The 72,089-nt window shown below is 42.2% G+C and overlaps 6 protein-coding genes across 6 annotated transcripts; 5 read left to right on the top strand and 1 right to left on the bottom strand.

Annotated features, from left to right (window-relative positions):
• Nucleotides 1-43,589: 43,589 nt before the first annotated feature.
• Nucleotides 43,590-43,984, top strand: tmsb2 (thymosin beta 2; the record flags this gene model as incomplete). Its single annotated transcript, XM_084549585.1, has 2 exons — nt 43,590-43,689; nt 43,947-43,984. The coding sequence occupies 2 exons, from the start codon at nt 43,590-43,592 to the stop codon at nt 43,982-43,984; spliced, it is 138 nt and encodes a 45-aa protein (XP_084405711.1).
• Nucleotides 43,985-49,451: 5,467 nt separating this feature from the next.
• On the top strand, nt 49,452-53,597 carry LOC311491841 (protein Wnt-8a-like; the record flags this gene model as incomplete). Its single annotated transcript, XM_084549880.1, has 7 exons — nt 49,452-49,467; nt 51,722-51,741; nt 51,829-51,885; nt 52,021-52,159; nt 52,337-52,462; nt 52,570-52,712; nt 52,900-53,597. The coding sequence occupies 7 exons, from the start codon at nt 49,452-49,454 to the stop codon at nt 53,464-53,466; spliced, it is 1,068 nt and encodes a 355-aa protein (XP_084406006.1). The 3' UTR covers nt 53,467-53,597.
• A 191-nt stretch (nt 53,598-53,788) lies between these two features.
• LOC311492229 (protein Wnt-8a-like) lies at nt 53,789-55,829 on the top strand (the record flags this gene model as incomplete). The annotated part of the gene is made up of 6 exons (XM_084550449.1): nt 53,789-54,049; nt 54,137-54,170; nt 54,292-54,421; nt 54,759-54,884; nt 55,050-55,192; nt 55,272-55,829. Exons 1-6 carry the CDS (start codon nt 53,982-53,984, stop codon nt 55,827-55,829), a joined length of 1,059 nt encoding a protein of 352 aa, XP_084406575.1. The 5' UTR covers nt 53,789-53,981.
• A 2,925-nt stretch (nt 55,830-58,754) lies between these two features.
• lcp2b (lymphocyte cytosolic protein 2b) lies at nt 58,755-62,657 on the top strand (the record flags this gene model as incomplete). Its single annotated transcript, XM_084549879.1, has 12 exons — nt 58,755-58,826; nt 59,033-59,095; nt 59,192-59,238; nt 60,255-60,317; nt 60,404-60,432; nt 60,509-60,549; nt 60,687-60,928; nt 61,349-61,433; nt 61,722-61,790; nt 61,948-62,022; nt 62,177-62,326; nt 62,508-62,657. 12 exons carry the CDS (start codon nt 58,755-58,757, stop codon nt 62,637-62,639), a joined length of 1,068 nt encoding a protein of 355 aa, XP_084406005.1. The 3' UTR covers nt 62,640-62,657.
• A 2,040-nt stretch (nt 62,658-64,697) lies between these two features.
• On the bottom strand, nt 64,698-65,657 carry syce3 (synaptonemal complex central element protein 3). Its single transcript, XM_084549660.1, has 3 exons — nt 65,621-65,657; nt 65,211-65,313; nt 64,698-65,108 (listed from the first exon to the last, which is right to left on the bottom strand). Exons 2-3 carry the CDS (start codon nt 65,311-65,313, stop codon nt 64,939-64,941), a joined length of 273 nt encoding a protein of 90 aa, XP_084405786.1. The 5' UTR covers nt 65,621-65,657; the 3' UTR covers nt 64,698-64,938.
• Nucleotides 65,658-66,651: 994 nt separating this feature from the next.
• Nucleotides 66,652-68,845, top strand: foxi3b (forkhead box I3b). Its single transcript, XM_084549584.1, has 2 exons — nt 66,652-67,642; nt 67,775-68,845. Exons 1-2 carry the CDS (start codon nt 67,042-67,044, stop codon nt 68,338-68,340), a joined length of 1,167 nt encoding a protein of 388 aa, XP_084405710.1. The 5' UTR covers nt 66,652-67,041; the 3' UTR covers nt 68,341-68,845.
• The last annotated feature ends 3,244 nt before the right edge of the window (nt 68,846-72,089 follow it).

The raw sequence follows: 72,089 nt of genomic DNA, 5'->3' as shown, positions 1-72,089 counted from the left end.
CTTTCCTCTCCCCAAATATCAATCACTGGAATGAGATTGTCCCATTAAAAGAGCTTTAATAGGCCTAATCAGTGAGGCGGGGAGATGAATAGCGAATCAATTAAGCAGATTTGTGTAAGAAGAGACACTGATGAGACTTTGCATTTCACAGGTGAAGATTTTTTTAAAGATGATTGACAGGCTTTTGTTTATCGTCATGGTGTGCAGTTAACATAACTATGTGCATTCAAATTTTACATTAAAATTGTTCAAATCATCAGCGGATTTTCGGAGGAAGTCTTGAAAGTAGACAAAGAGAACCCAACAGAACAAATAAAAGAAACCAAATCAAAATGGATCAGATTGTAGACGACTGTTACCCTCCACAGAATTGGTCGACCAACAAAAGCAAGACACTTTTGCAAACAATAGTCTGAGAGATCCTAAGCAACTAAAGGCCTCTCAGACATTGGCTAATGTTAATGTTCCTGATGTTGTTATGTTCATGAATTATGTTCATAATGTTCTCCATCAGGAGAACAGTGAACCACCATGTGCATGGCAGAGTGGCATGGACAAAGCCACGTCTTTCCAAAAAGAACATTTCTGCCCGTCTTCAGTCTGCTAAACGTCTTGTGGACACGCCAGAAGTCTATTGGGACAATGGTTTGTGGACAGATGAGACCAAACTTCACATCAGGACCTCCTCCAGTCCGTGAAACATGGGGGTGGTAATGTCCTTGTTTGGGCCTGTTTTGCCGCATCTGGGCCAGGACAGCTTGTCTTCATGGATGGACCAGTGACTTCTGAAATACCAGCGAATTCTAAAAGAAAATGTCAGAAATCTGTCCATGAGCTGAATCTGAAGAGAAACTGGGCTATGCTACAAGACAACAAGCCCAACCACACAAGAACGGCTCAAGAAGAACAAAATCAATGTTTAGGAATGGCCAAGTCAAAACCCTGGCCTTAATCCAATAGAAATGCGGTGGAAGGTCCTGAAGCAAACAGTTCATGTGAAGATACTCACGACCATCACAGAACTGAAGCAGTTCTGTCCCGAAGTATGGGCCAAAATCCCCTCAACCGCTGTAGACGACTGATCAGACGTTATCTGAGACATTTAGTTGCTGTTATTGCTGCACAAGGTGATCATTTGTATGAATAAACCAACACAAAAGCATAATATTTCTGTTTCAGTTGTTTAATTGGGTTCTATTTATCCACTGTCAAGACTTGTATGAAAATCTGCACATACTCACTGAAAGCGTTTCAAGCTGCCTGAAAGGGTCCTTTTACAAAGCAAACTCTTACCGAGTTCACACTATTATACAGTTTCTTACGGTCGGAAACCAAGCAATGAACCACTGTGGACCAGGTCTGCAGCAAATCTTATTGTAGGCCCACTGATAAAATAAGTTTAACTTTACGTTGTATTTGTAATATCACCTCTTTACCTCACTGTCAAACAGCCTTTACTGACGAGGAACTCTAGCAGCTCTATTGATCTGTGCTGTCTTCACAGCTATCACACTCCACTGATAATTTGTACCTTGCGGAACATGAGGGCTGCTGGTTGTGTGACTTTGGTGTTTTAACTTGTTAATATGGATCCAAGCTGACGTGTTGACTCACCAAAGTCTCGCATCTTCTGTGAGGTGAAATTATCAGTGGAGCCTGGGGTCTTTGATAAGAGCAATACAACGGCTTCAGTTTAAAATCAGTGTCAAATAACTAAATCGAAATGTATCCAAAAAATTGACACTCGAACATGCATCAGCGTATTACCTACCGAAAATGACAGAAACCATCCTTGAAAAAAAAAAAAATTTGATGTGTAATTTAGTGTTTTAGTTTGGCCCAAGTCCCATCCACTAACATGGAGGAGGTGGAGCTTATGACCTATACTGCAGCCAGACACCAGGGGGAGCTCTACTTGCTCTGGCTTCATTTTTGAGGCGCAGTTCAGCCCTCCATCTTTATACAGTCTATGGTGCTTACTGTTTGCATCAAGCTCACAGCTTGCGGCAACACGGCATGCGCGGAGTTTTTTTCATATAATTTTAACAAAACAATTCCAACTTTATGTCCATTAACTCCATTTTCAGCCTTTTCTGGGTTTTCCAACTGCGTCACGAGGTCTTCATTAGTGGATAGAGGCCACAAAGTTGTCATGGAGATGGATGTGTTGACATGTGAGCTCCATCGTTAACATTTTCAGGCCCTCTCCTCCGCGCTTGATTAAACATTACTCATCGAAGTTAATTCTCGACCCTGGAAATAGTAGTCGGTATTTTTTCTGGAGGTTTGAACCTTATTATGCAGCCGTTCGGCGGCTTAATTTATCACTCAGATGCATTTGGACTCTCTTGTCATTCAAGCTGATGTCCTTTAGATGTTAATGACTCAAGTGCTCTTATGCCGACGCAAAGATACAATAATCTAACTGTACAATGTCATTCATGTCATTGTGTTTTGGTGGTTTTCCAGATGTTTAAGTGATATTTAATGACTGATGTACGTAATTGCAGATTGCAAATATGCATTTATGATCCGTCACTCTTATTATCCATAAAATAGAATAATATATTCATACCTCATAAAAATTAGAAGATAAAGGATTAAAAAGGTGACAGTATATCACGTGTCAGAATTATAATGCTTTTTTCAGTTAAACGGAATGTCAGGTTTATAGGTCACATACGATTTTTTTATCTTTATCCACCTCTGCTTCCAGCCCCAGCCCTTACTTGCAACAATGAATAATTATTTGGCAAAGGCACACATCAGTGAGGTCACAGATCCCAGACGCAGAGCGCGCGACTGTCTGTCTCGACTGACAACTTCCCCTGCATGGCTTTGGTCTAGTTTTCCGCTCAGCCACGAGTGGAAGAGGGAGGACAGAGGAACAGGGCGAGGGGAGACGACTGATGCATATTTCATGAAGGCATTGCGGACACTGCAAGTAGCCTGGCGAGAAAGGGGGTTGGGGGAGAGGTGGACGGTACAGCAGCCTTATATTAGCGCTACTCTTCGAAACCAGTGAGCGACGTTGCACATTTTATAAATATCAGTCGAATTGTCGTCTTCAGTTCCGGCACGCGTTCGCTACGGATACAGCTCTCGGCGTTAGCCCTGTTGCCAGATGATACAGTAGTTTATATCAAACACACCACCACGACCACGCTCCACATGCTGGTAGGGAGACTGGGAGTAAATGTCAAAGCCTCACACGGCATTATGAATTATACAGCAGTCATCCAGACAACAGAGGAGGGTAGTGAAAGGTATATGTAGTGCTGTCGGGGGTCCATGTGTAATTCCTGGATCTAGGCTTATTAGTGTCTAATATGCGCTCCTAAAAACATGCAAGCAAAAATTGCAATTCTTACTGTTGACACAGCTGGGCCGTTCTTTCCACTTCACCACACAGTCAAAATTGATATGAAGTCTTCATTATACTGCGAATTTCACTGCTTAATTAAAAAAGCAACCATGTTTTGCAACGCATTACTGCCCGGTGGTGAGTGTAATATGAATTTGTCTCTTTCAAATTTGGTTTGCAAGTGCAAATATGAAAGCAAAGTAACGGACATACTGTCTGACCATGTGGCAATGCAGGGGGATGCACTGATAGCAGAAGTGGGCGTGCGTACCAAGTTGTCTTTTTTGAAAACATGTTGCATACCCTTGCAGTACAAATGTTGGAAAGGAGGTTTCAAATATTGTCTTACTTACCTCTACAGTCCACTGAGCGCTTTCTTTATAGCATATGAGGTCTTCAGAGGCGTGCTCGCTTGACAGCCCAGTCACAGTCATACTCACTGATGGCGTCAAGCGCTAAAATGCAGGCCCACACTTCGAAACTCCTTACTGCAGCCATCAGGAAGGCACCTGATCCTACATGCGGGCTTTCCACAGTCTACGGCCTGCGGTAACGATATGATTTTATTTACCGCTTAAGTGCCCTTTGTATTTGCCGGCTGAAGCACTCTTCCGTGAGCGAACCTTTGGCATTTCTCCGCAGAGTATAAGGGGGCCTACATGTCAGCGCCTCGGCAGAGAGCTTCTGTTCCGGTTCACATGCCCCGTCCTCTGCTCCTCTACGGGATTATGATCGCTTTGTGAGATGTCAACAGGAGTTAATGAATATCCCCTTTCACAAAGCCTGGGTAATCCTGCCAACAAAATGCCCCCCCTCATTGATAAGATCTGCCATAATACCAGGAGGGAGACCACTGGCATCCAGCTCTCAACCACAGGGGGATTTTTCACGCTTTGATGCCTAAGCCTGCATTTCTTTATTTCTTTATTTTGCAACACTCTGATGAAATTGGGTGCAGTTATTATTGGGGGATTTGTTGCCGGCGGTGGCAATGAAACAGTCTACCTCCTGCTTAATCTACCCTTCAGTGTAGTAGCACCGTTTCTGTCTCATTTTATCAGCGCTCCTTTCTTCCGCGTTTGCTCACGCTCCCTCTCCCTACATCTCTCTTTTTTCCCCATTTGTCTCTCTCTTCCTCTCAGGTCCTCATCTCCTCCGAGGCTTGAACCAGTAATTGGCTGATACCCTTTGTATAATCCTTTGTGGTGGCAAAATGCATTTTTCAGTGTTTTCATAATGCATCATCTGAATTTGCATTTTAAAACACTGCACTCATTTCACCCAGATTTTTGGAGAAGAACTTTATATTCCCACACTTGGGTAATTCTGAACTTGGCTAAAGCTCCCTTTCAGTATTCTTCTAGTTGAATCAGACGGGCTACTGCACACAAGAGAAACTAGGTCCACCTGTTCACTAATTACAGGTGTTCAAACACATACACCCCCAGAATGTCAAAAGAATTACCAAGTGAGGAATAAAATGATAATAATCATACACTATAAAGGGCTGTTTTCTTATGATATGTAATGAAAGCATGTAATTGGGCGCATTATGTGACAAGTGATTGTCTATTACAGTCAGCAGCTGCAGGCATACTGCACAAAACCTGCTGTAAATACAAATGCGGTGACTTCTTACGAGACATGAATGAAGACCTAAATTGGAAGTCATAGACTGAACAAACATTTAGCCACTGGCCCAACATTTAAAGTGTGGCTTTAATAGGTGTGTGGGGAGAGCTGCGTCCAGTAAATGTCAGCAAAATAGGCAGAGGAGGATATTCACATCAGCCGGGTTTACATTTGAATGTGACCTGTGTGTAAAACGTTTAAATTACGTTTTATCTGTCTGGTTGACAGCTCAACGATGCATGTTTTCCAACAATGTACCCCAGTGTTGTTGATGAATATTCTGTCACAATACAATTAACCACTACATGATTAACTGCTAGTGCATGTATTTCAACTAGTTTTGTTGCAAAAACAGTATCTTGTGATTGATGGCTGATAAAGTTTGTCTTTTTACAGTATAGTCGGTAACGTTATTAGACTTCTCACTGTTCACCAACAGCATCCTCCCTCCATTCACAAAAAGCTGATATCGCTTCTTCTGTAAACTGTGAAATATCTCAGTTCCTGAGCTTTCCATATGTGGCTTTTGGTCAATCATGTACAGAATAGAAAATGTGGATGGTGGAACTGGAAATTGTCACAGATAGAGTAGATAAGTTCAACAGTCCTTGCAGCTAAAGTTGATGCACTCAAACAAATGATAATTTTCATAATTTAAAAGAAAAAAAGGAAAAAAGAAAAAAAAGATCAGTCATATGGAAAAGTGTACACCTACTTTATTACACCCACGTAATTAGAATCTGAGGCTCCAGTTTAGAACCTCTTTAGGGAGTTGCAGGTGTGACTTATGTGTCTTATGTAAGCCTTCAACATCTAGGCTCTGCTGTTCTCTTTGCTGCTGAAGAACACCGATCAGCCACAACATTAAAACCACTAACGGGAGAAGTAAATAACATTGACCGTCTTGTGACAATGCAATGTTCTGCTGGGAAACTTTTGGACCTGGAGTTCGTGTGGAAGTTACTTAGATGCAGATGTACCTAGACCAGACCAGGCACCCCCATCTCATAGCAATGACACTCCTTGATGGCAGCAGCCATCCCCAGCACGATGCGCACACACAAAGACAGAAACAACTTAAAAAAAAAAAAAAACATGAAAAACAGCACAAGGTGTTGACCTGGCCTCCAAATTCACTAGATCCCAAACTGACCAAGTATCTGTGGGATGCACTGGAACAAGCCTGAGCCACAGAGACCCCTCCCCTCAACCCATAGGACCTGTTGCAGACACCACAGGACACCCTCAGAAGGCCCATGTCCATTCTCTGATGAGTCACAACTGTTTTGGAGGCACAAGGGAGACCTACACAATATTAGGAAGGTGGTCGTAATGTTATGAATGAGTGGTGACATAATTTATAGATCTTAGTTACACATCTTTTCATAAAAAAAACAATGTTCCTCATGTGTTTTAAAAAACAGTCAGTTGGCCCAGGACCAGTGTGATGCAAAAGGAAGTCTCCAAGGACAACACAATTTTGTCACAGACTTTTGCAGCTGCTCTTGTCAAAAAGCGTGCATCTACAATCCAAAGGAGATTCCACAAATTTGAACTGCATGGAAGTTGTGCCAGAAAAAGGCCTTTGCTCTCCAAAAAGAGCATTAGAGCAAGGCCTTTTGGAAGAAGGTTCTCTAGGCAGACAAATATTGTGTCGTTTGGCAGTGAGTGAGAGTAGACATGTTTGGCTCAGACAAAACTCATCTTTTCAGGAGAAGAACCACGTATCAGCTTGGCGGTGGCAACGCTACGGTTCGGGGTTACTTCACTCCCGCAGAAACTGGGAAGCTGTCAGTCACTAATTTATCTATGACATCTGCATCATATTAAAGAGCACTTGAAGATAATGTGCCTGAAAGTTGAAGTTGAACCTTAAGTGGATCCTTTAGGAGGATAATAGTCTTGCATACTAGCAAATCCTCCAAGGAATGACTCAAAGAAATTACTCAAAAAGAAGAAATTGAGGGGTGTGGAATGGGCAAGTCAAGGCCAACCAACTATTTCCTACCGTGCAAGAATTTATTTCTTCTAAAGGGGACAATACTTTTTTGCAGAGTTGAATTGTGTTTTGTTCATAGCACATTTATTTGTAGGCACAATCTAAAAGGGTATTTGTCCACATACTGTATGTCAAAAAAGCCAGCCATTTCTTGAGATGGACTTTTTTTTTTTTTCATGCCAGACAGTACACCCGGGTCACTGCAAACACACGCATTAGCTGCACTTTGTAGAATGAACATGTCAAGCCAGGATGTTGAACAAATCTTAAGCCCATCCTGTCAAGCTCAGCGTGCGTTCTAATAGGTCATTAAGCCTCAGCCCCCTTTCACTTCACTTCATCACATGGACATGAACTGCTTAACGTAAGCAGCAGCAAAGCACTTCTCTGAGATATTGATCTCAGGTCAGCCTTCTGTCCTTTGAGTGTAGCAGTCTAAGCAGACACTAATGTCCATGATACTAACTCAGTTGTAGTCATTGACATTCTGTACTGAGAGTCCATAGGTCATTAAATGATAAATTTAGGCACCTTTTAGACTGTCCTGATGAGTGCTGTGTGTCATTGGAGACAAACTGGGGGAAACACATGACTTCAGCCACCGTCATAAAATGCCACGTAGGCAGCAGCGTGCGTGGCATCAACCACGTTTTAGATTTAATTACAACCAAGGTAAGATTACAAAGTGACTAAGAGAAAGGTGTTTTGTTTTTCAGATTAGTTGCACATCTTTGGAATTAATTGCATGTCTAATTTGCATAATGTCTAATTTGATAACGTCTCTGAATTTGAGGACGTGCTTTACGGCACATCATTTCAATTCCATTGTTTTGACTAAGAGAGATGCATGGCCATTCACAGATTTTAGCACATAATCAGTAATGTGTAATTAGCGTAATCAATATTAGTGAAATAAATCCTCCCCGTGCGGCGCCTGTGGGCTCCCTGAGAAATAACAAGGTTAGGAAAAACAACATAACAATTAACCATTTCCACGCTGAGAGGCATGCAAAATAACTCTGATGCAGTTGAAAAGATTCCTCTTTATTTGCCATCAAATCCGCTGTCTGTTTCCTAATCACTTGTGCAACATTTACACTCCGCTTTCCCGCGTGCTTTCATCTCATCATAAATAGGACAAAAGCTTGTTATATTTAAAAGCGGTCGTCTATGCTTCCTGTCATCGCCGAAGCCACGGTGGGAGTGATCTGACTTGAGCATTGTCTGATCTGGCGTAGGCTGGTTTCCATCTGTCAGTAACTGCCAGTGATCAGAGAGGAATTTCAAGTCTCTTCCTCGCCTCTTGCATCCAGTGCTAATTCATTGCCAATTTGATTCCAAACATCTCAGCATAAATTGTTTGCTCCGCTCGTGGTTTTACCCTCTGCGTTCTGGCTTTTAAGATGCCGCGGGAATTTGCCTGGCATTAAAGAAGATGCTTCCACTCTGCTCGTTTTACTTGTCTTGTTAACCTTGTTTGCTTCGAATGCTGCAGTTCAAGGGTACTTAGAGGAAAATGCATTGGAGTGGAGTGCTGGTGTGCTACGGAGAACAAAAACCTGCAGGATATGACTTTTGACAAACATTAGCGGTCTCATGTTATTCCTCACTGTATTTAACCTTAAAGGTTTCTGAAAGACAATGACAAATACCTTGAACCCAAAATGAAAAGAAACTGCAGATTGCATGCAAAAGACATAAGACGGCTCAACCAAATCCCATGGCTTTGTGGGCTTTACCCAGAGTGGAATGTGCTTACCTTAAATCAGTCATACTTGTACTGTGTTCCCTGACTGACAACTGCAGATGTAGGCTAACTCCCCCTCTCTCTGTCTGTCGTGTCCCTTATGTAACAAGAAGGGCTACCTTCCTTGGAGCCCTGCCAGCTAAGAGCTGTTAAGGCAATCTGAGCAAAGACATGTTATATCCTTATCTGACAGCATGGGCCAGAGACAGGTGACACCATCCTAACACAAAAAAAACAACTGATTGCAACAACTCTTTATCTTTCACAGCCCCGCAGTTACACCGATCCAGACAGCAGACCCGGCCCCCCCTCTGGGCAGAAACCAAATCCCAAACCTGACAACAAACGTTCACAGAGTTAGATTTTGAGACATCTGGTCCTCAGCCTCGGGAGAAGGTGAGAGTAATTCCTCCAAGTATTAATTTAAGATACGGAGATTGGTGTAAGATTAAATGGAATACGGTGGGTGAAGATAGGCGCACACATGCACCATGGAGACCTTCGGCACGAGAAGCACTTAATAATACCTTATAGCTCTATAAAATGTCTTTGGATGTTGAGAAATCATGTGGTTTATATTCCTTTCAAAGGGGGAAGATGGAAAGCAAAGAAAAAGAATTGACTTCCAGCGGATGTTATTTTTCATTATTATTCCAACACCGGCTCAACAGTCACTGCATTGCATTATAGACAGTAGGAAGTGTTAGGCTGTATTCGCTCTCCTTATTGGCCCAATTGTGAAGATATTTAAGGTCCTGTATGTGAATATAGCGGCAAGGAAACCAACTGAACGCCCCTTGCCTCACCAGGCAAGGCACCTCCATAATTTTATGTTTCATTCCTGATAATAGATCGCCGTAAATCTGGGCTTTTACATGACCAGACTGACAAAACACGCATAAAAAGGCAGTCCTATACAGTGACCAAGGATTAACCTAACCACTCATGACAATAGCTGGTTGTCTATATGACCATTGAGCCTAATAGGTGACTTTGTGGCCTCTGTGTCAAATTGACGGTTGTGATTGGTCCGCTTGGTATTTTCAGCTTTAGCATTTTCGGCTGCGTCTCCATCTCCGCAATTTTCGTATTGATTGTTTTGGATACATACGTGAGGAGGTTGGGAGATACAAACATTTGTATGACTCGTCTTCGGCGAAATTACGGAGAAAGTTTCAGTCACCATTGTTGAAAGCGAAGCAGGAAGTAGAAACAAAAATTAACCCGACTGGCAAAAAAGACACAGTGCCGACTAGCGTTTTCACACAGGTATAAATGGCTCGCACCAGCGTTGGCTACGTGCGTAGGTTACAATGAGCCTTAACTACTGCAGTTCCCAACCACATATAACGTGCCCTCAAATTCTGCCTAACCACTAGTCTACAGCTTCCTCTGAGGCAGACAAGGTCGAGAAGCAGATTTGGGACTGTATTGTCCCTGGTTTGAATATCCACAGCTGAAGTGCCCTTGAGGAAGGCGCCCAACCAAATCGCTCCCCTTGCCGCCACACACATACCTGCCCTCTGCTCTAAATGTGCTCACCACTCTTTGTGTGTATAATAATGGATGAGTTAAATGGGGAGAACTAATTCCTTTGTGTTTGCCAAATAAAGCTCTAAGCAGCGTATTAAAAAAAAATGGACATCTTTACCATGTAGTCGGGTGGTAAATAAATTATAGGATAATAAATTAGGAATATAACTTCACATCCCGAGCGTATGGAATATTCCCAAGTAGTTTGAGGTGATGGTCAACAACCGTGTATTTTTTTTAAATTCAATTTTTATTTTTCCCTTTTCGACAGACTTTCCACGCTTTGCCAAGAAACACAGATCACGCCGTAGCAGGACATGGCTAGCTTCTAGTCGGCATATTTTAAAATATATTAAATGCTGCGAGAAACCCGAGTAATTGCGTCCCGTGTGAAAACTCATCACCTGGGCTACGGTAGGTTCACGGGAATGGCAAGCATTTTGCGTACAGCATTTTCCACATTGTGTTCATGAGCTTGCGAATTCCATTTGAAGTCAGCAATATCGTACCAATGAAATTAAAATTACTGGTAAAAAAATCATGGCCCCAAAAGAAAAAAATAGTTGGTCCACAGGCTTTGCTATCACCGCAGACACAGAAATGCAATTTTCATGTGTTGTGTTTGGGTTGCATTAAAGCTGGATATTATTTCTGTGGGGGGAAAGCGAATACTGATTTCGGCTCAGCTGTAACTGATCCCGAATAAATGTGACAGTCGAAGACAGATATTATTTGAAAGAATCTGTAATACAACAACTCTCAAGCTAAAACTGATGAGAGAAGCAGATGAAATGAATCCCACCTCACACAACCACACATGCTCTAGTCGAGTGATTTAATTAATTTCCACCCACGTGCATTTTGGATAAGGCTCCTCACACCTTGTTGATGAAGTTTACACTTGTCTTGGATGTAACCGCGCGGAGAAGGAGGCGTTTCTGATACATGCACAGGTACAAGCATCTCGCACAAGCACAAAAATGGACTGTGTACACTCGCACGTCACAAGATACATCTTAATCACAGGGGAAGCGCTGGGACTGAGCAAAAACCGAGCACACACATTAATCCTGTGTGTGCTCTCCTCAAGTGGATGTGTTGACATGAGGTGTTTTCTTAGCCGAACGCGACAGGCATGCAGAGACGTGCGGACCAAAAGCTATGTCACCTATCAGCATATTTCATTAGTAGACGGCTATATTTGTGTAACCCCCCAGCTAAATGCAAGCGCAAGACTCAGCAGTGAAAACATACCTCGCCCAGATGGACGAGAATGAAGGAATAAAAAAAATAAATATCTGTTAGGATGTTGCTGACAGAGCAGACATGAGTCATTAATACAAACAGTATCCTCACTCCTCTCTCATCTTCCCCGTGTGTGTTACAATGACCACTGTGCAGCAACAGAAATCATTTTTCTTTGAACCCCATGGTCAATTAATTCAAACAATGCAACTTTCATTACAAAAAAGAAAGAAGCCAAACAGCTTTATTTGGGGCTCTTTCTGTCTAATAGCTAAAAATGCTTTTAGGCTTGGTTTGTTTTTTTTTGTTCAATGGAAAATGAAGTTCCAAAAGCCCTTTGTTCAGTCTGGTTTCATGACGAAGGCCACTGTATGGCTGACATTTGGCGCAGTCCTTCTTATGTTCTTTAGCCTTTTGTTGCCATTAAATACATAAATAATTTCACTCATACAAAAGATTGTTTTGCACGAAGTGTGCCAAAGACCAGTGAATGAGCAAAAAGGAATTTAAACTTCTTCTAATCAGGCCGTAACTATCCTTTCGGCAGTATTTCCACAAGGAGGTACGTGGAAAGACCCAAGAGTAGCCCATCTGATATAAAAATATAAAGAAATAAATTATGATGTGATAAAATATTGTCACACAAAATGCACAAAAAAGAGAAAATATATATATTCACTGCACACTTGCGCGCAGTGTTCTCTTGTTCCTCCACTATCTAAAGTTAGTTCTTGATCAGACCGATCAGATGCCTCCCTGATTATACTGTGTGAATCCAAACATTCAGAGTTCCTCAGACTTTTTGAGGCAGTACTGAGGCAGCTGTAACACCTGCAGCTGGGATGGTGTGAAGGTGTTTGCGAGCAAGCAAGCAGAGATAAATGGTTGAGACAGTTGTCTGAAAGAAAGGCTACAGTTAAATGAAAAACTGTTTAAACAGTTAAATCAGTGTGATGTGAAAGTTGTTAGATATTGGAAAAATAAATGAAACAGTAAGAAGGTATATGATACATACACCTAGTAACGCGTGCTGGTTACTGAAATAGATTGTCACAGAGTATCCAGCCACTCTTATAGGCGGTGTAGGCTTCTGCATCAATTTATAACCGTACCTACAGCGACAGCCCAGACCATATGCAGACCCTAATGCCGTAGCCTCACATGGAACTCTCCAGCTATGATTGGTCCGCTTGGTAGTAGCGTAACTCCACTTTACTATTTCCGGCTGCATCTCCATGTCTGCAATTTTCCAAATTGGTTGTTTTGGATCAATAAAGATGGAACACATCGAAGAAAGGTTAACTGAGGAGGTTCGGCAAAAGTTTTAGTCGCCATTGTCGAAAGTGAAGCAGGAAGTAGAAACAAAAATGAACCCGACTGGCAAAAAAGACAGCGACAGCCGACTAGCGTTTGGGTGGCATTCTTACAGAGCGAGCGCACAAGTATAAACGGCTCCAGCCGGTGTAGGCTACATGTGTAGGTCCCGGCGTCTAGGCCCCGCAGAGTTATAAACTCTGCTTTAGTGGTCAACGGATGAATGACAATAGTTCAACTGTATGGAGAAAAGTGCTGTTTGACTTTTTACTGTGTAACCAACAGTGTTTATCTGGGATAAAATAATTTCAAATGAACATGTTTAATACAGGATGCATAGCATTAGTGAGAATGTAATCAAGTTCATCTCACAACGCTGCATTAGACAATAAAAACTGAGTATCCCTGTTGAGTTCTTTTGTAAGCAGCCAGAAAAGCTCACTGTCACAATCAGCTGTCAGTTTAATTTTCCAATTCTGATCTCTGCATTTAACCTTTACATACCTCAGCCATGGACATAGTGGGTTTGAGTAGTCAAACCAGTGACCTTGTGGTCCCAAAGCTGCTTCTCTACACACTATAGTCAGTCGTCCCAATAACAGAGAAGGTTCTGCATTGACAAATTTGACACATTTTATTTATTTTTTTTAAAAAGATGGTTTGATTTTTTTAATTTTTTTTTTGTCAGTGAGATTTGCATAGTGCCTATCGCAGCATATTACTTTTAGATTGATATGCCACTCAGAGAGTTTGACTGACACGAAACACGGAAGTGACATGGAAGCATTACTTCAGTGTCCATGATGGATACAGAACTGCTGCATAACTGACCAAATATCGATCTAACCAAAGTGCTGTGGTTATTATTATTTATTTTGTGTGTTAAGGCCTGTGTCCATCACATGAAAAAAAAAAAAAAAAGTGTCAAGAATACAGCACTCTCAGTTTCCAGTTTACATGTCTAGTCATACACCCTCCGCTACTTTACATTCTCCATTCATTCATTTAAGATTCACAAAACTCCGAGCTTTTATTAGCCGCAGAAGCTCGCGCTTGCACTTTTCCCGCTCGCTCGCTCGCTCCATCGGCTCCGCCATCAAAACCCTCCGTCTGTTCCACCTCTGCTCTCTAGCTCTTTCCCATCACTCCATCTCGCTCCCCACTTCCCCTCCCTCATTCTGTATGAAGCTGTTCCAGTGTGTGATCAAAGCACAGTGCGCTGGAGTTCTTTCCTCCCTCTGTCAGAAGCAAAGAGACAAGGGAAACAAAGGCCCCACAGTAGTCTGCCACAAATAACCTCTTCACGGTGCAACGACTGGCTCTCACGCACACGCCGACACGTACGTAGCGACTCAGCCCGTGGCAGTGGTAAGAAAAGTGAGCATGGCAGATCTGTTTGACGGAGCCGAGTGTATCCTGCCACTTGTTGGGTCTGTATAGTGATCACCGGCATAAAAGGATGCAGCTTCTAATTATCACCAAACTGGCACGACACATAGAGAATGACTTGGCTGGTAGGGGAGTCGACTGCCTGGTTTGTGGTGCAGGATGGTGCAGAACGAGAATTTAAAATGTGTTGCCGCCTAAACATCGGCACGAGCTGCCGAGAGCACAGATATGAGGCTACATTGAAAAGCATGAAGCCAGAGGTGGGAACGCGATTATCATCGTCCTTGTGGTTTTACATTAGGGTTATTTGATATCTATGTTTTCAGGTGGCCATTCAGGAGCACTGTGAGTGATATTCTAATTTCCCCTAGAGACAGTTCTCATAGAACCTGTGAATCTGAAGCGGCTGCACTGCGCATCAACCGTGGAGTTAATGCAAACATTTTAAGGAATTTCTTCAGCACATCTTGTTGTTCTAAACCCATTTTCTCTCCGTCTACCTGTGCACTCACATCCATCTGCAGCCCGCTCGCCCTCCACAAAACTCTCCTTCACGCTTCATGCTGCCAATATCCTGCATTATGCAATGTTTTTCAGACTTCCAGATCGGGTGCCTTGATCCAAATGAAACCCGCAGGCCCAAAAGCCGGCGAGTGAAGTTAGATCTTAACAGAGAATAGGTGAGGAGGCATTCGGTATTACTTGTTCCAATTTGGCCTCCAGCAGCAATGGAGCTTGATGAGATTTGTGCGGATGTCTGTCGCTGTAGCGGCCCGTAATGAGGGTCTGTCTACTTCTGCTGCAGTTGTTAAGAGCGTTGCAGGCACTCAACTAGAGTGTCAAACTACAATTTAGAAACAAAAACATGAGGCACGCAAGTCAAACATTAGCAAGCTCCTAATGATGAAACACAATTCAGATCGCCAAAACATTTTTTTTTTTTCTTTGTTGTTAACCCTGTCACTGGTTTGTTAGAGATTGCGGCACGGCAAATCCGTCGTTAACCGGTACCTGCTCCACGTCTGGTAGGCACCGGGGAAATTGTGTGTGTGGCTTGTTATCCTCCATTAGGGTTTTTGGCGGAGTCAGTGTGGAGGCAGCTCTGGGCCGCATAATGAGCGCGGCTGAAATCACAGCTAACAGCCTCGCGGAGCAGGTGCTCCCCGAACACAAACCACACTATTCTCTGCCTCTCCGCCAGGACCGCAGCCTAGAGTGCCACAGACGCACGGATACCCGCGCCCACTCGCGCACCTCTCCGCACATGCACACGGCAAAAGAAAACGCAGCGCCGTGCCCATACATGAATCGATATCGTCATTTGAGAAAGCCGAGAAAAAAAAAAAGAACTCCGTCTAACAGTAATGAACAAAGCCAGACTCAGCGCTGTAATGAAGCTGATGCTACCTGACATATTTTCTGAGGACTGTCTCCTTGCGCTTCTTTCTTTTCCTCAAGTAATACACTGGTGCCAGAGATATCTCACACGCCCTTACTAAACACTTGTGTCACATAATAAACTTATCACAAAGCTTTCTCTGCTACACAAAGAACACCAGATGATCTGTCTTCATTTTTGCCTCATGCTCTGTGTCTATGCTCGGCTGCACGGAGATTGTTCTTCGGGGGTACTCTGGTGCAGCCATGCTAATTAGGTGATACTGATGCGCCTTTCATGCCTCCAGTTTATTTCTGCTAAGCTCAGAAAAAGAACGTTAAAGCACTTTTGTCTTTGTCCCTTTTGTTCGGTTTATCTCCCTCTACTGACATCAACAGATGGCCCTTTGTCTTGGCTCCAAATATGTATTTTGCCAGAATGACAGCAGCTAAGAGTTCTATCGCACATTATCACACCTTCAACATTGGAGATTTAGCTCCATTAACCCTCTCAGATTTCTAAATGTTATCAGTAAATTGTTTTCATGCTGTGGATTAGTCTCCTGCTTTGTGCGTAATTGGTGTCCTCTCGCCCATATCTGTTTGAACAGCTATTTGGACGCGGCTGCCGATATAGTTTGGACAGGGGTTGTTTATTTGGACGAAACACAGCAGTTACAGTGTTTGAACTATAAACATCAACGACTGGGAATCGTGGGATTGGCCGCAAGCTGGAATGATCCAATCACACTTTTGCAACCACACCTAGGGACGGCCAGTTTGTCAAGATTTGGACAGTAGTGTACATGAGCTTCAGTAATATGCTGTAAGGTATTTGGATGGTGGTTTATTTAGTTTTTTTTTTCCTTTGTAAAACCAAAAGTACAACAGTAAAGAATGGAGAGTGTTTTTATGTTGCCATCGTTTTGTTGTACTAAACCCATTTTCTGTCGGTCTAACTTTGCACTCACATCCATCTGCACTCCACTCACGTGCACAAAAGTTCTCCTTCATGCTTCAAACTGCATATATCCTACATTATGCAATGTTTTTCAGTCTTTCAAATCAGATGTCTTGATCCAAATGAAACATGCAGCCCCAAGAGCCCCTGAGTGAAGTTAGATCTTAACTGAGTAAAGGTGGGGAGGTATTTGATGTAACTTGTTCCAATTTGGCCTCCAGCAGCAATTTAGCTTCATGAGATCTGGGTGGATGTTTGTAGATGTTGTGACCTATCTTCTGTACTGTATATCTTCACAACATGCCAATATTAGCAGCTGTCCTGCTGTTTGGGGATGTTTACACATCAACCCCAGTCAAACTGATATCCCACATACTGTTGAGCTTGCCAAAAACAGCACGTTTCCAGCACTGGAGGCACCCAGAGCATTTCAGCTGAAGGCCTCAGTGTAAAAATCAAGCTCTGGGGGAAATTATTTTACTCTAAACAGTGCCTGCTTTGGGGTTAACTTTGTGTGTGTGGCTTGCAGCGCTTAACACATGTGAATGGTTGAGAACTGGTTATAAATGGTTATACACTGATCAGCCATAACATTAAAACCACTGACAGTAGAAGCAAATAACATTGACCATCTTGTGACAATACAATGTTCTGCTGGGAAATTTTTGGACCTGGTATTCACGTGGATGTTAACTGTACCACCCACCTAGACCAGACCATGCACCCCACCCCATAGCAATGATATAGCAGATATAGCACTGGTCATAATGTTATGCCTGATGGTCGTATGGCATTGTTGTTGCTGTACGATCTTCTGCATTACCTCCGCCTTTCAGACTGGAATAGAACAGATTGTTGTTTAATATGTGATGCTAAAATAATAATAAAAAAAAAAATATATGAAAAACTAAGAAACTAAAAGTAGTTAAACCAGTGTGGTCTTAAATTTGTCCACTTTATCTCTGAACCATTAGCACTAAGTGGCTCCATTTTGTAATGGGAACAATGCTATTTCTTTCTATGAATATTCAGTTCTCAAGGATTCCGACAACTTTGGCATCAGTCTTAGGGATTTATGTAGATTCGGGCAAAAACGTCCAAGAATATCAAGCCAAGTCAAGTCCAATCAGTTATCACTTTTAGCTTGCATGTAGTCCTAGACTGGAAAGCTTGACAGGTGCAAGAACATTAATTAAGGTGGAGGAGAGTTTGGCAAGCAGTCGGTTGTTCATTTTGTCTATCATAAAGCAAATGCACCGTTCCCATGATACACACAATATTTCATGACCCTCCACCCACTTGGAAACAGCAGCCACCCCGGCCTCACACAGCTTCGTCAGTGTGGCAGAAAACCGATCATCCACTGTGATACCTCCCCCTTTGTTGGCTATAGCTTTCCAAACTGAGGCAGAGACTGAGCCACTCTGTGGTGGGCTTAGGCGGAGATCTGTTCAGTAGCTCAGCCATCTAAGCGCTACAAATGACCCACAATATGCTAGAGTGCCCACAGGGGAAATAAAGCTTCCAGACATGAGACTCCATCACCACTGCGCTCAAGTGAGGGAAATGGAGGGGCAGAGAGCGTTTAACCATGCTTGCTTCACTGGCCTCCCGCGTCTTGTTAAAAGCCGATGGCCACTTATGACAGAGGGGATAGAAGAGATGATGAAATGTAATGGGCCAAGAGGAAAGGAGCTTGGTTGAAGAGGTCTGGGAAGTGAGAGGGAAGAAGATACGGGAGCAGATGGGAGATATGAATGGTCTTAATAAAAAGACGGGGTAAACTACGCTGTGCCTACGCGGAGCTTGTGTGTGGAAAAAGTGTTACCTGAAAGTCTTTGTTTTGAGGATAACAGCGGATACGCCGCTTGTTTTGATCACAACACTTACTTGACCTGTTGTAAACAATTTGTGCATCAGCAGCTTCTTCCCGTTTGTTGTTGTGGGAAACATATATTTAGCCTCGCTATGGAAGGCACCACTAACAGTATGACTAACGGTATGGAAGACAAGATATGAGAAGAAAAAGTGCCTGTGGCCAAATGTATGTACAAGATAACAACTTGTGTTTTATGTTGTAGATAAGAGATTGTTTGCCGGAAGAAAGGCCACGTTGTGTTAGAACTTGCCTTTTCCATGGTCCAAAACAACAAAATTACCATACGGCCCCTTTGTTGCATTACAAAGCCACTCTTGAACATCAGGTTAGCTGCAGGTGATTTTGTAGTATATTGAGAGATTGTGAGATTGCACATAAAAAAAAAGAACATTTTGGGAAATACCCGTTGATTCCTTTGCAGGAGTTGTGAAGGCCTTTGTGATTTCACCCATGGGAAAAGCGAGTTTGTGGACATTTGACTCCACCCAATTCCTGGCTAATTAAAAAATGATCAAAAAGGGGAGGGGCAGTGGTGCTGGGGCAGACGTGCGACAAGGGTACACAGCTAGCAACCAGTGGGGGCACCTGTCACTTATAGTGGCCACGGCCTAAATTATGCATGATTTTAAGCCTTGGTATAATTTAAACAGATGAGTTCAACCCTGTCCAGTTGTCATTAATAGGGATATTAGCCACTGAAACCAAAACCCTTTTTTTTGGACCAGGCTAAATACAGTACATATATGTTGTAAATTTGGGCATTTTAATGTGGGGTGTATTAGGACAGACTAATCTCAAGTTGATATTTGAGTAAGTACAGTTCTGTAAGTACAGTACAGAAGGGACAAATAGTGAGTTTGGCTCTGTCAGAATCCCCAAAATATCCTTTTCTGCACCTCTAACACCAGTTGACACCGTACACAAAAACTGAAATGACTATCAGATATCTTTTTGACATATTATCCATCCAACTAGTAGCAATTATTGTTGTGAGCAACCTCACCGTGACAAGACTCTAGAAGCTGTGCACATGGAGCCCATCTGTCTGCCCTACAGTTGCAGAATTGATATGATTTTCATTTTGTTTGGCTACGATGTTCTATCCCTCTTTCAGTTTCTGGTGATCTATAATGTTGTAAACACGTCACCTGCCAGACCCAGCTGTATGCTAAGCAAACATCACATGTGTAGCTCTCACTTCAGACGGAACTGGTTCCCATCGAGCTCCAGATGGGTTCCATGCAGCCAGATTGTCAGAATGCACATGTTGGCCGGGCCGTGTTTGTAGTCGCCCTGCTGTGAGAAGGTCAGCACCTCGCTGTTCCAGAGGGCTGTGCAACCTCCTCTGGAAGCGGTCCTGCACTTATCAACATGCTTGATAGCTACCACTTGTGACAGGATGATTTACCAATTGTGCCATGCTGACAAATTACATTCGAGCAGTGTATGTTGTAAGTTATTAGTTTTTTTTTTTATAATAAATTCTCTTGTATCATTCGGACTGAACATGAGTTTGTACTAATCTGCGTGAACAGAACTACAAAAGCCTGAGGAAATTATACATGATTTTTTAAGCAAGTATATGTAACCACAAACACGCTCCACCTTGTAATACGCTACCCCCGTGTCCTCACTCATCCTCCACTGTGACCACAGCTCTGACATGAACAGGAAAATTACATTTGTGAAATGGGAAATGTCTTCGAGGCAACCATCTTCCAGCCCGCCTCTGGCCTTAGCCAAGTTCGGCTCGCAGGAAGAAATGAGACCGACTTATCGCTGCATTTTTTTCACTGGAATGTTTGCAGCATATGTCCAGGATTAGGATGAGAAAAAAACGCAACTACCCTCCTCCCACGGGGACTGATTTTAAAGCAGAATTCCTGTAACTAAGATTAAACCCAAGACATCAGCGGTTTTAAGTTAATTCCGCTGTTTGCTTTGATGAGCTGTTCATTATTGGGAGTGTAAAAACAATCAGGCAGAAGATTTCTTTGTCTCAGTCAATTAACTCTTAAAGCCTGCTTCAAATCACCAAGGAAAATTTGAGCTCAGTTCCCTGAATGCAAAATAAATCAACATCAAAACACAGCGAACGGAACAACACTGTAAAATTGAACATTTGATGTTCATGTTTGAGTGTTGACATGTGAGGGAGTTGAGAATGCTACAATTAGTATTTGCTCGGTAAACTTGAAAGGGATGGGATGAAAAGGGAAGGAGAGAAGTGTGTGCTGTAATTTGGGAAATGCTGAAATCTGATTTCATTACGGGGCATGTTTCAACCGATACAGAGAAAAAATACCTCTAAAGAAAACTGGATAGTCCTATGACCAATCAGAGCCATTTTGTTGTAAACAAATTCAACTCCATGGCATTCAGACGATGTAGATGACTACGTCACTGTCACTCTTCGGTCCATCACCGAATGAAGCCCACCCAAATGATATGATTGGCCCGGTAGAGCATAATCAGTTCCCAACGGGGGTGACTCCAGGCCAGCTTTCCACCATTGAAAGGTTTAGGTGTAGGTACAGGCTGTGTCATGCATGGCAGTAATTAGGAGACTAGAAGTAGAGGTCGCAAACCAAAAATAAAACCTCAAAGAAGAAACTAAATCCATCACCTTGGCTGTAATGAGACAAAAAAAAAAAAAGGACTGAAGGCTACAGGTTTTCTCACTTGAGCAAGTTCTAATTATTCTTTCATGTCAGCCAGTATTGCCCATGTTTCATGCTGTCTAAAGACAAAGACAAAGAAATGCAATAATTCAACTGCACACAGCAAAGGTCCCACGACGAAGACGGGTGATTTACACTCGGGGGGGAAAACTCCTTCTCCAGAAGCTGACACACTTAATCAGTCACATGAGTTAAATGTTCTTTTTGGTCTCCCAAAAAAGATCCCAAAAGCATTTTTTTGAATTTTGACATTCCTTTTTCAGCAATTTTTGCCATACAAGCTATGTTTTGTATCTAATTTTGTATTATACGTAGCTGTATGGCATTGTAATATTCACACAGATGCAACTTGGATTCCACAGTGACACATCCACACAGTTGCTGAAGATGTTTTGAGGAGACACGTGGAGCAGTAAGAGGGGGTTCTGCATAAAGATCACAGAGTGCTTCTGACCACATTCTGAACATGTGTAATCTGAGGTATTAAAACAGAAAAGTACAGAGTGGGAATGACATCAGCCCAGACGAAAAGATCACCCTACTTCCCCAGTGTCATAGTGCCTCTTCTCCTTTACTAATGTAACGGATTCATCAATTGACTACTAATGGAGAACTAGTAGCAGTTACTCATACATGACTCAGGCTGGTGCTTCATTTAACACCTGATGTGTGCATGATTCAGGTATTGATCAACTTTATTTGTGCACTGCTGCTGTTTTATGGCATTTCCTGGTTCTGAGAGTGTGTGTTTGCTGGAGCCACTGTTCCTGGCTGCAGCGTGGCATCCCACTGTTAACGCTCACGACGATTCCTGCCATCTTTCTGTTTGAGGAGAGCGCTCAGGGACTCATAATCTGTGTTCAGCTGTCAAAATGATTTATCCAGCCAGCTGAAAGCATATGGGCTTGTGTGTGTGTGTGTGCGTGTGTCAAGTGTGTGTTCCATGTTCGGTCTTTCCATGCCGTGTGCTTATAGAGTGCATGTCGGCGCGATGGAGGAGGCTGGAGCTGCCGGTGCCGCTCATCCAAAATATTTTCACTTCGCATGAGAATGATTGTAATTTCAAGCCTCTCTGGGAGTAATCATGTGGTGCATTGACTGAGGGGAGATAACTGGCCGAGGCGAACATACACATCCCCGCTCTATTCTATCTTCCCTTACAGCCCACTGCTGCCATTTATGTGTGCGAGTTGTGTTTGCATGTTCGAGGAGAACAAAACACAGGGGAAGCATAAAAAAAAAAGAAGAGCTTATTGCTGCAAATGTTTTATGCGCTGCACATAATGACACGGTGTCATATCTCCTACCACCACCACCACCCCCAACACACACCAGTGGATACCTGCTGTCGCATCTTCAGCGAGTGTGCGCACAGATATCTGACGTCCCTACAGCAAAGCCAGCTAAGCCAGGTGCCCTTGCTCCCAAAGATAAACCCCTAAAGCTTGAATGACAGGATGAGCACTTTGAGGACCACACACACAAACACACTTTCTCTCACTCTTTTCACCTTTATTTTTTTCACTCGCGCGTTTTTATCTGCCATTACTCTCTTTCCCGTCTCACCCTCTCCCTCTCCCTCTCCGGGCTCAGCTTGGCCGCTTTTAATTCTTTTACTGCAACGTAAGCACAGATGTCATCCTGTCACATGCAAGCAGCCGCCACATTCATAACTAACAGCTGGTATTTTCTCCTCACATGTAAATTTGTCTAATAATCCGAAAACAACACATGAATCCCAATAGGAGCTTCCTCGAAACTCCTTTGCAGGACGCAGGGGGGCATAAAATTGTCCCTTGGTCCCTGTTGGCAAACGGAAATATGAGGAAACTGGGAAAACTCAGAGCGGGCCGACTGCTGTGAGAGATAGCTGAGTAATAGCAGAGGAGAGATAGCCACGTCCTGTATGTGTTATCATGGGAGAGTTTAAATTGGGTTAAAAGAAACCGAGCCTCTTGAAGAAAACACGCGGTTGTGTGTAGTTCAGCAATCGTGTTGATCATTATATGGGATTACATGCAGCTACCTTTCTTCGGTTTACGTGAGTGGGCTACAGAAAAGAGTTTCAAGAAAGGAGGCCATAGGCTGAATCCTGTTTGTATCCATGTTAATTTTGTTGGCAAAGTTTATCCATTCTGCTACCCAGTTGTGAATTTCGATCCTAGTCACGTTCGCATATGAAAGGTATACTACAGTTTCTTTGAAGTGGGATTGTGTGAGGTACTTATCCAGTGCATTAGATGCATTAAACTGTGATGCAGTGCCATTATTAAAGTGTATCCCTGAAAAGAACTCCATTTCCTCGCTCTCCTAATGTGTTATATTTTGCTGTGATACCCTTACAGGCCCTTACTGACATACCTCTATTATATACACTCATCAACCACAACAATAAAACCACCTGCCTAACATTCTCATTTTTGCCTCCCACAAAGTTCAGATGCATTGGGATATGGACACAGGCCTTCTGAAGGTGTCCGATCGTGTCTGGCACCAATACGTTGGTAAGGGAGTCTTTGGGACCTGTGGATTGACGGGATAGGCCTCTGTGGCTCAGGCTTGCTTTAGAGCATCCCACAGATACTCGATCAGTTTGAGGTATAGGGAGTTTGGAAGCCGAGTCAACAGCTTGCACTATTTTTTCATGTTTTTCGAGTTGTTCTCAAGCAGTTTTTTTGTGGTGTGGAAGGCTGCATTGTCCTGTTGAGGATGGCTGCTGCCATTAGGGAGTGTCGTTGCTATGGCGTGGGGGTGCCAGGTCAGGAACAAGGTTTAGGTGGTCTAAATAACATCTACATGAATACCAGGACCAGGTTTCTCAGCAGAACATTGCATTGCAACAAGGTAATTAATGTTATTCACTTCACCTGTCATTTGTTTTAATGTTGTGGCTGAACGGTGTAGTTTGCTTTCTTTGAGGTTTGGTTGTATGAGTTGCTTATTCATCAGCAGTGTATTACCTACAGTAGATGGTGGTCAGCATGCCTGACTCCATGAGAGGAGTACCGGCATGGAAGCCAAGCAATGAACTGCCAATAGAAAAACCTGTAGAAGCTGGCTACCTAAAAGAACCCCAACTAAAAAAGAAAATCAATATCAGTTTAAGTGTGCGCTATATTTAGAATATTATCACTGCTTTACCTTTCAGTCAGACAGCCCATTCTGATGCTGAAGCTGTTAAATCGATTTGTGCTCTTTTCAAAGATACCAGCCTCCAAACGGTGATTTTTCCTCATAAACACAGGATTTGATGGTCTATCACTGTGTGATTTTGGGAGATTTGTGATTTCAATTTAGATCTTAAATAACACGCCAAAGTCTCACAATAACACAAACAAACTAACCGATGAGTCAGCGGTAGACCAGGAACTCAACCAGCATTGGATTCTGTTCCTCCCTAGAAAAGGTTGTGACTGATAATTACGCATTTCATTTTTTAGGTGGCTGAAATATGTTGCTGACTCCATCCACATGGCTTCTGTACTCGTAGTCCTATTTGCTTCTCAGAACTGGAGATTGCATACCACCACCGATAAGTACCTCATGCAACTCCTAAGAATAAACTGAACTATCCTTTGAGTAAATCTGAAGAAGGGCTGCCAAAGTTAATGTGATAATGAGTTAACACCAATCATTTGTTGTGACTGTACTGCAACTGTACTTGTTGTGATGTGTTTGCTCGTGTTTTCAGAAATGAGGCAAGAAGAGAATGGTAAGTTAATATGAAGCAGTTATATAGAGGTTTATTTGTAATTTTACGATGCATATGCAAAGCTGCGATCTTCTCTTGACTTACACATACCTTCTGAATGCCAAGCGTTTTGTTTACAGGACTTCCTTTGTCGTAACTTTCCCATTATTTGGGAAATCATTAAGCGAGTAGCGCTGTGGAAGGCAACCATAAACGAAGCTCCTGGAGCAGGAATTAATAAAGAAAAGGGTTTTTGAATTAAAAAAAAGACCTGCCAGATGGCAGATGGCCAGATGTGAACATGAGTACCTCAAGTCTCAAATACCACTTGGTGGCCAAGCTCACAGCTGATACAGAGAGCCCTCCTCCTCCTCCTCCTCACCAAAAGTTGACCATGTTAGATAGTTAGCCACGAAGATGCCAGGACAGATCTACAAGTGACATGCTTTCAGCAGCGATGAGCTAAATGGGTTTGTAGTTCGATTAACACTGTGGAGGCTAATATGCATCGTATCCAAAGACTCCTAAGAGAAATAAATAATAACTAATTAAATAAATCAATCATATTTGTCCACTCCCATGTTGAAAACAGTAAAAAAAAAAAAAAAAAAAAAAAAAAAAGATTCATTTGCAATTAACCTTGAGTTAACTAATCATGGACAATCACGGCAATGATCTTGATTAAATATTTAAACAAATCCGTACCAATGTTTCCCTTTGAGCAAAATTTAATCCTCTTTAAATTACACCTAAGTCTTGTATGTTTCATTGCATATACAAGCAAGATAAAAATAATGCTGAACAATACCCATGTTTCAGCGAGGTGCGGTCAACAGCAAATGTTTATTTTAACTCCAATTTAGAACGAGGCAGAAAATAAACATTTGTCTCGCACATGCTGAAAGCAGAAGCAAACAGCAGTTGGTTGATGAGATCAGGGCAGAGCCCCGTAGGAGTCAAGCAAAACTCCAAAACAGGAACGACTCTTTCATCGCGCAGGAGCGACAAAACTACTCAACCCTCGCTCCACTTGATCTGCAAAGATCATCACTTAATCATGTTGTCTCCTGCCGTGATTAAGGGGACTCACAAATGAGCCTGGCACGCCATAAATAAAATGAGCATTATTGTAACAATTGGACGACAGAACAATGCTCCTCTGACATCCTTACCCTGGCGGTTTCACAACAATTCACACCTCCATTCATGTGAACCTGAGGGCTCAGCAGCTCCCACGTGACACCGAGGAGCAAATCACTCACACAGTTTGAATAATGAACCTTTACATGTCAGTAAAGTCGCTTATTATATCATTCCACATTACTTGAATCCTTTAGCAGTGCCCATCGTCACACCACTGTTGATTTTACAGTGAATTTGGACTGATAATATGTGTTGAGCTGATGGTGGGATGATATTACACTTTAAAATGTATATATTTTATATAAGCATATATCAGACGCTAAAATACAATAACAACTGATGTAAATCAAAGAGAGATCAGTGAATGAATGAATGAATGAATGAATGTGCCTGAGAGCAGATAGGAACACCTGTATACTGGTTTCCTGCTTTGCAAACTATCTTTTGAATGCATCAATATCATACGTGAAAAGAATGGCTCAATTCAATCAGGATCAAAAAATTACTCATCTCATGTCATTGACTACTTTCCAAAATCCGGTCCTATTGGTTGCCACCAACTAGAGACTTTTTTGTTTGTTTGTTTGTTTGTTTGTTTTTAGCATTTATCATATCGTGGACTTTTTTCGTGGGACATTTTGTCCGAATTAGCATATAAATTATTGAGTTAATACAATACAGCGCTCATGACAATACGTGCATGTATGTGCAACATGGACAACAGGAAAACATATAGACTGCGGTTCAAGCTGAACATTTGTACCAAATTTTAAGAAAATTCCCTCAAGGCATTCCTGAGATATTGCTTTTCATGACAATGGGACATGCAGCAGACAACCAGAAAACATAAGATACACAAATGACAGTTGACTACCAATATTTGAATCTCTTCATCATTGAGTCCAAGTGAATATTTGTGCCAAATATGAAGAAATGCTCCCAAGGTACTCATGAGATATTACATTTATATGATGGATGGTATGCACAGATAAAGAACTGGAAAACATATAGCAATGCAAAAGCTACGTCTGTTGTCAGCATTAAAAATTATGGCGTAGACAGTAAAATACTTAGGACCACTATTAACATGCCCATATTAGTTATCAGAAATATGTACTTTCATGCATTTCACTGTCCCTATGCTGTGAATTGTTGATGACTGCAATGGAGTAAAGGTTAAGCCACATGCAACTTATTTGCAGGACGACCCTGCGAATAAGTTGCACTGCAAACACCGTTATATTCTAAAAATGAATGCATAAGCTGCTTTTTGGTGCAGCGCTAGAGCGGTATATTGTCACATAAATCAGACTAAATTAAACTGTAAATGTCAGCTATTTCTTATACATCCATTCATAGCTTTTGGGATAATAACGGATATCTGACTGAAGGTGGAATTGTAATACTAGGGAAATTGAAATCTAATATCCTGTCATATTATTGTTCTGATACCCGAGATCCTCTGACCGAGCCAGTTTGGCGGGGGAGACAAAGTGATGTGGGAGACCTCGGGGGAAAGAGTCGTGACCCACGCTGCGGGTCAAACGTGGATCCACACACCGTGGCGTCGGCTTGAGAAAACACCACTAATCCGACCAGAGTAGGTCAGGTCAAATATATGCGAACACTCTGAGGCGCATTCGCAGGCGAGCACACACAAACACCCCCCCCTACACACACACACACACACACACACACATGGCTTACTCATGGCTTTGGCAAAGGTGTGCAGGCGGCTCACAGCATTGGCAAAATGACATATTCAACGGCGTGAAAGAGAGGGAGAGCTGGGGAGGGGGAGTTTATCAAAGGATCATTTGGAAACATCTGGGTCCACAATCAGTATCCCCCCTTCCTCTAATTAACTTCCCCCTACATCCTCATTTTTGCTCTCCATCCTGTCCTTTCAATCTCTTTCCAACAACAAATCTCTCCTCTGCTTTCCGTCTTGTCACCCTCCTCCTGCCCTCTCTCCTTCTTCTTCTTCTTCTCTTTCAGCGCGCCAAGGGGCCCATGATTCTCCTCTTCTTCTTGGCTCGGGATTGGAAGCGAAATGCAGGAGCACGCGCGCGCGCGCACGCACAAACACGAAGAACACGAACAGGAAGACACAAATATACACACGTAAGGTTGGATTTCTAATGCCATCGTCATGGTAACACTCCCTCGCTCCTTTGCTCGCACAAACGAACAGAGCGCATATCCCAGGAATCAGTGTGGATTCTTATGTAACCGCACAACCCCACGCACACATGCACACACACACACACACACACCCAGACAGACAGACAGACAGACAGACAGAAAGACAGACAGATAGATGGGAGTGCGTCAGTGCTAGACCACATAGTGAGAGCATCTGTCATCAACGTTATACCTTTCACTGTGACAAGAACAGTATGTACCGCTGTGTTACTTCAGCCTCATTATAAGACACACTCCAGCACACACACACGCGCCCATACACCCCCACACACACGCACACCAGAGGCTTCTTCAGTGCTTCACTACACAGCGAGAGGTGGAAATCGCTGTTCAACTAGTTGTGGCAACACCAGCGGCTCATGTATCGGCATACTAATTACTACTTTTCCTCCCTGAGGGTGCTGAACATATACGACGTTGGGGAGGTGAGGGGGCGGGGGGGGGAGAGGGATGGACAAGTGAGAATGGGGTTACTGCAGATATAATGAAGCGACTGGTAATTTATGGCAGAAGGGCAGCATCGAAGGAAAGCGCATAGGAAACAAAAGGGGAGCTAGATAGACATGTGGCCTATTTGTATGCAGCGTACGGGTTAAAGCGAGAAGGAGGGAGCAAAGTGCAAGTGTGAAAGAACATGACGGCATCCTGTATCCGACTGTTGTGGAGAAGGAGATGATGGAGCGTTCCAGGATGCCACTTGTTTACCTTAGTTGGCGAGCATTTGTGTTTTATCGGACCTCGGCGCTGCAGTGATACAGTTGCATGAGTGGCTGCGCGAAGCATTGTACTCAGTGGCAATTAATACACTAGATGACTGGTACATTATTTACAGGTACACCGATCAGCCACAATATTAAAACCACTGACAGGAGAAGTACATAACATCGACTATCTTTTGACAGTGCAATGTTCTGCTGGGAAACTTTTGGACCTCGGCTGTTACTTAGACATGTAGCACCCACCTAGACCAGACCATAGCAATGACACTCATCGATGGGAGCATCCATCCCTCAGCAGGGCGCAGCCTAACAGAAAAACGGTTTAGGAACAATTCAGAAAAACACGAAAAACAGCGCAAGGTGTTGACCTGGCCTCCAAATTCACTAGATCCCAAACTGATCAAGTATCTGTGGGATGCACTGGAACAAGTCTGATAAACAGAGGCCCCTCCCCTCAATCTATAGGACCCAAACTAAACAACATTCTGTTGCCAGACACCACAGGACGCCCTCAGAAGGCCATTCTCTGATTAGTGTTTTGGAGGCACAAGGGAGACCGACACAATAGCAGGAGGGTGGTCATAATGTTATGCCTGATCGGTGTAGATTTAAGAAAAAAAGAAAAAAAAAAACAAGGTTCCAAGTAGGTGATTAGGCTCAAAAAAGGTTTGAATTATGCTTCAGGTAGGCGCAGTAGACCTATTTCCATCAGCTTGATCCAACCTGTCATTTTCATTTACATTTATTTAGACACAATTACCGCACAATGACATCAAGTTAACTCACTGCGGAAGTAAGTAAACACCAAATAGAGCTGGTTTGTAACACCCTCACACTTTCACACCGAGCAGGCTGCAGATTTCACACACAAGGGGGAGCTGTCCAGCCGCTGTAAGACCGGTTCCACTCAAGTCAAACTCTGACACTTCCAGGACAAGAAAGCAACGGCACCAGCAGTTTGGACCTGCAAGCCGAAGGTGGACATACACTCACTTGCCAGTTCATTAGGTACACTAGTGTAAACAAATGCATTCTGTTTTAACAGTGTTCTTCATGAAGGTTATGGTATTCAGCATCTGTTTCATATAACGGACAGAGCTGTTGAATCAACTGTGCTTTCATCTGTGGTTTGTAGAAGTACTGAAATGTACTGTGTTGTACCGACACGTGTTTCTATCATTTTGACAACCCCATTTTAATAGTGAGCCAGGCAAAATGACAGCACCACAAAGTACATCCTCCAAAATGATCGTACAGTTCAATTACCACCTTTCTGACGCTGTTTCAACATAAACTGAACATTATCACAGTCATTTTAGGGATTCAGTGCAGGAATGTTTATATATATGTGTCTGTGTGTATGTATATATAATATTACAATGCACCTGTGTATAGTTCTGTAACAGGAGAAGTTTTCCTCCCCAACAATGCAACTACAAGTCAGGCCAACAGCTGCTAGTCTGATCCCACATAGGGAATGCAAAGACTGTGACTGGTCGTCACCTTTTGTTGACACCAGACGTTTGTCAGTGCGAATGCAATATGAAGCAAACCAAAAAAAGACGCAACTACGTTTACCCTAACCCGTTTCCACGGCAGCCAAAGATCCCATTTCCCTATTCCACTTGCATAAAAACAACATAAACTACAGTAAAAATGAAACGGGGAGGACCTTTCCCCTATTGCACTTACCATAAAGTGAGCGAAAGAATTTCATAGTACCCGTGGGGAATATAATCAAAGCACGAAGCGGCCTGATCATTGTGCATCCAGCTACTGTTGCCAGTAGTGCTATTGTGGTGGGGGAAATCTAATGTTGAACGATAAATCAAAGCCTACAGCACTGCTTCTGTTTCATTTTGCCCATATGGCACCTCATAAATATATGTTTGTGGCTGTGAGATACAAATTACAATTCATTTACGCTTCAAAACCGGAAATAATGCCGGGAGGTGCTGTTACTAACATTTTGGATTCAATGCAAGAGCGGGAAAATTGTGCATAATATCTGTTATTACATTATCAAAAAACACACCTTAAATCCTGTTAGTGTAAGTCACCGCCACTTCAATTATGCAACGCGGTTGGAATTAGATTTAAGAGTTCAAGAGGTCACAGCTGAAAGAATTACTCATCAGTTCTCATTCATTCGATAATAAAGAAAAAATCTAAATGAAAATGAATAAGAAAAAGCAGCGCCTTACATCCAAATATGACTCTGATTCCCCCTCGCCTCACTAAGGATTTAACCTGAAGAACAATTCAGCCTCTGCAACTTTGTTTCGAGCCGCTTCAAGCAGGTGAGGAGAGGAGTTATGGTAATCGGTGCCCGGTGGCTCACTCACAATTGGCTCCTCAAGATTGTCATATTCGAGAACGCGTCCTGGAGGAGCTGTTGGCCAATCATCTCAGACGGAGTACGTCTGTTTGTGGCACGGCCTGTGGTGCATGAAATCTGATTGTCAGGGTCCGCTGACGCACCTGCCTGCAGACACACGCTGACGCATTCCCGCACACAAACACGCACACACACGAGCAAACACACGTCGAGGCTGATAATTGGGCTCGCGAAGCCGAAGGACAAGAGCGGGAAAATCTCACTTCCTGTCTTCGCCCGGCGTGTGAGCGCGATAGCGCTTTCCTGTGTTTCGGTTCAAATGCCCTGCCATACGCTTGCCACCCCAAAAATCAGGCAATTTCCTGCGAAGCCATCCGAGTGTGACAGCAGCAGGTACCTAATGGGCAAGGCTTAGGAAACAGGGCATTACCACAATCCAGCAAACTCAATTGTATTAATCCTCTGGATTAGCCGCTTTAATTCTCAACACGTTTCCCGTTTAAAAAGTCTTATTTCCTTGCTGAAAATGGGAGCAGCACGTGAGGTGAATGCTCAGCTACTTCAAGTGTCGCACAAGACTTTCCCCCTTGTTTTCCGCGAGTGAAGTCTAAGATTCAGCCCGAGGCCGCGATGAAGCATTTTGTCGTCACTCGATGAGAATTTGGGAAAAACTGGTTTTCCTCCGGGAGAAGTGTGATGAGGAGAAAATCCTCTGAGTGTGTTTTTAAGATGCTCCTTCAAATCTCCGGTTTACCTGTCAGTGTCTTGATGAGCGTGGTTCTCGCTAATTAACCCCACAATCAATCCCGTGCTGATACTAAAGACCTACCATCTTAACCCCACTCAATGCATCGCCCCCAAGACCAGTGAAAACTGTCAGTTCTAATCTCCCCGCCACCGTCCTCCCGTCTCTCTTACTCTCTCTCACACACACACACACACACACAGCTTTCAAATAAGGGATTTAGATTACAGTGAACAGTGCGAGCTTCATGATGATGAAGTGTGTGTACTCTGAGGGTGAGCCTTATTGGAATTCATATGATGTCTGTTGACTCCCTTCATATAAACAGGTGGCTGCGTGGAGATAACGCGCAGCATATTGTGCCGACAATGATGCTGCTGCTGCTGCCGCCGCTGCACACGCACGCATATCCGGTGTTGTGTACGTGCGCGCGGGTATTTTTAATCCTAAAGCAGTCAGACGGACATTTATTAATCTCTCTATTTCAGAAGAAGAGCACCAAAGCCTTTCAGGTGCATGAGCAGGGATTCCCGAACAGTTGTCACCGCGTACCCACCCAACGTGGAGCAGCAACAACAAAACAAAACCAGCTTTGTTCTGTTGCCACTGCCGCCGAAAGGCGTACACAAAAAAAACAAAACGCTTTTGTTCCCCCAACTCTTATATTCTCCCAGATATACTTCTAGTTTATGGCTCAGTTTCATCTATTTAGATTATTCCTTGAGTCTATGAGTAGTTTTCAGAAAACTGAATAGTTATTTAAAAAGGAAGGAAGAGGTGATCTGTTTTTTTTTTTTTTATATTTATTTCTGAGGCATATGCAAGCGCGCGCACAGAAATCCTTTATTCATCTCCTCATTTCCTAGGTAACAAGAACCAGACTGTCACCTCAGCCAGCTCCTCTCACACAGCGTACAGAGGATCTGAAGAAAAACGGAAGCAACCGTGTATACACACGTGTCTCGCTGCTGTGAGACTGCTCCTTTCTTTGATCGCGCCAAAAAGGCGAGTTATTTTGTCTCCCCTGACAACGCCTCGGTTGACTTTACTAGAGCTACGTGTGCACGGTGACCTTGCCACTCCACGTACAGCGGCGGCGGGTCAGCCTCTTTATTGATCTCTCGTTACGAAGGAGCTGACGGGAGGCATTACAACTCATCACGGCTAAATCCAAAAAAAATGTTTAAGAGCACTTGTTGAGGGGTTTTTATCCAAGCTCTTTGCTGTGGTAAAAATACTATTTGTCTGCAAATATATGAGTGTTGCAGTACAGGTGCAGCATATGACTAAAGCCATATCCTATATTTCCTCTGCTCCTGATGTTAGTGTCGACTCTCCAGTTACTTTACCTCCGACTTCTATTTCTGTCCTTTAAAGGCCACCATAAGCCAAGACCGGTCACCAATAGATGTTTATACAATAAGTTATAAATAACTAGATTCTCCTTTAACAGATGAGCCTCCCTTTGAAAAGCAACCATGACTCACTCGGCCCACACGGCATTTATTTGAATAATACAGTAAACCACTAAAAGGCCTCTTACAGTATAAGGTCACAGAGGACTACATCATCACTCGCTATTGACAGAGGACCACTGGCACGGCGGAGGAGCACAAAATACATATTCTATCTGATTTCAGAGAAGCGGGAAATAAAACCGCGCTTCACAACGAAACAATGAAAAGATTTTCTTGAGAAATATACCATTAATACGCTTTAGGTGATAATGTGTAGTTGTTTTCTCACCCAAGCGTTGAGGTGGTTCTGTTTCTGTTTCAGACTAACCTACTGTGATAGTCGGCCTCCAAGCTAACAAGAAATCTGAGCGAGAAGACTTATCGATACCATTTGCATCGCATCACATCACCTAGAGAATTCTTTCCCTAGACCGGGCTCGTGTTTGCCGTCAGAGACTTGAGAAGTGGCACTTTAAAGCCACGGTTCCCTGCCTGAAGTTTGAACGCTGTTCAGGGGGACGCTTCTGATCACGGTGGGGGATGTGTAGATGTAGAACAAAACTATGTATATACAAATATTTGTTGGCCAAAACTCTCTGACACAGCTATCAAACAGTTTTATCACATGCGCTAGCGGCTGACCGACAGCCTCATCTGGGCCAAGTCGCAGCGTCACTTTTTTTTTTTTTTTTAATGAATCACACAACATGCTTGAGGAACATAAAAGTGCACATGAGTCATTATCATCAAAAAAGTAAGGCTGTGTCTCCGGTGCTACCTTAATGTTGTTTTTATTGAAGGCCGAGACCAGATTTTGTCAGAGTGGGTCGTTACTGGCGACAAGACACAGTATCTAATGACAGTGTTGGATAAAAATGCTGAATTTGTATTTTCTTTTTGCACAAACTAGAGTACAGATTTGTTTGTGTGTGTGAGCTTGGGTCAATCATACTACTCTCACTTAATTCTTACAGCTTACTTACAAGTAGGGGAGACTCCAAGGGAAAAAAGGCTCCGAACCACTGCTCTGAAGTCATGCTCCAACAAAATACAGATACAATATAAATCGTAGCATAAGCTTGCTATCGCTATCAACATTTTGCAATATTTTTGAAATTTCGAAGAAAGCCATTGAAAAATGTGGCTTGTGTTGAAGTGTTTTGGGATGTATTAACTTGTCCAGAACAGTAAAAAGTGTTTTCATTTCATACACTCCCTTCAACAAAAAGTTAGCTAGCATTCCTGCACGCTTTCAACACTGCACATGCACGTGACGGAACAACAATGCTAGCGCATATGTACCTTTGCTTTGCTTCTATTGGTCCAAACAGGCATGAAATAGAAAGACAAGCTGGCGATTTTGAAGAGGTGGTAGTTAAAAGGATATAGGCTGGCTCACAGCTGGAGTATGGCAGGACTGTATAGACTGCTCATAACAACCCAATCCTCCTCAAGTACACTGAAGGCAGCGGTGTGTTGTGGTAGTCCATGTTTTGGAGTAGATTTTGTTTTATTAATGACATTGTGTCACATGTTTTTCTCCAGTCATCTTTTTCATTAACATTTTATTTATTTTGAATGCCAGTCAGCTCCGTCTTCTGTTCATTCGCACGTCCTTGTAGTTTCATATTCACTGCACACTTACTGGGAAGTTATAAGTTCTATAGAGGCTATTCATCACTGAGGGCCGTAGAGAGGCGATAATAGCTATTTATAGGCAAATTCTGTCAACAGCGAAATGTATACGTGCATACAGTACATCTTTAATTTAACATTTTTATTAAAAAAAAATTAAATGCATGATTACACTCCCCTTAATGCAATGAAAGTCGTCCACTGCTTCTAGAGACAGACTCAGGGTGGACAGTAAGTTATGCAAAAAAAAAAAGATCCCAAAATGGAGAATTCAACACACACATAAATGTTATGGCCCTTGCAGGATATGTCTGTTCACTGCGGGAGATCAAAAGCAGATATAGATCTTTCACAAACACACCAAGCAACAACTGACAGACTCAAACATCCAAGAAAACTACAGAAGGAAGGCCTCGCCGTATGAAAAAATAAATAAAAACACATACTGCAGTGAGACATGATTGATCTAATATTTAATTTAGTGGGTTAACACTTCTTTTAATGTCTGTCTGGCTTAGAAGCTTTCTCCTTTTAGAAAATGTTTAATCGTGTACTAAATATTCCCTCTATAGCTGCAAGGACAACAGAAGAAGTGGATTTGAAGTAGTTGCAGAGTGAAGTCTCCATATCACAATATCAGAGAACAGCAATTTCCATTTCCAGCAAAGGATGCTGTACTTTTGCGCTTTGTTGATATAATCTGAAAAAAAAAATCTCTCTAATACACGGGTTATAAATCTGCACCGCTGCAACATCATTTAGTAACTAATTGCTATTTTTATTGTCGATGATGAACAGCTACGCTACGATTTTTCCTCAAGGCGCGGGATTACCTTCAGTGGCCTCCTCGCTTTTAACAAACGAATGAATTCGTTTTTTTCTGCCACTCGTTTGTTCATTTAATTTACCGACGCGTGGATTTATGGGATTGATCATTTCATTAATCCATTCAAGCCTTAAGTTGTATTTGCATGCTTAATGTTTTGCATTTCAGGAGGAGATGAGGGAAAGAGAGACAAGATGCACAGAGGATATTCACTTTGATGTGTTTGCAGACAAAGCCTAAGCTCACCCTGAAAGTATAGTAATTTAAGGAAGAATGACAGAATAGACACAAACCACTAATGCTACAAACACAACCTATTACGGCCATCACAGATTTCCAATACTCCCTGTTACCTGATAAGGTGTATAACAAACAGTTTTTCTTTCACTAGAGCTCTAATCTCCCATCTTTCGCTCTTTTCCTCATCGCTCTATCCATCTCCTCTCCTCCCTTCCTGCTATTTTCCTCCTTCTCTTTTCATCTCTGTCACTGTCCTCCAGCTGGCTAGGTGAGATAACTCCTCCACACCGAGATACTTTCGGCTCATTGGCCGCATGATGGAACACAGGGCACCAATCAAATGCTGCATCATTAGTCGTGGAGATCATGAGCCGAGGAGGTGCGCTTATCTGGTCTTACTGATCCTGCTCTGTCCAAATCCGTCCAACTGCCCACTTGAAAAACACCCATTTCCATTTTGCTCCATTTTGTTTGACACCTAATTTCTTTCTGAACATGATGTAATCAGACTCCTTGAGAGACTACTCAGTACTCTTACAACGATGGCTGACAGAGTAAAGAAGATTATTTTTAAGGCTTCTGCATATGTGTCTTGGAGGTCTCTCATTGTGTTGCTATGAGGCTGATAAGAGTGCAGCACAGGATTTAAGTTGGATGGATGTGATGCTCACTCTATTTCCAACACTTACAATCATCTTTCATCAGCTTGGACGATGGAAGATAACTTGTGTGAAAGTGTGCACATGTGCATGTGCTTTTAATGGCTGTTAAAGGTCCAACATGTAGGATTTAGTGACATCTAGTGGTAAGGTTGCATATTACAATTAACTGAATACCCCTTCATCACCTATCTTTCCAAAGGAGGAGTGACAATGAAAATCAGGTTGGCATCTCTGGCCATCGCCAGCTTGGAAGTTCCTGACCCTGCCTAACTCCCAGATAATTCAAAAATGAGCAAAGGGTTGAAGTTTTTGTGGAACTGAAGTGGCAAAGGTGTGTGTCGCCTGTGTCGGCACCCGCCTGTCAGTGAATGCAGTCCCATCATTTAATGTTCATAAGTCAAAGCCTTGAGATTATTTAAACAGATGAATTCACCCCCTGTACAAATAGGTAAATTAGGGACAAAAACTACTTTTGCAGGCTGTAAACATGTTTATTTCAGCTTTGACTCGCACCTGGAGCCATGCATTTGAGGAACTACAGTTTTTGTTGCTTTTTAGTTGGCTTCATTTTTTCAGTCTAAAGGTTGCAGAATGAGGAGAGAGCCCGTGGTGGGTATGTGTTGTGTGGTTTGTCCATTATGGGCTACTGTAAAACATGGCAACACAACCAGTGAAACAAGTGGCTATAAATAAGCAATATGTGGTTACAAATTATTATATGTTAATACCTTAATCGCTAAACTGTTCCTCCTTTAAACTTATTTCGCTGAATATATCTTTTGCAGCGGACGCACTAGCAGAATCTAAACATTTTACCTCTCAAACGGCAGCCATTTTGTTTCAAACTAAATCTACTATATGGCCATCACATGTCACGTATGATTTCGCCGTGCGTTACTCTTCTGTCCGTCACCGCATACAAAGTAGTCTGACACACATTTACATTCATGACAAGAGTCAGATGAGTGGACATTCACTACTATCATATTAAGTCAACACCTGGCTAGCTTAGCTCAGCATATAAACAGGAAACAGGGCTATTCTGTTCAAAACCTTCCTACCAGTTGAGCTCTTTTAAATCCACATAGAGAGTACTTGAGGCCAACTCCACACTACACACTTGTTTTTCATAAACGGCTTGTAAATTCTTATCTTTTTTCTTTTATTTGTCTTCTGTCTGTGTTTTGACTGTGTCATTTTGTGATTGTGTTCTGTATTTGCTGCCACCTCTCTTGGCCAGGACTCCCTTGAAAAACAAATAAAGGTTAAATAAAAAAAATAAATAAGCAGCAGCTCTAAAGCTCACTTTTAGACAGACGACTGACATGTCGTATCCGCTTTTGTTTGAATGTTAATCCATACAAACACTTGTGGTTTTATCAACAGATGGATAGAGTAATATCTTGTAACTGACATCCTGGAACTGGGATTGCTTGAACAGAGTCAGGCTAGGCTATTAACACTTGCCTCGCCTTGTCTTTGTGCCAAGTTCAGAGCTTGAAACGTGCCTTGGAAGTTTTCCCGATACTCTCGATTTTAATTTGCACAACAAACTGTAACACCACCTCATATTTATTTGCAACTTCTCTTTGGCCACATTTGGCACAGCACATTCAGTTACGCAGAAATTCCGAGTGGCTAGAAGAGTAAATTCACATCCTCGGCAACATTAAAGTTTGATGCGAAATAAAGATCTGTTATACTCTAAAACACAGCTCGCGAAAGATAACACGTTACGTATTAATCGTTACAGGTACAAGACAAAGCTAATGGCATGAAGGTGATAAGTTATGCTAAACTGGGAGCACAGATGATTAATTCAACAGCACAAGTTGCTCAGTCATGCACACAAATGAGTATTTTCTTTTTCCCCTCTGTGACAGACTCTGACTCTGCTGACTGCCGTTTCACATTTATCGCGCAGGCACGAGACACTGATCAGTGTACTCATTTGCAGCAAGACAGTGACAATGACCAAAAAAAAAAAACAAGCCATTTACTATTTCTTTAGACTTAAAAAAAAATAAAAATAGACTGCCTCCAAAGTGACACAGTAAATTTAAAAACATATAAACTTACAGTACGTGCCCGAATATAAAACTTGTTGTCAACTTTTCTTATGCACTATCTGTTACCACGACTGGTAATATTATTTTTATTACGATCTCTCTGACAAATTCAAACGTCCGTCACAAATTAAAAAAAAGCCTCTCTACTAAAGAAAACATGGCAACAATCCAGTCACAGACCTGCAGTTCAGAATGCAGACAGCGTGCTTATGCATTCACAGCACTACTGTACATGTTGCTTCACTCGAAGCTTCGTAGCTGGACTGATAATAACGTCTGCAACGTCAGTTTCCACTCATCCTCGGTTTCGTCTTAGTGTCATGCTGAACCCACTGAGCTAACTGGCTTGATACTCCGACTTGCTATTAAGAAACAAGTATGGACTAAACTGTGTTTGAAAAGTGTGAGAATTTTTTTTCTAATCACATTAGTGTCGCTATGATTCAAGCTGTTACATGCTGGTGGTTAGTGCTGAGAGATGAGTGCACCCTGGTGGTCCTTCATAGGACTGTTTACTCCAATGCGGCGCCAGCCCTGCACATTTTAAACTGTCATGTGCTGCCATCTTGTGTTTAGTCAATATGAGTGTTTTAAAAGCCATCTACCCATCTGACTATGTCTCTTGCAGCCCCTTAAGGTGTGTCCATCGTTGCCATCATCATTCATCCAGACACTGTCAAACAGCACACAAACAGACTTGATCCCGCAAAAGGTTTCCTGGTCTATCACCCCCCCCCACACACACACCCCCCCGCCCCACCCGACCGGTAAGCAGCAGGTTGTCCGATTTTTCTGACAGGTCATTTGGCCGCTAACTCTGACCTTTGTCAGCGTGTGTCCTGTCTCCGGGCATCAAATATGATAACACTTCAAACTGAAAGGTTAATAGGAAGGTCCGGGCAAGTTAGAGAAGGTCAAAGAGCTCTTTCTCTGCACGGCATCACGAAGAAACAAACAACTCAATGGAAACACGTGCGCCTGAAAGGAGTGAACCAGTGTTTGTGATTTGAGGAACACTGAAATATAATGAGCTCCAAAGGGCAATCACATGGGATAGTCTGGATTATTTAGGTGCAGTTTAGCCTAATGTCAAGAGAAAGCGAAACAAGGCTGCAGGTTATTATTCAATTTGCTTAAACATTTCAAACATACACCGATCAGCCACAACATTAAAACCACTGACATGAGAAGTAAATAACATTGACCATCCTATGACAATGCAATGCAATGCAACGTTCTGCTGGGAAACTTCTGGACCTGGTATTTGTGCGGATGTTTCTTAGACATGTACCAACCACCTAGACCAGACCAGGCACCCCCACTCCATAGCAATGACACTCCTTGACGGCAGCAGCCATCCCCAGCAGGATGCAGCCTGACACAGGAAGACACACAAAAACGATTTAGGAACAACTCCTTGAAAGCCGAATCAACAGAGGCCCCTCCCCTCAACCCATAGGACCCAAAGCCCCCACTAACAATATTCTGTTTCCAGACACCACAGGACACCCCCAGAAGACCCATGTCCATTCTCTGATGAGTCACAACTGCTTTGGTGGCACAAGGAAGACCTATACAATATTAGGAAGGTGGCCATAATGTTACGCCTGATCGGTGTGCAGTTTGCTTGCACAGGCAGTTCAAAGCTTCAGCCCGTAGATGGTGTTGCAGTCTCCCTACAGAGCCATTAGTGAGCTCACTGTGACGTCCAGTAAAACCCAAAGTCATCCAGTAACATAATGTCTCACATTAACACAGTGGATACCAGGACCTAATGTGTCTCAGTTTGCTTGACTCATTGTGTCACTTGTAGAGCTGAGGTCATGTTGAAAGAGCACACACACTGATAGCGTGTGTATGTGTCATGTACTATATATAGTTCAAGCGTAAGTTCATGGCAAAATATGTCACTGAGAAGAACATACACACAAAGCGTCTCAATATTTTTAAATTTGTAGCTTATTAACAGCATTTAATGTAGCACACAGAAAGTAATTTAAAAGGACGACAATGAAACATCGTCTGTAATGTGCGTGTGTGCGCAGGCCTCACTTCAAATCCACTGCCCAGGCACGTCATACCACTGAGGTCACGCTGACTCATCACCACTACCCTGTTCTGAAACGAGCGGGCTTTTCTGAGACGGATTCCCTCAGCAGCTGCCATCAGCGGGCCGTAAACATACCTCAGGGAAGCTTGAGGGCCGGCGGGTTTCATGATGTCAGCGGAGGACCACGAGCTCCGCACATCACCGGCTTTATTAGAGCCTAATGCAACCGAGAGCTGCTTGATCAAAATACACGTTGTGGCAGAGAAATCCATGCCGCACACATAACAAACTAATGATTACTGTCATTATCGGTTAGCCTGCTATTTTTATTCTTCCACTCATATTTGTCAATCATAGAATTAATGTAATGTCAGGGTGCTGAAAAATCCTTTTTAAGTTTAAATTTATGAAACCACATACCTCAGAGTAAGGTATAGAAAAATTATTTCAGTTGCAGAAGAAGTGCCCAATGAGCGCACGTGTATAGTTGGCCCTTGATGCACATCAGTGACCAGTCATTAAAATACATATTACTGTTTTTATCAATGCGTTGTGTATGTGAAACAAAAGCAACAGCGACAGCCTGTACCATACAGTGAAATAAGCTATGCAAAACAAACTTAAAACATGTTAACAGGACCCCATACATGACTAGTGGATGTTACAGTTGCAGCTATGAGTTTTGCATTTTGTGCATTTGCATAAAGGTCCCCATGCATGCTAGCTTGAATGCTACGGTAGGCAGCATCAGTCTCTATAAAAGTAAATAGTGAAGAAATAAATAGGGCTGAGCTGTTTATTTGCAGGGATAGACCATCACACTCCCTTTAGTTCTATAAAAGCAATAGTCGTCATACAAACAGACAGAGGTCATGCTGACAGAGAGCAGTCACATTACATATAAATTCTTACAAACCGTTATGGCCGCTTTACTCTGTCACTATGTTTGTGTGTGGCGTTCTCTTGTTTAGTTTGTATTATTTTGTGCGGTTTTATATTCATTTTCTCGTCAGGTTTTTGTGTATATTCAATGAGGGTCCTTCTAAGGATGGTCATTGCGAACCATCTTAGGCTATAAATGCTGCGTTATGTGGCATTAGTCCATGACATGTGCTCGCCCCAATAAAACTAAGCTGCTGTGACGTCTATAAATAATCATTTTATGACATGTTACCAGAGAATAAAGAGAATTACAACGGTCGAAAGGCACACTCTTCTTATACCGTGTGTCAGCAAAACACTGTATGAGACAATCCATAACACTCACAATGCATTGTCTAAATATTTAATCTTAATCAATCTCAGATGCTCTGAACAGAGCAGCTGTTTCCTATCAGTGGCTGGTTTCCCTCTAGACTTTTCCCCGGTGAACATTAATATTGATGACAGAGAGGAAGGATGACCAAGCTCTCAGTCACTCTCTCTCTACTATCTCTCTCCCCCTCTCTCTCTCTCTACCCCTCCCTCCCTCTTATACCCACACCCTGGGTGCACACACCGGCAGATCCACTCAGCTTCCGTATCGCTCTCCTCTCCACATCTCTGTGTCTCTATCCCTCCCTGCTCTCTCTCCGCCGGTGGATTTTAGCCCACTGCTGTGTGGAACATCGGTAAGAAAGACTCATCTCTCCTTCGGTGTGTTCGTCATTTGCTCGGTGTCCGTGTGCTTGTGTGTTTTAGCAGGATTCAAACAAAGGATTAGGGTGTGGCTGGATTGGGCAGAAGATGGATGCTTATGGCAGCAGTGAAAAGATGCAAAGGAGGGATGCTGAGGAGGAGGATGGTGGTGGTGGCAGTGATATAGGAACAAAATAGAGGAAATGTTGGCTTTGAATAGATAAGGATGAGATTGAGGCTGCTGCTGCTGCTGCTATCAGTGCTCAGCCGAGGGACATTTAGACTCCATTTCCAACTGAGGGCAATCAAGAAATGATTCAATGGACATTTTATAAATCTGGCCGTTTTCCCAGCTGTTAGGCCCTGTACAAATTCACACCAGTGAAGATAATTTATCAGTGGCTTGGTGTGCATACGACTGGCTGCAGGCTTGTGGGCTCATCACATTTCCATGGCAGTCTCCGACAGAGCAGCGGTTCAATCAGGCGTGACTGGGCTAGACTGTGAGAGACAGATTAGTCAGACCTGAGGCTAGGTTGAGAAAATGACTGCAGTGGAGCCTGCGGACCGTTGCCCACATCCACGAGGCTGCAGCGGTGGATGCAGACAGAGGGAGGGAGAGAGGGAGGGAGGGAGAGAGAGAGAGAGAGAGTAATAGAGAGTAGGTGCAGAGAACAAAGACTTGAGCCTCAGAGAGGGACAAAACGGAGACAAAGAGCAGACAGATGGGTAAAAATCAGCACATGTCAGCTGCATGGACATACTGGAATATCAAGACAGAGCACGTGTGAGAGGCAACCATTCCTCACAGACATCTATGTGGATGTAGTCAGAGCTGCACGTGTCCTAGCCACTCCCTTTGTGTTGCAATGGGCTACAAAGACTAAGATTAATGTCAGACAAATCACTCATTTTGTGTTTGAAAATCTACTACATTTGAATATTTTCACTTGAATTTTTTTTCAGGTATGACGTCTGATTTGCCGGCCGACTATGTTATGCTGCATTATCAATGTGTTGCTTGACAGATAAGGTCAAACCTGGTGTCTTTTTCCCCCTTTCCCAGCCAAAATGTCTGACAAGCCTGACATGACCGAGATCGCCCGTTTCGACAAGACAAAGCTGAAGAAGACGGAGACAAAAGAGAAAAACCCTCTGCCCACCAAAGAGAGTGAGTGTGTCCCCTGAGTGCGCGTGTTTTTCTGTACAGTGTCGTAACGCCTTGATCCCCTGCAACAACGTTTCTGTCAGCACCAACTCATCACCCTTTTCCGCTGCTGTCAAAAAAGACCACATGCTCAGCAAGAAAAACAAATTGCCGCAGCATCAGCACATCGCTGATATGTACAGCAAATCGAGTAAAAGCATACTCTCACATATTCTCAAAACTCAAGCCTGCCAACGTTGTGTCTTTCTCTTCTTTTCCAGCCATTGAGCAAGAGAGGAAAGGCGACGCCACACCTTGACTTGAGCACAAGAAGAACAGAAGCTGAGATGCCACAGCAAAAAGCACTTTCTTTTGATTATCACAGTATTTCAATCTCTTACATTGTCTTCAGCAAAGGGTGCTCTTGAGCTCCCTGGGGTGCTATAAGGGTATATGGCATCCCCACATGGGGGGCTCTCTTACCACTCTAAAAAACTTAAGCCTGGGTGCCTGTCTCGCACTGTTAGCCTACAGCTAACATGTCTCCGATATTGCCAAACTGGGGAGCGGTGTAGTGATGCAGCACAGAAAGATAGGCAGGCATCCAGGCTAGGGGGGAGGTGGGGCTTGTCTACAGACATGGGAGCAATCAGAGTCTAATCATGTGGGATGTTTTCTTAATAAACTTTTTACTTTCCTTTGTGAAATAAATATGAAGACATGGAACCAGTCAGTTGTGTGCATTTTGCTGTCTCATTTCTAGAAACTTAAGGCAATTCCAAATCCACACACACACACGTGTGACGTGAACAGCTGATACACAACATAATTGTAACTCAGTACACCCAAATGTTGTTCATAAGGTTTGTATAACACCACACTACCATACTGTTTAATCAGATTTAAGAGTTAAGTTCAAGGCAAAAACCTCCACATTTTACAATGTATGTAAAGAAAGTAGTCTGAGTGACTAATGTGAAACATAAATTAACAACTGACTAAATTAACTGCAAACATTATATATAATCAAGCAATTAGGTTACGTATTTAAAATGAATTCATCAATAAATATAATTTCTTTCTTGTTTTACTAGCTAGCTAACATTATTAGCTTAGCCTGGGTAATGGCCTTTTCCCTGACTCCAGAGCAGAAATATTTATTTAATAAGTAAAAATACCAAAAACAATTCTTAAAATTGTTCGTTAATATGTTTCTAAGCAAACAAATACACAGGCTCCACCCTCTAAAGTATCTGTTGATTTTTCTCTTGCTCTTAGATTTACATGAGAGGGAACAGAATAGCTTTAGCTTTTTAGCTGTTGGTTGGACTAAACAGTTTGAAGATGTCACAACTACCACAGCACTATCACAGCTACCACATTAGTTACTAATAATATAATATCTGCCTTAGACGTTAAGAAGCACTGTGCTGCCCTTTTTGTTGATTTGTCAAAAGCATTTGATGCAGTTGATCATCCCTTACTCTTACAAAGATTACATAATATTGGTTTGGATGATAAGGCATGTGAATGGTTTTGGAATTATTTGTCTCAGAGGTTTCAGTGTGTGAAGTCAGGAAATGTCAAGTCAGAGTTTTTGCCAGTCACAAAGGGTGTTCCACAAGGGTCCATTTTGGGCCCAGTTCTCTTCACCATCTATATTAATGATATTGTCTCTACCTTAAATGGTTGTCAAGTCCACCTTTATGCTGATGACACTATTTTGTATTGTATTGCTGACTCTGTTCAACTTGCCATTGATAATCTTCAGGTTTCATTTAATGTTCTTCAAGAAGCTCTCATTAATCTTAAATTAGTACTAAATGAAAAGAAAACTAAATATATGCTATTTACTAGAGCAAGGAATATTGAGGTTAATGATGTGCAAATAACCACTGTAACTGGTTCCAGCATTGACAGAGTTTCTGAGTACAAATATCTTGGTATATGGCTGGATGACAAACTCACATTTAATTACCATATAGCCATCCTAGTAAAAAAACTGAGACAAAAAACTGGTTTCTTCTACAGAAACAAAGCCAACCTCCCTATGGAATGTAGGAAACAAGTTGTTGAAGCAGTTTTTATGTCAGTTCTAGACTATGGTGATGTGATTTATAGAAATGCTACTGCTTGCTCACTTAAAGCCCTGGACTCAGTCTACCACTCTGCTCTGAGGTTCATTACTGGTGATGGCTATAGCACTCATCATTGTGTCCTCTATGGTAAAGTGGGTTGGTCATCTTTGTCTGAGAGGAGACTTAATCATTGGTACCTGTTTATTTACAAAGGTATTATTGGAAAATTACCAGGTTATATTTCAAACATGCTTGTTTGGAATTCTGGTCCCTATCAGACCAGATCAAATGACTGTTTGATGCTCAAGGTTCCTCGTATCCACACTGAGTTGGGAAAGTCGGCCTTTTGTTATGGTGCCCCTACTTCCTGGAATAATCTCCAATGTAACATAAAAATGAACTCTCTACTTTCCTATAATCAATTCAGATCTGTAATCACAAACCTTCCTATGTCAAATTGTACCCGTTTTATGTAAATGTTATTTTATTATTATTATTTTATTATTATTTTACTATTAATATTTTCTGTATCTTTATTTTTCCCTTCCTTCCTCCTTTATAATGTTATGTAGGTTATCTTATTATTTGTTTTATTTTGTTTTATTTTCCACAATTATTATACTATATCTATTGTTATCCCATTGTTACTGTGTAATCTCGGCTTCACTGAAAATGAGGACTACCCTCAATGAACCTCTGAGAATAAATAAATAAAGATTGAACCGGCTCTGGGAATTCAATTTTGTTTTCGTTTGTTTTGTTTTCACCCAAATAAAGTAGATAATTACTGACCCTTTGTTGGCCTTCTGATTGGTCAGCTGACCACCAACCAGAGGGCTCCTTCCCTTCCCTGACTTCCTAGGTTACTGTTGCTAGGTTAGACATAAACAATATCCATGTATGGGTCCAGTAATAATAGAGTCAAGAGGTAATGTGTAGGCGAGACAACAAACATGAGCAACCGTGCTAATTTTGGCAAACAATGGAAATACTACTAGTCTCTTCACCAGTTTTCAACTATTTCTTCCACTGCACCCACACAGTTGCCGAAGAATCACTAGCTTCATTGCTACCTAAGTCTACCGGTTTTCAACATTATTCTACGGGAATGAACCCTGATGCTGATATTATTTGTCTAACCTAGCAACTTTAACACAGGAACATCGGGACTTGACAAAAGGTACCTTTTCCAAAGTTTAAGTGATTTTAGTTAAGTTAGCATCAAGAGCAGAGGTATGATTGTGAGGCCTCCCTATGTGTTATAAGTCATACAGTACTACATACAGTATGTAGTGTAAGGACTACACGACAGTTTCATCAGATGGAGAATGATAAGCATCAATGCAAATAAATGAATGAAATAAAATATCGATACTTTACTATGTATGTGAAATACCTGGCTAGTTCAAGTAACTAATGTTTAAACATAAACAAACTACCAAATGAATAAATTAACCTCAAATTGTTACAAAAATTAAACAATCATTTAAAAATTAATTCTTCATTACAAATTAGGTTTTGCAAGTCGGCTAAACTTACCAACTTAGCCTGGAGTTTAGGTTTATAGGTTAGAAACTAAATGATTCTCAGACGATTATGACAATTGTTTAAGTGTTTTTGTTCGAACAGTTGTTGCTCAGATACCTATTATGACGACTGCCAGTTGTCATAACAGGTATCTGAGCATTCTGTCTGAGCAAAACGCGCAGATGCTAAACCCTCTTTGTATTCCACGAGAGCAAACAGGCACACAGCTTTAGGTTCTCAGTTATGGCAGACATGGAACCAGTCAGATGTGTGCATTTTGCTGTCTCATTTCTAGAAATTTAAGGCAATTGCAAATCTGCACAAACACGTGTGACGTGCACAGCTAATACACAACATGACTGTAATACAATAAACCCAAATCTTGTTCATAAGGTTTGAATAAAACTGCTCCATACTGTTTAATCAGATTTAAGAGTTAAGTTCAATGCAAAAACCTCCATATTTTAGATAGTTTAGATTAGATTAGATAGTTAGGTTTTACAATGTAATAATTTTACAATGTATGTAAAGAAAGTAGTCTGAGTGACTAATGTTAAACATAAATTAACAATTTACTAAATTAACCACAAACATTATATATAATCAAGCAATTAGGGTATGTATTTAAAATGAATTCATCAATAAATATAATTTCTTTCTTGTTTTACTGGCTAGCTAACATTATTAGCTTAGCCTGGCTAATGGCCTTTTCTTTGAGCAGAAGTATTTATTTAATAAGTAAAAATACCAAAAACAATTCTTAAAATTGTTCATTAATATGTTTCTAAGCAAATAATACACATAGGCCTACAAATACACAGGCTCCACCCTCTAAAGTATCTAATGAATATTTGCTGTTTTTTCTCTTGCTCTTAGATTTACATGAGAGGGAACAGAATAGCTTTAGCTTTTTAGCTGTTGGTTGGACTAAACAGTTTGAAGATGTCACAACTGGCTCTAGCTTTTTTTAATGTTTTCAGCCAAATAATTATTTGATAAAAAAAAAAAAAAGAACTACTGACCCTTTGTTGGCCTTCTGATTGGTCGGCTGACCACCAACCAGAGGGCTCCTTCCTTTTCCTGACTTCCTAGGTTACTGTTGCTAGGTTAGGTAAACAATATCCATGTACGGGTCCATTCCCATAGAAAAACTTTGAAAACCAGTAATAATAGAGTCAAGAGGTAACGTGTAGGCGAGACAACAAACATTAGCAACCGTGCTAATTTTGGCAGACAAAGGAAATATTACCAGTCTTTTCACCAGTTTTCAACTATTTCTTCCACTGCACCCACACATTTGCTAACAGTGCATTTTTCACATTTTTGAAGAATCACAAGCTTCATTGCTACCTACGTCTGCTGGTGCTGGTTTTCAACATTATTCTACGGGAATGAACCCTGACATTGATATTATTAATCTAACCCAGCAACATTAACACAGGGACATCGGGACTTGACAAAAGGTACCTTTTTCAAAGTTTAAGTGATTTCAGTTAAGTTAGCATTAACAGCAGCGCTACATAGCTCTTGTGAGGCCTCCCTATATGCTATAAGTCATACAATACGTAGAGTAAGTACTACACAACAGTTCATCAGATGGAGAATGATAATCAATGCAAATAAATAAATAAAATATCCATATTTTACTATGTATGTGAAATACCTGGCTAGTTCAAGTAACTGTTTAAACATAAACAAACTACCAAATGAACAAATTAACCTCAAATTGTTAGAAAAATTAAACAATCATTTAAAAATGAATCTTCATTACAAATCAGGTTTTGCAAGTCGGCTAAATTTACCAACTTATCCTGGAGTTTAGGTTTATAGGTTATAAACAAAATGATTTTCAGACGATTATGACAATTGCTTGAGCGCTTTTGTTCGAACAGTTGTTGCTCAGATACCTACTATGACGACTGTCAGTTGCCATAACAAGCATCTGAGCATTCTGTTGGAGCAAAACGTGCAGATGCCCAGCCCTCTTTGTATTCCACGAGAGCGAGCAGGCGCACAGCTTTAGGTTTTCAGTTATGAAAAATAAACTTGTCAGCAATTTGTGATTGTGAGGCATCCCCAGGGAAATGACACACCAGCCAGGATATGAAGAGAGCTCAGGGTTTGTAATTTGTTGATCTGCCTAAGGAGTTAGATGGCTAGCAGGCACTTGTACTTATTAAAATGGTTGGAAGGACAGGTGAGGATGTGACTAGTGTCAGAACTGTCACTAAAAGTCAAAAATATATATATTCATGTATATTAGATAAATATACAGGCTATATTTAGAAAGGGAGCATTGAAAAAAAAATTCCCTACGACTAAATACAATTAAAAGCCTTAAGAATGAATGCTTAAATGACATTTAAAACAGACTAGGCCATAATTTAACATTTACGACTTTTTAATGTGCCCTTTTTAAAAAACAAATTATTGCTAAATTCCATAATATAATACATTAACATCTACTATATCCCGACAGCAGTGATTTATAGCTCGCCGTCTCCGCCTGCTGGTGTCGCTGACTGGCGTCACCAGTCCTGCCACTCTTCCTCGGCCTGTCAAAGTTGTCACCTCCTGAGACTTTATTGCTCCATTTCTCTCACCTTGCCATCCATCCATCAATGCTGCCCTGGCGGCCTAATGCGTCTACATGTCTTTAAGGGCTGTTTCATTAACATTTTTACTCCATGGAACAACAATCAAAGGTCTTGAAGCGTTATCAGCAAAGGGGCCACGGTTACGTTTATTGATTTTCCTTCATGCATAAATAAAATGCATCTACTTCAGCGTTTGCGTTTACGATTCGCCCTCTTGAAATCACTGATGAAATAAAGAAATAAAATGATTAAAAGAAAAATAAATCTTTCCAAATGCCACCTAACAGCCCACGTGATTTGTCCATGACAGTTTCTGTGTTTATGGGAGATGTAGCACCCACGCAAACGCACGCCCAGTTCCACAGAGCGCTATTGTTTGCCGTTATTAACCCATTCAAATCGTTAACGGAGCCTTCACTTAAACACAAATTATGAGGAATCCCAGATCGATTTTAATCGCTCTGTATTATTCTCAGCCTGGTGCAGGGGGTGCTCATGGTTTCAGTCATACCGCAAAATGAATGTGGGTGATATCTAATTAATGGGGATTATCCTCACCTACACCTCTCCTCCATTGTGCGGAGGGCCTCGCCCCGCCTCACCCTATTGTCCGGCGCGCTGAGTGAATTGTTGTTTTAAGGGATTTTGAGTGGCTTAAGGGGATTTGACAAGTGTAAGCGATCTAATTTAAAAACTTCACCTTAATCACTAACCTCTCTCGCATCAAATCACGGTAAAAGTATGAAATGGCAGAAACTAGGATGATGACTGTCGATGGTGGCACTGATTGTTTATTTGGGCAACTTCAGGAAAGCTAATCAGATGCATTAAACCTGACATTAATGAATGGATAATAATAATCCAGGAATATCCCATTTAGATTTGCGCAAAAGTCTTAAACTAAATCGATTATTTAACAAAATAACTGGCCACATAAACCGTGCAATTTGACGGTTAAAACATTAAAGGTACTATGTGTTTATACTCTTGTAAATTCCAGACTGTTTTCACACCGAGTTGTTTCCCAGGGAAACATCTATTATCCTATTATCATGGCGATGCCAATTTCGCCAATGTGTGAGGCAGTATTACCATGACTATATACCGTCCCTCCTGAAAGGCTTTAAGGCTTTGTAGTCACTGTGTGTCCCCGTGGGACACTGGTGCCATTTCCCAAACATTTCAACAACACAAGGAGCCTCCCGACGGCACCTAGGACCGCATTTCCGTCGTATATGACTGGATTTAATAATTATGAAACATATTTACTGTATTTTGGGGTGGCCAAGTTGTGACATGATGTGTTAAGGCCTCAGTGTAGCAGCAAACGCCTCTTGAAATTCCACTTCACTATTACAGCATTTCTCTAAAAGTATTACGCATTATGTTCAAATATTCATAAATGATAGGATGGATTTAGGTTTTATTTATCCTTACCAGTAATGTTCATACAAACTGATTTATTGTGATATGATTCCCTGCATTTCGTGGGAAAAGTGTATAAGGGTTAAAGCTTGGGAACGACAGGTGAATGGATGAGGGGCAGTTTAACTGTCTGCGTCTCTTCTTTGAAGTGCACTTATGCACCGACGGCTGCTATTTGTCTATTGGACGCGGCGATCGCTGTCGTCGTTTACGCATTTTCGCAGTGAAACGTTACCCGCAGGACAAATCTGTCAATCAAAGGGGCATGACCATATAAATATCATCGGCGCGGAGTGGGGCAACAACTTCAGTTGCCTCCTTCTCTCTTGGTACTCACATCTGGAATACGACAAACAGGCCTCTGCGTGGACTACAGCTATGGAATCTCGGGATTTCCTTACATTCATGGTTCTGTCCATGTGCTGTCAGTTTCCCCCAACATATGCTTGGTAAGCTTATACCTTTGAAAGAAATCATTTTAAAACATCTTCGTGTAAATGTATTTTCTGTGGGTATGGTGACTTGGGACTGACAAGACTGTCTTATTTTCTTTTTACAGGACAGTGAATAATTTCCTCATGACTGGACCTAAGGTAAATACATGCTTGTTTTGTGTGAATGTATCGTGCGTAAAATCTCGTCTGGAGCACCAGAAATCATATAGATTACTTGCTTTATCAATCACCATAATAATATTTATAATAACGGATTTTGCTTTCCTTCCCAAGGCTTTTCTGACATATGCCAGCAGCGTGCAAGTGGGCGCACAGAGCGGAATACAAGAATGCAAGCACCAATTCGCTTGGGAGAAGTGGAACTGTCCAGAGAGCACGCTCCAGTTATCCACACACAACGGCCTTCGAAGTGGTAAGACCTCTAAAAACGATCTGTATCATATTCATGGCAGGCAAACAGTTATTCGGAAGCGTTCTGGTCTTGCGTAAAGTGCCTTTTACGCACAGCGTTTCAGAGCATACTTTACGCACGTGTGGTGCCAAAATGGACAGCCAAGTATAAGTTTGCTGTCTCTTTTACTTATTGCAGCCACAAGGGAGACGTCTTTTGTCCATGCCATAAGCGCTGCCGGAGTGATGTACACTCTCACCAAGAACTGCAGCATGGGAGACTTTGACAACTGCGGCTGCGATGACTCCAGAATTGGGCAGACAGGTATGCATCGTCTACGAGTATTCAACCAACTCTTAGGTCAAACGATCTTAAATTGACTTGTATTCATACAATGCATGTAATAACAAAACGTATTTTTGAATTGTCAGGAGGAAGAGGGTGGATTTGGGGAGGCTGCAGTGATAACGTGGCTTTCGGCGAGAAGATCTCTAAACAGTTTGTGGACGCGCTGGAAGACGGGCATGACTCTCGCGCAGCAGTCAACCTGCATAACAACGAGGCAGGCCGACTGGTAAGTTTTGATATTAGTGGCTTTTTGTTATTGATGCTCCTCAGTAACAGAAAATAGATGCTATACACAATAGAATTTATTTGTGTAATTTCCTAGTGGGATTTACGCATGCGTGTGCTTTAATCCAAGAAGGAGCAAATCGTGCAGGAGTGATCATTTCCAGCTAACATTCGCAATCTCTTGGCAGGCAATCAAAGCTACCATGAGGAAAGCCTGCAAGTGTCACGGCGTGTCTGGAAGCTGCAGCATCCAGACCTGCTGGATGCAGCTGGCCGACTTCAGAGAAGTGGGCAACTACCTCAAGGTGAAGCACGAAAATGCTAAGAAACTGGAGATGGACAAGAAGCCGGCGAGGGCAGGGAACAGCGCAGACAACCGAGGAGCCATCGCGCACACTTTTCGGGGCATCGCCAGAACGGAGCTCATTTACCTGGAGGATTCCCCGAATTACTGCGTCAAGAACCAGAGCTTGGGGCTGCAGAGCACGGAGGGACGGGAGTGCCTGAAGGGCAACAAGAACATGTCCCAGTGGGAGAAAAAGAGCTGCCGCAGGCTGTGCTATGAGTGCGGCCTCAGAGTGGTGGAGAAGCGCATTGAGGTCGTCAGCAGCTGCAACTGCAAATTTCACTGGTGCTGCACAGTCAAGTGTGAAAAATGCACGCAGGTTGTCACTAAATATTACTGTGCACGTAAAGAAGGTGGAAGAAAACCACATAATAAAACGAAGCGCAGGCACCAGGGGCGCCGACACTGATTGACGTTTTTTTTTGCATAGACTATGGACTCCTCACTTTTCATCAGCATTGTGGACTTCAATAATCATCTCTGCATTGCAAGAAAGCTACCATGGGTTGTCACATCACCTGAAATCCCTTCATGCACTTTATCTCACTGATTTCATTCCGTATAGGATGCTTGGTCGGATTTGTTGTCTTCTGTGATGTCTGTAATATATTTTGTACTTGTTTGTAACCGAAAAGTCTATAATAAATATTTTTCTACAACATGTTCCTTCAGTCTGATTTGTCGGTGACAAAATCCCGTATCCGTTATTTGTGTATTGGTACCCTGGTGTCATACGGCCTCGGGGAAGAAAATAAACTGCGGCCTAATGCCATCCTTTGAAGTGCGCATATAGGCGTTTCTTGAAACAGTCATCCAATCAGCTTCCCCGGGCCTCGGGAACAAAGAACAAGAGTTCCATTTGTTCCTCGTTCAAATAAAGGAGAAAGTAGCAGCTCACCGGGTTAAACGGACCTAAAGGTGCAGATGAAAATGGTGTGTTCATTACTCTGGCTCCTGTTTTTTCTATACAAAATGTGCCCGGGACATGCTTGGTAAGACATTTTATACACACTGTCTGCGCACATCTTTAATGCGCTTCAGCTAGAATGATCTCATTTCCCAATTTTTCCTCTTCTCAGGGTGGCAAGTAACCTCCTTATGACAGGACCAAAGGTAAATAAACAAAAAAAATGTAACTTCTTGATTGCTTTGCTTACACTAAAAGGTTTAGGACAACATTTCAAGATGCATTTATTTGATAATAAAGAAGACTTGCCATTTGCCTCCCCTGCAGGCCTATCTCACCTATGCAAGGAGCGTGCAGGTGGGCACACAGAGTGGGACTGAGGAGTGCAAACATCAGTTCGCGTGGGACAGATGGAACTGTCCCGACAGCGCAACCCAGCTGAAAGGACTGAGACGAGGTGGGTTCTGGTTTTATGCAAAGTTTCTACGCGCAGGTGTATGTGAGCAAGAACATTAAATCAGAACACATATTACACGTCCGCACAGAAAACTGAAAACGTGTCAGAAGACAACAGTAATATGAATGTAGGTCTAAAAATTTAAGTCACATACATGCTATCTATCTACATTTGACATTTATTTTTTAGTAGCAAAGCTATAATTTAAACTTTCAATTACTGTAATTTTGTAATGTCATTCGATTATTATGGGCTCATGGGCACAATTATTGAATATTTGACACGTATATTTCCCATAACATGATGTAAAAGTATGATGCTTTTTCCCCCCTTTTAGCTACCAAAGAGACATCTTTTGTCCATGCCATCAGTGCAGCAGGGGTCATGTACACTTTGACCAGGAACTGCAGTCTGGGAGACCTCGAAAACTGTGGCTGTGATGTTTCAAAGAACGGAAAAATTGGTGAGGTTCACGGGGAAATAAATGCATAAAAATTACGCAGAATATGATTCTATATCTGGTACGGCATTGGTACCTTTTAGAAATATAAAACATAATTTGGGGCTAAACTGTTATAGTTTCTATTCTCAGTGGATTAAAGCATGTGATCTCTTGTGATGTGTGCAGGCGGCCCTGGGTGGTTATGGGGTGGCTGCAGTGATAACGTGGATTTCGGGGAGAGGATTTCCAAACAGTACGTGGATGCGCAGGAGACGGGTCAAGACTCCAGGGCTGCAGTCAACTTACACAACAACGCAGCTGGACGGCTGGTAGGTTTTTACCGAACCACATTCTGCTTCCCACTGTTTAAGCCGTTAGAAGTAATTAAATGTGTCTGGTTTCCAACAGGCCGTGAAAGCAACCATGAAGCGCATCTGCAGATGCCATGGGATGTCCGAGAGCTGCAGCGTCCAAACCTGTTGGACGCAGCTGTCCGACTTTAGAGAAATCGGTAATTACTTAAAGATCAAGCACAGTCAAGCTCAGAAACTTGACATCGACAAAAAGCGCATGAGGGCTGCCAACAGCGCGGACAACCGAGGTGCGATCGTGGACACGTTCGGAAGCATCGAACCGGCGGAGCTCATCTACCTGGAGGACTCTCCCGATTACTGCAGGAAGAACGCCAGCATGGGGCTGTACGGCACCGAGGGCCGTGAGTGTGTGCAGCACGGCGAGGCTTTAACCCAGTGGGAGAGAAGGAGCTGCCGCAGGCTGTGCCACGAATGCGGCCTGAGAGTGGAAGAGAGGCGCACGGAGGTAGTGAGCAGCTGCAACTGCAAATTCCACTGGTGCTGCAAGGTGAACTGCGAGGACTGCTCTCAGGTCATAGTGAAACATGTGTGCGCGAGGAGGGAAGGCGGGGACGGGAGTGGGTTGAGACGGAGACACCGGGGACCCAAATGAAAATACGCATCGGTTATCTGTCTATGTGTTTGCACTTTTCTTTGTCTTTTCCATGTCTCCCTGTACAAATACTACATGTCTATTTAAGAATATTGTGCCTTTTAAATTAAAATTAAAGCAAAAAGAAAAAAAAGAAACAATTCTGAATATTTCATTTCAATCCACAGACAGAGAATACCTTTACTTATAAAATCCCATGGGCCCCTTCAGTCCCTGACAGAGCGGGCAAGTTAGAATATGAATGAAGTGAATACACTTAAGAGAGGATTACATGGATAACATGGTGCAGTTCACACCTCACCAAGGTGTTGATCCAGTGTTGATCCACTGCCACTTTGATGTCAGTGTGTATTGATTTCATTCAAAGAGCAGAGAGGCTTTGAAAGACAAATTAGGGAAGTATTTCCACCACTAGAAGTCAGGAGGTATTTGGCCTGATAATCGGGGCACCTCTGCCTATCCTAGTCTTTGTCGCATCTCACAGGGAATGCAAATGCACCTATACATCAAAGCTTAAGAGAGGAAATACGTTGACAGTCACTTTGAGTAAAGAAATAAAAAGTTCTCAGCAAAGTAGGCCACACTGGAGTCCAGCCACACAGTTATATATATGTACCAATCACATTCCACCTTGAAAGCTAGTTAATTTCTAATAGTTGCAAGTAATTAGGTCTAAGAGGAGCCTTATCTCCGCCCACTGGCCCATCTGTGTCTGAAGGAGCCATTCAGTTGCTTCCTTCTTACCTCTACCCCCTGTATCTCCAAAAATCTTCCTCTCAGCTGGATGTGTCATAAATCTGCCAGTGCCTCAGCTAAATGAGTGATGGCATGGATATTACCTTCTTCAGGGGGTCCATGCCTGGGAGGCGGTAGAGGGGGTGGGAGTCTAACGCAAAGTTGGGCCGGTAACAGAGCTGTATGTAACAAAGCAGTAAATAGAGATTAGCGAGGGGTTCAAACTTGATTCATCTTCGCACGACTGAGCGGATGCTGTGGCTAGATCACCAGACTCTGTGGAGACCAAGTCCTCCACTTCGATGAGCGTTGTTCAAAATGTGACATAGAATGAATACAGAACACACCGAGACCGTGGCAAGACTAACATTCGTGCCACAAAATGAACATATCTTCATGTGTACTCTCATTATTATAACCTTTATTTAAGCAGATAAAAAACCCATTGAGATCCAAGACCTCTTTCACAAGGGTGACCTGGCCAAGAAAGGCAGCAGCACACGTCATGGTGATCAAGACAGACAAACAATAATAACAAACAACGAGTAAAAAATCAAAAATATAAAATGTTAAGGTGCGAGAAATAAAGTGCAGAAGTTGTAGGTACAGTAAAAAGTTAAGAACATAGGCACTGTTCAAACGATTTCCATTGTTGTTTTTTTAAAATGGAGCTGAATGCTTCCAGTGAAACAAGTTCTGGGGGAGCTTTTTTACCCGTTTCAGTTCAAACACGAGGAGCAGAAAAATGCAGAATGTCATTCGATCGTAGGGCGTAACGGCGTCTAGTTCTCTGAAGAAAAGTGCATAAATATATGTATATATGAGTCATCCAGTGTGTATAGCGTCTTATATCCAGGGAAGGCATGCCAGCTTTTGCATACAGTTCACAGTGGTGGGTGAGGCGGACGCAACCAGTGATAAACCTCAGAGCACAGTGATAGACAGGAGTCAAGGACTGAAGGCAGCTGGTTGAAGATGACATATATACAACATCGCCATAATCAAGTATAGGCAAAGAGGAAAAAACATGATTAATTTCTGTAATAGAAACCGAGCTTCACCCTTAACTTGGAGGGGTGAAGCTCGGTTTCTATTACAGAAACAAATCAGGACAACATTAACCCCAAATAAAATTCTCACAGAGAGCAAAACATCCAAAACACTCCCTCCCATCCCACCCATTTGTCTGTTTACTTCTGGGGATGTCCTGCGTTTCCCATGCTGCCCTGCTGAGTGTTAATGAAGGTTTCACCCCACTGGAGGCCCACACGGATCCACCCCCTCCGCTGAGTACATGACTGGTTCCATATTGTTCCCATATGACGCCGCTGTTTGGTTGAGATACAAGTGAGATGCCCCGTTGTAAACCCTGCATCTGATAATTACACAACTTCCCTTTATACAGCGTAGTTTTTTTTTTAGTTGATTATTAGTTACTTTTACAGCAGTTCTCTGACATTATCCAACATTTTTCCTCATCCACAGTGGCGGCACCACATCTTTCATGGGGGGTATGTTTCCTAATCAGGACAGAGGAGGAAAACAGGGGAAAGGGGGTGGATGATCTCCCGCAAGGACCCCCCAAGGGAACTCATGTATTCGCCCAGACAGGCTTGGGAGTCTAGGAGAAGGGGGGGGGGGAGTCTGAGCTTGATTGATCACCAGTTCTCTTAGCTGCCCTCCTCTATCACCTGGGTGTGAGATACCAAGAGGCCTGACTGCAGCTGGAACACAACATCGAACACATTAACGTTATGGATAGGAAACAACACGGTCACATCATCACGTATCACGGCTGCATCAGTCCGTTTGTGTCAACACTCGAGACGCATTTGGCCTCAGCTGGAGTTTATTTAAAACTAAGCAAGAAATACGCATCTGATCTTCAGTGAAAAACAGGCTACTCTGAACAAACACAGCATAGACAACACACGTACAGTACTGTGTGAAAGGAGCTCAGCAGCATCTATGTTTAGAGATACAGATAAGGTCTGCGACTGCACGATCTAATAATAGTTCTTTATGACCACTGAAACTTTCCTTCTCGTAGGTAAGACAATGACAAACCACTGACGTGCTTACTTAAAATGTTCACTCTGAAGTTTCATTTCAGAAGACAGGTCGGCTGTGATGAAGAAGGGCTCTTCGTCTTTTAAGTGGGTATAATATGTGCAAGAGGCCACCTTGAGTATGAATAATATTCCGTCTAAAACAGAGGTGATGGGATGGAATGCCCTATGCCTAGCTGACTACATGAGGAAGGTGAGTATTAAAAAAAATACTTTTTATATCTTTTGTAGTTGTCAAGTACTGTAATTCCACGGATAGTGAAAATATGCAAGTATAGACTTGTTATAATATGATACAGTGTACAGTATTCCTAAAAAGTGAATGAGCTTTTACACCTACAAAAAAAAAAAGTTAATGTAGCTTTTCTGCAAGCGCTGGACATCTAATTGTCCTTTCAGCTTAAGCTAACAGGCTGCGACAGAGTGGTGATGAAGAGCAGCATAACTGGAGAACAGTTCGTGGTAAGTGTGAAACCCTTTGGACCTCTTTTGGCTTTTACCTTTTTTGAAACACTTCGATCGTCTAATTTTCATAATGTTCAAATCTGCACCATCTAGCATATGACGGAGAACGAGCTTGAAATGTTCCCCTGCCTCTATGTTCCGTGAGTCTAAAATTCTGTTTACTGAAGCATCACCTATCACCTATTTAGATACCAAGATTTATAGCAGTGCACAGGAAGTTGCATTCTATTCACGGCTATCATTATTTGGCTTGTAGCAGAGTGGTATTTTTGTCCACATATGAAAGTACCAGCAGAAAGTAGTACTATGAGACTGAATATGAGAGCCCAACCGGTATTATTGGCTAGCATTATTGTAACACAGGCATTGGTATCAGTGCACCAGATGATACTAAGTTAGCACAGGAAGTAGCCAGCTATAATTTATCAATGTGAATATACTTGTACACCGATCAGCCATAACATTATGACAAAATCACTGGTCAAGTGAATAATGTTGATTATCTACTTATCATGGCACCTGTCAGTGGTTGGGATATATTAGACGGCAAGATCAAAATTTTGCCCTCAATGTTGGTGCATTAGAAGCAGGAAAAAAGGCGAGTGGAAGGATCTGAAAGGGGCAAAATTGCGATTATGGTCAAAGCATACTCCAAAAATTGTCAGTCATTAGAGCAGTCTGTACTGGTCTATTAAAAGTGGACCGAAGAGAGAAAAGCGGTGAATCGGCGACGGGGTTATGGGCGGCCAAGGGTCACTGATGCGGCCCGTGTGGTCCGATCTAAAACACAAGTCAATTGTTGAAAAAGTTGAAAAATGATAAGTGTGTCACTATATCACAGCACAACGTAGCACAACACAGCATTGAGATGAGTCAGGGTGTTCATGAGCCGTGTCTATTATAAAGGGCAATGTAAGAATATAGCGTGGTGCGATATATGACTTTTTTTTTTCCATCACGTGATATAGCGTGTGCATGTTCGTCAGTTATTGTTCACCTCAAGGGGTGGTGGTGGTTTTAATGTTGTGGCTGACTGGTGTATATATGTATCAAAAGAAAAGAGACATATTTTTTTACTCCCCCAAATATCCTGTACCAGCCGGGCTCTACTGAACATACTGGTAATACTTTACCTATTGGTATTGCATCTCAATAGAATTATTACCAAGATCCAAAGTGAAATCAACAAGGAAGAGCAGAAGAAGAACTTTGGGCAGAAGTAAGACTTTTTTTTATTCAGATCTTATTCTAAAGTTTCAGGTGAATATATAACGAAACAAATGTTAACATTAATTTTTTGTGCAGATTGAAGGCACTGAAGTCACCAAAACAAGGTAAAGAACCGTTCAACTGATATTAAACAGCCATCTTTCCTGAGGCCTGATCTTTTTACAACATATGTTCCTACAGCGTTTTTTAAAAAGGAAGAGACTTGGGACTCTGATGAGTTTGTAAGTAAACAGTGTTTTTACATTACATTTGGCCACTTTAAATAATACAAACAGTACCAATGTCACCTAATATGTAATTAAAAACAGAGGAAATGTAATCTGCGTTTTACCACATACAATACTTCACATGTGGTCAGGAAAATGACAGTGACAATGAGTATGAGGGTCCAGACCAGGAGGCATCAGAAGAAGACTACATCTGTCCTGAGACAGCTGAGGAACAACACAGTGACGAGAACTGGGAAAATGCCAACAAACTGCCTGACATTGCAGACATGAAGAAACCACCTCGCCCTCCGAGACCAACTAAACCCCAGGACAGTGTCAGAGGTAATGGAAAGCAACTACAACTACAGTGCACAATGAAATGCACATATATGTGAAAGCATCTCAGCGCTTTTCATTGTACATGGTTTGAAAGCAGAACGGGTCATCATGTTTCCTGCTCGCATAACTGAAAAAATGTTTATGTTTGTGGTCCGTTCCCAGGTGAAAGAAACTTAAAGCTTCCACAACTTCCAAGAATGAACACTCAAAAACCTCCCAAAGCACCAAGTAAGTACATTCATCGATAAACAAGCAATAACAATGTTGATTTTGCATTTATCGCTTATGTAAAAAAAATATATATATATATTTTTCCATTCCTTATCCCAGCAGCTGGCCAACACAATCTATATATAGATATGCCATCCCAGGAAGACATTCCAAAATTTAGTATGAGGTGTACTAATATGTCTCTAATCAATCTCCTCTCTCACTCCATTTTCATTTTCACATTATCGATAATGTCCACAAGGGGGCAGAGCTGTCGAGCCTCCGGTCCCATCTACCCCCAGACTACACCACCCACTGCCCCCTCGGCCTACAGATGTGCCCAACAGGTAAAACAACCAAAACAATCTGTGACTCCAGCAAGGCCTAGACTTTGTGTAAATCAATTCTTCAACTTTTCTCAATTTTGTCGTTATTTTATTTCTCACCCAACAGGCCGAATAAACCAAATCCAACCCTTCCAGCGCCAACACAACCTGTTAAGGTCAGCAATTCAATAGATTGACCAAAAATGGTGAAAATAAAATTACAATAAAGCCACTATTCCCTTATATACTAATGAGGAAAACACAATAGTTCAGGCTGGGTGTAATACGTTTGTTTAATTACACACCAAGGGCACTTTCAAAAGGAAAACAGCAGATGGCGATGTTGGAAAACAACAAGAACACAACAGGGACCCTGAGGTCTGCTATTAAAACTCAAGCTTTTTATTTTCTAAGCTAATTAATTTCATTACCTGTCCTAAATTGATAAACACATGAGTCACTGCAGCAGAAACGAAGCATAAATAATTTGCTGAGTCACCCCCTTACTGTGACTGTTCTATCATGGTGAATCCAGAGCTTGGATCCCAGCTGGTATGGAGGAAAAGTGACCAGACATCAAGCTGAAGATGCGGTTCGACTGGTGAACAAGGTCAGGTGCTGCATCTTGCAGTCTCACTAATCTCATCCTTCTCCATCTGGAGTAAATACACACAAACAAATTAACACGCAACTGAAATTTTGCAATAACATTAATAGCTGGGCAGGTTTGCATATGTGGTCATGTGCATGTATGTGTCTTTAAGAATGGGGCATTCGTGGTAAGAGACAGCCTAAAAGGCTCGCTCGAGCACCCGTACACCCTGGTGCTGCTGAATCAAGGCAAGGTTTACAACATTAAGATCCGTAACCAAGGCAACTCCTACTCCCTTGGCAGCGGACTCAAAAACTCCCAGGTAAGCTGACAATGCCGACACTGTTAACTATAACGTTAAAATGAAAGGAAAAAGTCAGTGCATTCACTCTGATTTAACTGAAACATTCACATCTTGTGGTGGTGCACCTCAGGGAATGTTTGATGCTGACTTATGCCGCGATGCGTCATTAAGTCACTGTCATATTTTGTGTGCACTATAGAGTTTCCCTGGGGTGAAGGAGATGATCACCCATCATGCACACACCCCGCTGCTGCTCATTGACGCCACAGACCAGAGTTGTGAAGAACATACCCAGCCCAAGTGCTGTCTGCTGCACCCCGCGGCACCCTGACCAGCAACAACACCGGGCTTGACGTGGGTGTTTACGCCTGACTGTGTGACCTCTCTATGCTAATTTGTGCGCACGAACACGTGAGGCTTGTTCAGACGCTTTTTTAGAACATCTGAAGAAATGTCACAATTTTCCCAATCTCAAAGGTCATTGTTATGTAATTCCTCTTTTTGGTACCTTCACTTGTACTTTTAGTAAACAGAATGAGAGACAAAAAAAAACTTTTTCCCCATGGCTGGTGGTTTTTATATTTTGCTTCACTGTGTATTTCACACCAACAGCATTACCTCCACTCTTCAAACATCCACTTCAGGTCAAGCTGTGGACTGATGCTCCTCTGCCTCCTGGGTTTTGAGAGACGCCAGCTTGTCAGGGTGGCCAACACAAACGATCAGATCACACTGCTTCAGATGGGTCCGAACTGTAGACAGAAAGCACATATCGTATTTCATAACCGCGTCAGGTCTACACCAACTATTTTTACACTGTCAAGTCTGAACGAAAAAATGTAATAGTATATACTATGTCTATTTTCTCATGTTATTGCAAGCCAGTACTAGTATTTCACTGTGACTGACATGAGTATCTTATTGCGTCCCAATTTCATACTATTTCAACTAATTTACACAAAGATGTCAGCATGCATACAACATTTAGTAACAACTATTAAAAGCTAGAAACATAGGCATTTAATCTTCTGCTAAATATTTCTCTCCAAAATTGTACAAATTTAAACTGCCACCCTCTTCTGAATGTCAGTTACATCGACATGAGCACATGATTTCTTGTTTGTGGGGTCATTTATGCATTTTTTAATACTACATATCAAACCAGTACATTACGAATAAACAGATTATCCATTAGATTAGCCAAAAACCACTGATAGGAAAAGGAAATCACATTGACCATACAATGTTCTGCTGGGAACCCTTTGGACCTTGCACCTGGACCAGACCAGACACCCCCATCCCATAGCAATGACACTCCTTGATGGCAGCAGCCATCCCCAGCAGGATGCAGCCTGACACAGACACGCAACTTAAAAAAACATGAAGAACAGCACAAGGTGTTGACCTGACCTCCAAATTCACTAGATCTTATACTGACCAAGCATCTGTGGGATGCACTGAACAAGCCTGATCCACAGAGGCCCCTTTCTTCAACCCATAAGACCCAAAGGCCCCTTTTTTGGAGGCACAAGGGAAACCTACACAATATTAGGAAGGTGGTCATAATATTATGCCTTATCGGTGTATACTATATTAAAAATGAAGTGTCACAGTACCATAAATTATTCCATATGCACAGTTACCATCATAAAAAAAACACAGATGCAGCTTGTTTCCAGGCTTTGAGCCAATTAGGTGAGCAGATAGCTATCACTCTGACAGCCTCTTTGCCCACAACTGTTGCCCCTGGCTAAAAAAAAAAAAAAAGTTGCAACATCATGCCCCACATCAGACAGCCTATCTGTCTCCTGTCTCCATGCATGTGAAATCCTTCAGTTACTCCTATCTACACATCAGTGGAGCCCAATATGACAGACATTATCATGTAACTCTGGACTGCTGACATCTACAAGCAAGGCTAAGCTGGTGTACAATAATCCACCTTGAGCTCATCACATTTCACAGAACTGTGACAGGCGCTTCGTCATGCGCTTTGCATATTTGCAAATCAATCATCAAGTTCAGCTTACTGTTATAATTGGTGCTTTTTTTTTCTTTCTTTTTTTTGACATTTTGGAGGTGTTAAGTGAGCGGGATAAACTGTCAAACATACGCGCCAGTTGGTCCATGCAGCTCGACAAAGAGTCCAGCCCTCTCAGTATGTTTTCCAGATCAATGCGGGAGGTGGAGCTGGCGTGTTCTGCAAACTTGTCAGAGCTTTCCATCTGAAAAATGATTACATATGAATGGAAATGAAAACCGTTATTATCTGCCACACATAACAAACCTGACACTGAAATATTTACACTGTGATTATTCAAAACGTGGTGCTACACACTTGCGTACAAACACAACAGAACGCATTCTCATTTCAGTTCATTTTATTTATTTAAGTTAACACACCAAAGAGAGCAGAGGAATCACGACAAAACAATGTCTGCAGGCAATAATTCAAACATCCTGTTTTAAAGAAAACTCTTGGAAAAACTGTGTAAATACTCAACACATCTACAACAGTGTTGCAGCAACTGCTTTATTAACTGGAACCCATTACAAATACAGTTTGACTTGACACTGCTTTATCTCAGTGCAGCACTCGTGAACTGAAAACTCGCTGTAATATTACACATTCACATCTGTGTAGTGGCAGGACATCTGTCCATCTCTGGCTCCTGGTCCGGTCCCCCGCAGACAGCAGCTCTGCACCTGTGATACGCTTCTTCCAGTTCCCGCATAGCGCCTCCCAGCTCGGGACTGGTCCGCAGTGCGACCGTGTCATAAGCCATCCAGGTGAGCTGCGCTACAGGCACAAACGAAGAAGAGGTGCGGGCGTTTATGTTGACAACGCCTCATTAAAAGTGTCTAAATTTCCATTTCCCGACAGGAATTAAGAGTTTCATACCTGATATATTTTCGACGTCCTCAGTCATTCTCTCCAACTCCTTGTTGAGCTCCAGCACGTCCTCGTTTTTGATTTCCCCAGGGCACGAAGATGAATCTGTCATCTAAATTACACAGCGGCATGTTTTCCTTCAAATCACCCTTTACTTACTTAGTCGCACAGACACGTCTCCGCAAACGAAATATGTAAAGCTAGCAAGGACTTTAGGGAGCAACGGTAAACGTTAGCTAGCTTACAGGCGTTAGCCGTTAGCTAACAAAAAGTTAGCATCTTCTAAAATAAAGACACTGCTTTAGTAGCCATTTGTCAACGCGAACTTCATTTAATAACTGAAATTTAATCCTCCGTCAGTAGGGGTGATATTTACTGGACGACTTTCATAATTCTCAAAATTTACGATGTTAACTTACCCTCAGAGAGTTAGTTTGTTGTTGCGGGGAAACCAAGTTCTCGCGCTAATTTGAAGAAATAACGAGCACGCGCACTGGTAGCTTATAAAGGGTCAATTCCACTTTTTTAAAAAAATATTTATTTAGAAAATTCGCCGTATTACCATATGATGTTAGTTGTAATTGGGATACTGCACACTTTGTAAATGAGAACATTATCAAAAATTGTATTTTTAGGTATCAGGCCAACCGAAGAATTAAAAAAGAAAATAGAAATATATATATATATGAGGTATGATATGTGTTTTAAAGTTACAGACTAACTGCACTCAGTAATGCTGTACGCAAAGTACATTTACAACCACTTGCCAGTTCATTAGGTACACAAGCATACAAATTCAGGCCTGCACTAAATCCCACTTCACGATTGTATTTTTTAGTGGATGTAGTTTGTGGTGCTGTTAAACTGGATTGAATTAAATGCAAAAGTTTATTTTTTGTTGTTGTTGTTGTTGTTATTTGGCCTAGCCCACCGACTAAAATAACAGAAACATTTGATATGCTGATATGGTACTGGAATGTCCACTTTGGCTACAGCTTTAAACTGCTGTTGCTGTTACTTATTCTATTTTGTTTTATTTTGAATGCATTAACTTTCACTAGTGTACCTAATAAACTGTCAAACACAATATACAATTTGCAATATTGTTCATTATCACTATTCGGGTTCATTATTTAAAAAGTAGAATTTCTGAATGGAAAAAAATATACCAGTGAAGCTTCAAAGTAAATGTTGAATACATCTAAAACAAATAAATAAAACACTGGTGGTGTGCACAACATTGTCTTGTTACTTTAAAACGTTGTTTATCGTCTTCTATCTAGGAGTAACATGATAGGATCAAAGTAATTAATATTTAGAACGTGAATAAATGTCAAAAAATACATTTCACTTGGCTTCATAATTGCATTAAAACAAAACACTGTGACTGAACTCAATTAATGTTGGATTAACAGCTTGAGTGGAAAGTTATTTAATTGACGGTGAACAAAGCCCCTGGAGGCCTGAAATAGCTGACAGCAGGAAAAAAAACAAAAAGGGGGGAGAGAAAGCAGCAACAGACTACTCACCTGAAAAAAGCAGCCAATCAAATTAGACAGGGGGCGTTTCCAGGGAAAAAGATAAAGCAGGTATGACAGGTGACATCTTGACATAAAGCAAGGGCAAACGGACAAGACACTAGTGAAGGGGAGCAGCCTAGGACTTAGAAACTTAGAAACAGTCAGTTGGATGAGTATTTAAACAACCTACGAAGGAGTAAACAAGATCAAGACGTCTGCGTGCTGACAAAGTAACCACAAAGAGAGTTAGGCATAGATAGTGAGGACAACCAAAGACAAAGAGTTAAAGAAGAGGCAGAGAGGTGAGAAGAATCCTGACGATGTCTTCATTTGAGGCTCAGGGCCAGTCTCCTCCTCGATGTGGCCCACAGTTCCCCAGCCTCGGCCAGGAGCCCCCTGAGCTCAGCATGTACGGTGACTGCTACTACCCCCCTCCGTCGCTGCCGAGCCCTCAGCGCACCACTCCGACGTCCTACGACCTGAGCGACTACACCACCTCCTCCCCAAACCCTTACCTCTGGTTCAACGGTTCCGGCATCAACACGCCGCCTTACCTGGCTACCACCGGCCCGCCTGGTAATCCCGGCCCTCCCTTTGTCCCTCAGCACTACGGCATGCAGAGGCCTTACCTGGGCCCAGCTGGAGCAGGGGGTCCAGGAGGGGAGCTGAGCTGGTTCTCTCTCCCCTCACAAGAAGACTTAATGAAGCTGGTCAGGCCTCCTTACTCCTACTCTGCTCTCATCGCCATGGCCATCCACGGAGCGCCAGACAGGAGACTGACGCTGAGTCAGATTTACCAGTACGTCGCTGATAACTTCCCGTTCTACAACAAGAGTAAAGCAGGCTGGCAGAATTCTATCAGACACAACTTGTCACTCAATGACTGCTTCAAGAAAGTGCCAAGAGACGAGGATGATCCAGGTAATAATTCTTTAATCATTCTTGTGTGTTTATGACAATGCTTTGGATGTTTATCGTCTTAATTATATTTATCTATACTTTTTAAAAATCTAAACTAAATCTCACCAACTATTTTTCTCTGTGATATCACAGGTAAGGGCAACTACTGGACACTCGACCCAAACTGCGAAAAGATGTTCGACAACGGAAACTTCCGCCGCAAAAGGAAGAGGAAGTCTGATTCCCTCTCTGGTGGTGACGGCAGCTCAGGGGCTCCAGAGTCAGGAGACAGCGAGAGGGGCAGCCCCAAACACTCTGCCCTGAACATCTCCCCCACAGCGGACAGGATTCCCTCCCCCTCTTTGTCAGGTCCCGCGCCGTGCCTGAGCAGCTTCTTGTCCGAGATGTCTGGAGTGTCCACCGGAGGAACGAACGAGGTGGGAGGCGATGGGTTAAGGCCCCTGCAAATTAACCTTCCCTTGGATGGGTCGCACAGGCCCACGCAGCCAGGGAGCTTTAGTAGCTACTCCCCCAACTCAGGTGGCCCAGAGTGGGTACCGCAAGTTCCAGCTGCCCCTGTACTCTCCTCCTCGCCCAGCCACTCCTCCATAGGCTACACTAGCCCCATCCTCAGCCAGTACAATAGTTCCAGCGGGCATTTCTATCCCACACTGGGCTCGACAGGAATCATCTACCATCGCGAGGGCACAGAAGTTTAATAAGACATTAAAGCGGGGGAGGGGAAGGGGATCTTTGAAAAGACTCTTGGATAGGAATTTCATTTGTTTTGTTTCAAAGAGATTCTATTGTACAAGACTACTCGCACGCAAACACCAAGCATGTTTGCGCTGACTGAGAAGGTTGAGATCACAATAGCGTGTGACAGCAGCTTTGATTCCCACAGGAACCGCCGCGTCAGCTGCAGAAGACGACGACTGTCGCTCCCTGAAACCGCAGTTGGCCTCGCTATCAGATCCTCAGTCAGCTTTTATTCTAGCTGAAGCTCGTCTCTATCAGATCTGACTCATTATTAACAGATCCTAGATCCGATCTGCTGACATCAGGCCATTCCACACTGCTATCAGTGACTCTTTGATGGTATCGCCCTTTCAACGCTCAGCCAGCACATTTAGAGGTGTAGTTAAATTACACCGTTGTCTACATATCGTGTGTAAAACGATAAACAAAGAAAAGGGAAGTCATGATTCCTGTCATGATCTTTTATAGTGCTAAAACTAAATCCAATTCTTGGAGTGTGATACAGAGGTGTTAATTGTGCTTACATTAATTCATTGTACATATTTGTATGTGTTGTGTCATGTTACAAATGTAGATTGTTGGTTTGCTGGTTCATAATGTGTGGTAAATGCTATACTGTATGCAGTATGTTGTGCTTTTTATATCAATAAAGGTTTTAGAGTTAACTGCTTTTTCATTTTATTTTATGAAGATTAATGAATATTGGTCCCCGGGGCAACATCCATCTTCCACCCACCCCCACCCCTGAACACACACACACACACACACACACATATACAGAAACACACACAAATACCAAGACAAACAGGAGAAAGAGAAAGCACTTACTGACAGAAAACAGTCCTGTAAAAAAAAGCGATGACCAGTAGCGTGGAACCTGCATGTCAGTGTAACCTGATCTTTGTGTGATGGATAGTTAACTGATTCTCCTAAACGGCGAAAATCCACATTCCCATGCTTTCCCCTTTCCTACGCTAAACACTGAAATCCCTCTCTGTCACACCATCCACACACAGATACTGCTGACTGGATGCAAACAGCTTTATTAGGGGGGAGACGTGGCCAACTGTGTAAAGACAGTAAAGATGCTGGTGCGTGAATTAACTAGCAAATTAAACTCGGCCGTTCTGTACACTTTACAGAGTGGTCAGCTAGAACTGGTGGAAGGATTTTATCCAGATTCAGAACCGTGCAACTGTGTGAGAGTTCTGTGCAAGCAATAGATGTGAATCAAGTCAATAGCTTTACTGTCATGCAGAGAGAAACAGACTGGCAAAGAAGTACAAAGAAGTTCATAGTTGGCTTTCTTCCATAACTGTCATTCAAAACACTTTAGGAAATGGATATATACTGTGTACACTAATTTGTGGTATACATAGAAAGAAATGTTGAATATATTGTAAGGTAATATATAAAAGAAATTATACGATATAAAAGAAAGAGATTACACAACTGCACACTGTATAATACAAGGTGTGACTTTATTGTGAGGTGTACACAAGAAATGGACATGCTGCTGTCTGACACTTGTCTTTTGTTCCATATTTCAAACACATTATTGAATATACACTCAATTGCCAGTTCATTAGGTACATGAGTGAAAACAAATGCATTATAATTTAACAGTCCAGCACTAAATGTTCAATTCATGAAGATTATGGTATTGAACATTTGTTTAAAATAACTTTGAGAGAGGCTGTTGTACCGACACGTGTTTCTATTATTTTGACAGACCCATTTTAGTCAGTGGGGTTTTGTGTTGAATTCAACCCAGTTTAACAGCACCTCAAAATGATTATACAGCTGCAATACTATCCTTCTCATGCTTTTTCAGCATAAACTAAACATTACACCAGTCGCGGCGGAGGATTTAGTGCATGACTTTATATCAGAATGCATAACTTTCAGTAGCATACCTAACTTTTTGGCAAGTGAGTGTTTGTGCTGCATATATTTGGGCTTCACACGGTCGTAAACCAAACTAAACAACAAGCAATAACCATTTTCTGTGCAACCTAAACGGGCCCGGCCGTGATTAAAAAAAAAAAATTGGCTCGGTTTTACTCAGTACATTGGATGGTTTTCATCCTTTGATAGGTGTCACCCTCAGGCCTTTATTTACCCTGAAACACAGGCAGCATGACAGTCATTTACACTAAACACAAAAACAAAAGAAAAGCACCAAAAAAAGAGATAGAGAGAGAAAGAGAAAAGAGCACACACACTCCAAACCCAGATCAAGTTGGATTTAACATCTTGGCACAAATAGCAGAGTGCATTAGTAGCATGAGGTCACCCTGTCAGAATTTGCATAACTGATTTTAAAACAACACGATTAGGGTGCATTTGGATGGATCGCAAAGTCCTGCTTTATTAGTTGCGCAACTTGCATATCGGATTTAACTGTGTGTGAAGTGTCCTGCATCAAACTGTGCCATGAACCTAAGGAACCACTCGGGGTGTCGTGGCTGCCAGAATCATATGCAAATAGAATAATAAAAAATCCTGGAGTTATTATCTTTCCAGACTGGATGAGGAGACAAGAGTGAAAGAAGCGGGAGATAAGTAGAGAAAATAGGAGAAAAGTAAAGTAAATATCAGATTATCACTGTCCCAACATGTCACACTTCCATCCCGGGTCGGCTTGAAAATAGCTTGTGCAGCCAGTCGTTGTCTTCCTCCTTATCTTGTTCAGGCTCCATGCCTGCAGGTGATAGAAATGGCATAAGGAAGAGGGGAGGCACTGTCCCGGTTGATGCTCCGTTTGAGTGTATCTGCCAACAGAAACATTGCAGGGCTTTTGTTCTGTAGACTCCACTAACAGCACGGGCCACCTTCTGCCGTCTTACTCAGGCAGTTTTAGACTGATGCAAATTTGTAACGTTAATCACACTGAGGATGGGCATGACAAGATCAGTGGAAGAACATGGAGTTCCAGATGGAGCTTCCCAGATAAGAAACGGTAAAACCTGAGGGATTTACCTTGACGATTCCCTGAAACAAAAGTCAATTTGCTTTCAGTGTAACTCATACACAATATCTTTCAGTATCTTGGAACTTCCCTTGTCTGTTTCCGTGTTTCTTCAATAATTTTTTTTTATACCTGGACAGTTGTCCTCATTCACACTTGTCTAACCTGATTTAACAAACAATTATTATCTTTCTCACATGCGTTAATCATCTTTGCCAGCTATCTTCAGCTGATACTATACTTATACCTTATAATCCCCAAAAATGTCGTGGGATACACTAACTTCTCTATAATTCAGGGATCCCTAGCACAAAATCTCATGTCTCACATGTTACTGTAGCTGCAGACCTATCTCGCCTTAGGCAGTAGAATTATTGCTCAACAGTGATACAATTAAAATCTATAAATCCTCATCTCCACCTGCCGCCTGGCTCGTGGCACTCTTCCACACACCTGTCGAGCTAACGGAACACACACAGGTAATGTGTGTGTGTTTCTGTGTGTGTGTGTGCTTGTGCTTGTGCAATGCAAGGGACAGAAGTAGGTGGTGTTTATAATATAAACTCAGGGAGAGAACGATTATACCGGAGCTGTAACGCATGAGAGATGAGAGATTTGTGTTTGGAAAACCTATCCTGATCGTAGATAGGTAAAAGAAAAACAGGAGAAATCACACCTCTCCAGGAAAAAAGTCTGGCAGGACCGTTCAAGTTCAGATGTTCAGAACGAACAGGTGCT

Source organism: Chelon labrosus, assembly GCF_963514085.1.
Source record: "Chelon labrosus genome assembly, chromosome: 8".
Taxonomy (NCBI): domain Eukaryota; kingdom Metazoa; phylum Chordata; class Actinopteri; order Mugiliformes; family Mugilidae; genus Chelon; species Chelon labrosus.
Note: the sequence above shows the minus strand (reverse complement) of the source record. Positions and strands in the feature narration are given on the sequence as shown.

Bases quoted from the DNA above. Each gene is read 5' to 3' on its own strand.
- syce3 (XM_084549660.1), bottom strand. From the start codon at position 65,313: ATGACAGATTCATCTTCGTGCCCTGGGGAAATCAAAAACGAGGACGTG. The intron at 65,109-65,210 runs GTATGAAACTCT...TTGTGCCTGTAG, and splicing joins GGACGTCGAAAATATATCAG to CGCAGCTCACCTGGATGGCT.
- foxi3b (XM_084549584.1), top strand. From the start codon at position 67,042: ATGTCTTCATTTGAGGCTCAGGGCCAGTCTCCTCCTCGATGTGGCCCA. The intron at 67,643-67,774 runs GTAATAATTCTT...GTGATATCACAG, and splicing joins AAGAGACGAGGATGATCCAG to GTAAGGGCAACTACTGGACA.